We start from the raw sequence: 72,089 nt of genomic DNA on the forward strand, positions 1-72,089 counted from the left end.
AGATTAACGACCGCGCACTTGTCCAACCCAAAAGCCATGCCGACATCCCGTGTATACTCTCCTACGATGTTTAAGGCTGTCTGAAGGTGTTCCTCATCAGGAGCATATACCTTCAGATCATCCATGTAGAGTAAGTGGGTGATCGAATATTTCCGATCAGTTGGTGGGCCCACTGAGTATCCACGAGTACGGCGTAGCGCAACAGATGTCGGCAGCAGTGAGATGCAAAACAGCAGCGGGCTCAGGGAATCTCCCTGGAAGACACCTCGCTTGTACTGTACAACTTCGGTCACACGTTTGTCGTTGCCACATGAAATGTGGAACCGTGTTCGCCAAAGTTGCATCGTACGCTGTATGCATCCCACTGTATCGCGATTGACCCCAAGGCATTTGAGCAGAAAGAGAATGAGCTCATGAGATGTTGAGTCGAATGCCTTACGGTAGTCAATCCAGGCCATTGCCAGGTTGCGTTGATAGTAGACCGCGTCTTGAATGACACAACGATCTACTAACAGATTCTCTTTGCAACCTGACAGGCCTCTTTTACTGCCACGTTGTTCGTATATCTGCTGCCATACAGGATCTATCTCCTGTAGAATGCGATTATTCAAGATTTTTGTGAAAATCTTATAAACCGCATTCAAACAGGTGATAGGCCTGTAGTTTTTTGGGTCGGACAAGTCACCTTTCTTAGGGATGAGCACGGTTCGCCCTTCTACAAGCCAGCACGGAATAGGTTCGTTGCCTCTGATAAACGCTGTAAATATCCGGGCCAGATGGCTGTGGGTAGAAGTAAGTTTCTTCCACCAAAACAAGTTAATGCCATCCGGACCCGGAGCAGCCCAGTTCTTACCATTATTCAGAGCCAAACGAACTTCTTCCACGCTGACTTCAGAGCTCTCTTCATCAGCATTGTCGTTTCGGTGGCGGCGACAAAATGCCTCGAAGTCGTTGAGAGCTGGAGTGTCACTATTCACGTCTGGTTGATCACCATACAACTCGGACCAGAAAGCTTCTACTCGCTCGATAGATGGGGGATCGCCAAAAACAGATGTCTTAGGTGTCAGAAAGCGTGAAGGACTTAACCGAAACAAAGAGTTATCGGTAAGCCGCTTCAGCTTTTTCTCTAGTGACTTTTTAGCAGTCACCAGAGCCCGCAACCTATTGAGAGAACCTTCTTTGATGTTAAGAAGATTCTCCTTATTCAGTGTGTGATGTTGATATCGTAGTCCAGCCGCAATACAGCGGACTTTAGGCGTAAACGCTTTACGAGCATTTACGTACTCAATAACACACTGAATGCGGGAGACATGTTTCCGGAGATCATCAATCTTCAGTGAAAGCTGTCCAATGCGACCTCTCATCTTAGCCTCCGGAGAAGAAGTATTATTTCTTGCCGGAGGTAAGAGTGAGGAAGCAGCATCATAGACAGCTTGATTGATGGTGAGTAGAGTAGAATCTTCCTGAATCCGAAGCGATAGCTCGTGGTTTTCCGTGTCAAGTTGGTCTTTGGGGTAGTGTGTCTTTTTCGAGACACATACTTGTCGTCTTTCAAAATCATTGTCGGCGTCTTCGGAAGAACGGCGTCTCTCCTGATGTAGCTGTGCTGGAAAAGACAGACGGTGAGATAGCCGTCTGTTATTTAACAGTGATCTTCGTGTTCGCCGGAGATGAGAGGCATAATCACGCAGATGTTGTTGTGAAAAATGGCTATGATTAGGGTGCATATCGCTCCAGAGAGCATGCATCCTAGACATATAGCCTCTCCGCTCCGGTTCACTGTTATTATAGCACATCAGGAGATCGGCTCGTAATTCCTCCGTCCACCTAAATGCGGTCCGTTGTTCGCCAAGGTCGTCATCGTTCGGAATCTCGGTGCTCCGCCCAGCTAGTGGGTAGCCCTCATCCGAGAAGGGCCGGTTGTGGGGAGCACTTCTGTGTTCAGGATTGTCTTGAACTCAGTTTACTTCACATTGGGGAGTTAACCCAATGCGAAGGTTGTTGTGCGCTTAGTAGGTCAGTAGATGGAGGGCTGACCCATCTAGCCCACGGTGCGCCACGGAGTAATCATTATTATTATTATTATTATTATTATTATTATTATTATTATTATTATTTCTTTTTTAAGTAAATGCTCAGGGGGTTATCCCCGGTAGTCCGACTCTACCGAGGGCCTCACCTAAGCGCCAAATCATTACTGCTGCGATGCTTCATCAACAAGATGATCAGCATGCGCAGCAGGCCAAGTTTCGTTGCCTTAGGAGACGGAGGGATCCAAGAATTACAGCCTTTTGCATCCTCGATGCCAGAAGCTCAACTTGCGCTGAACAAGTTGGTATTCTAGCCAATGCAGATACAAAAGACTGTTTCATCCCTCCTAGGACGCCAACAATGAGTACGACAAGTTTAACACGGTAACCTGGGTAAAGTTTGCCAATTTCAAACAGGAGATCCTGATATATCTCGTGTTTGTGCTCTTCTTTAACCGTTATGTTATACTCAGCAGGTGCTGAGAACTCGATGACATAAATGTCACGAGTGGTTTTATCGAAGAGCACAATATCAGGTTTGTTGTGATCTATTTTCCGAGTTGTTGCGAATGGCACGTTCCAATAAATACGGCAACGGTCATTCTCAACAACTTGCGGAATATCTCCTGGCAGATAAGGCAGCACTGGTGTTTTATCGATACCGTGCGTATGTCTAAGGTGGTAGTAGAGTACTCGCAGAGCAGCATTATGACGCTGGATGTATGCACCTCTTGCCAGCACAGGACATGCTGACAAGAGATGCATAAGCGTCTCAGGATGTTGCTTACATACCCTACACGATGTGTCGGGTAGCTGCATCTGGAGTACTTTCGCACGGTATTCGAGGGTATTGATTACACCATCTTGGCAGGCAAAAATATATCCTTCGGTCTCGGACATCAGGCCAGCTGACTTAAGGAAGGAAAACGTCAGCTGGGTGGACAAGCCATGGTCACGCACGTGTTTAAAGAACACGCTGTGCATGGACTTGTCCATGTGTGTACTGAGCAGTTTTTGCTGCTCAGCATTCCTGACGACACTCTTAAATTCCTCCTTAGGGAGTTCAATAAGAGGGTTTACTCTTCCGAGACCGAGGGATTTTGCCGCATACTTTGCTGCCTTATATAAGAGCGCTCCCTTCTGCAGATTCTCATGACTATGAACAATCTGCATAAGGAAGTCATCCTCATCTGCAGTGAAATTGACAACTTTGTATGTTAAACCCAAAACCAAACGATCGTGTAGACACTCCAAGCTCTGTAGACCTCTCCCTCCGATGTGCCGGGAAAGGTATAATCTGGTGACTGAGGATTTAGGGTGCATGCTCCGATTGATATTCATGACTTTGCGTGTCTTGATATCGAGATCTCTAAGCTCTTTTCGGGTCCATTTAAGGACACCGAAAGAGTAGAGTAGTACTGGGACAGCAAGCATGTTTGTTGCAGAGACTTTGTTTTTCCCGGAAAGTTCTGATGACCAGATTTTCCGGAGTCTCCGCCCATACTCGCTGCAGAGAGTCGTTTTGATTTTCGAGACGTCCTGCATAGGACTCCCGTCAATCCCTAGATATTTGTACGACTCTCCGGCGTCAAGATGGTCAATGACGCTCCCATCCACTAACTCGATATCTTCGCGCAAATCAGAGCACTTACCCCTCACCAGATTAACGACCGCGCACTTGTCCAACCCAAAAGCCATGCCGACATCCCGTGTATACTCTCCTACGATGTTTAAGGCTGTCTGAAGGTGTTCCTCATCAGGAGCATATACCTTCAGATCATCCATGTAGAGTAAGTGGGTGATCGAATATTTCCGATCAGTTGGTGGGCCCACTGAGTATCCACGAGTACGGCGTAGCGCAACAGATGTCGGCAGCAGTGAGATGCAAAACAGCAGCGGGCTCAGGGAATCTCCCTGGAAGACACCTCGCTTGTACTGTACAACTTCGGTCACACGTTTGTCGTTGCCACATGAAATGTGGAACCGTGTTCGCCAAAGTTGCATCGTACGCTGTATGCATCCCACTGTATCGCGATTGACCCCAAGGCATTTGAGCAGAAAGAGAATGAGCTCATGAGATGTTGAGTCGAATGCCTTACGGTAGTCAATCCAGGCCATTGCCAGGTTGCGTTGATAGTAGACCGCGTCTTGAATGACACAACGATCTACTAACAGATTCTCTTTGCAACCTGACAGGCCTCTTTTACTGCCACGTTGTTCGTATATCTGCTGCCATACAGGATCTATCTCCTGTAGAATGCGATTATTCAAGATTTTTGTGAAAATCTTATAAACCGCATTCAAACAGGTGATAGGCCTGTAGTTTTTTGGGTCGGACAAGTCACCTTTCTTAGGGATGAGCACGGTTCGCCCTTCTACAAGCCAGCACGGAATAGGTTCGTTGCCTCTGATAAACGCTGTAAATATCCGGGCCAGATGGCTGTGGGTAGAAGTAAGTTTCTTCCACCAAAACAAGTTAATGCCATCCGGACCCGGAGCAGCCCAGTTCTTACCATTATTCAGAGCCAAACGAACTTCTTCCACGCTGACTTCAGAGCTCTCTTCATCAGCATTGTCGTTTCGGTGGCGGCGACAAAATGCCTCGAAGTCGTTGAGAGCTGGAGTGTCACGATTCACGTCTGGTTGATCACCATACAACTCGGACCAGAAAGCTTCTACTCGCTCGATAGATGGGGGATCGCCAAAAACAGATGTCTTAGGTGTCAGAAAGCGTGAAGGACTTAACCGAAACAAAGAGTTATCGGTAAGCCGCTTCAGCTTTTTCTCTAGTGACTTTTTAGCAGTCACCAGAGCCCGCAACCTATTGAGAGAACCTTCTTTGATGTTAAGAAGATTCTCCTTATTCAGTGTGTGATGTTGATATCGTAGTCCAGCCGCAATACGGCGGACTTTAGGCGTAAACGCTTTACGAGCATTTACGTACTCAATAACACACTGAATGCGGGAGACATGTTTCCGGAGATCATCAATCTTCAGTGAAAGCTGTCCAATGCGACCTCTCATCTTAGCCTCCGGAGAAGAAGTATTATTTCTTGCCGGAGGTAAGAGTGAGGAAGCAGCATCATAGACAGCTTGATTGATGGTGAGTAGAGTAGAATCTTCCTGAATCCGAAGCGATAGCTCGTGGTTTTCCGTGTCAAGTTGGTCTTTGGGGTAGTGTGTCTTTTTCGAGACACATACTTGTCGTCTTTCAAAATCATTGTCGGCGTCTTCGGAAGAACGGCGTCTCTCCTGATGTAGCTGTGCTGGAAAAGACAGACGGTGAGATAGCCGTCTGTTATTTAACAGTGATCTTCGTGTTCGCCGGAGATGAGAGGCATAATCACGCAGATGTTGTTGTGAAAAATGGCTATGATTAGGGTGCATATCGCTCCAGAGAGCATGCATCCTAGACATATAGCCTCTCCGCTCCGGTTCACTGTTATTATAGCACATCAGGAGATCGGCTCGTAATTCCTCCGTCCACCTAAATGCGGTCCGTTGTTCGCCAAGGTCGTCATCGTTCGGAATCTCGGTGCTCCGCCCAGCTAGTGGGTAGCCCTCATCCGAGAAGGGCCGGTTGTGGGGAGCACTTCTGTGTTCAGGATTGTCTTGAACTCAGTTTACTTCACATTGGGGAGTTAACCCAATGCGAAGGTTGTTGTGCGCTTAGTAGGTCAGTAGATGGAGGGCTGACCCATCTAGCCCACGGTGCGCCACGGAGTAATCATTATTATTATTATTATTATTATTATTATTATTATTATTATTATTATTATTTCTTTTTTAAGTAAATGCTCAGGGGGTTATCCCCGGTAGTCCGACTCTACCGAGGGCCTCACCTAAGCGCCAAATCATTACTGCTGCGATGCTTCATCAACAAGATGATCAGCATGCGCAGCAGGCCAAGTTTCGTTGCCTTAGGAGACGGAGGGATCCAAGAATTACAGCCTTTTGCATCCTCGATGCCAGAAGCTCAACTTGCGCTGAACAAGTTGGTATTCTAGCCAATGCAGATACAAAAGACTGTTTCATCCCTCCTAGGACGCCAACAATGAGTACGACAAGTTTAACACGGTAACCTGGGTAAAGTTTGCCAATTTCAAACAGGAGATCCTGATATATCTCGTGTTTGTGCTCTTCTTTAACCGTTATGTTATACTCAGCAGGTGCTGAGAACTCGATGACATAAATGTCACGAGTGGTTTTATCGAAGAGCACAATATCAGGTTTGTTGTGATCTATTTTCCGAGTTGTTGCGAATGGCACGTTCCAATAAATACGGCAACGGTCATTCTCAACAACTTGCGGAATATCTCCTGGCAGATAAGGCAGCACTGGTGTTTTATCGATACCGTGCGTATGTCTAAGGTGGTAGTAGAGTACTCGCAGAGCAGCATTATGACGCTGGATGTATGCACCTCTTGCCAGCACAGGACATGCTGACAAGAGATGCATAAGCGTCTCAGGATGTTGCTTACATACCCTACACGATGTGTCGGGTAGCTGCATCTGGAGTACTTTCGCACGGTATTCGAGGGTATTGATTACACCATCTTGGCAGGCAAAAATATATCCTTCGGTCTCGGACATCAGGCCAGCTGACTTAAGGAAGGAAAACGTCAGCTGGGTGGACAAGCCATGGTCACGCACGTGTTTAAAGAACACGCTGTGCATGGACTTGTCCATGTGTGTACTGAGCAGTTTTTGCTGCTCAGCATTCCTGACGACACTCTTAAATTCCTCCTTAGGGAGTTCAATAAGAGGGTTTACTCTTCCGAGACCGAGGGATTTTGCCGCATACTTTGCTGCCTTATATAAGAGCGCTCCCTTCTGCAGATTCTCATGACTATGAACAATCTGCATAAGGAAGTCATCCTCATCTGCAGTGAAATTGACAACTTTGTATGTTAAACCCAAAACCAAACGATCGTGTAGACACTCCAAGCTCTGTAGACCTCTCCCTCCGATGTGCCGGGAAAGGTATAATCTGGTGACTGAGGATTTAGGGTGCATGCTCCGATTGATATTCATGACTTTGCGTGTCTTGATATCGAGATCTCTAAGCTCTTTTCGGGTCCATTTAAGGACACCGAAAGAGTAGAGTAGTACTGGGACAGCAAGCATGTTTGTTGCAGAGACTTTGTTTTTCCCGGAAAGTTCTGATGACCAGATTTTCCGGAGTCTCCGCCCATACTCGCTGCAGAGAGTCGTTTTGATTTTCGAGACGTCCTGCATAGGACTCCCGTCAATCCCTAGATATTTGTACGACTCTCCGGCGTCAAGATGGTCAATGACGCTCCCATCCACTAACTCGATATCTTCGCGCAAATCAGAGCACTTACCCCTCACCAGATTAACGACCGCGCACTTGTCCAACCCAAAAGCCATGCCGACATCCCGTGTATACTCTCCTACGATGTTTAAGGCTGTCTGAAGGTGTTCCTCATCAGGAGCATATACCTTCAGATCATCCATGTAGAGTAAGTGGGTGATCGAATATTTCCGATCAGTTGGTGGGCCCACTGAGTATCCACGAGTACGGCGTAGCGCAACAGATGTCGGCAGCAGTGAGATGCAAAACAGCAGCGGGCTCAGGGAATCTCCCTGGAAGACACCTCGCTTGTACTGTACAACTTCGGTCACACGTTTGTCGTTGCCACATGAAATGTGGAACCGTGTTCGCCAAAGTTGCATCGTACGCTGTATGCATCCCACTGTATCGCGATTGACCCCAAGGCATTTGAGCAGAAAGAGAATGAGCTCATGAGATGTTGAGTCGAATGCCTTACGGTAGTCAATCCAGGCCATTGCCAGGTTGCGTTGATAGTAGACCGCGTCTTGAATGACACAACGATCTACTAACAGATTCTCTTTGCAACCTGACAGGCCTCTTTTACTGCCACGTTGTTCGTATATCTGCTGCCATACAGGATCTATCTCCTGTAGAATGCGATTATTCAAGATTTTTGTGAAAATCTTATAAACCGCATTCAAACAGGTGATAGGCCTGTAGTTTTTTGGGTCGGACAAGTCACCTTTCTTAGGGATGAGCACGGTTCGCCCTTCTACAAGCCAGCACGGAATAGGTTCGTTGCCTCTGATAAACGCTGTAAATATCCGGGCCAGATGGCTGTGGGTAGAAGTAAGTTTCTTCCACCAAAACAAGTTAATGCCATCCGGACCCGGAGCAGCCCAGTTCTTACCATTATTCAGAGCCAAACGAACTTCTTCCACGCTGACTTCAGAGCTCTCTTCATCAGCATTGTCGTTTCGGTGGCGGCGACAAAATGCCTCGAAGTCGTTGAGAGCTGGAGTGTCACGATTCACGTCTGGTTGATCACCATACAACTCGGACCAGAAAGCTTCTACTCGCTCGATAGATGGGGGATCGCCAAAAACAGATGTCTTAGGTGTCAGAAAGCGTGAAGGACTTAACCGAAACAAAGAGTTATCGGTAAGCCGCTTCAGCTTTTTCTCTAGTGACTTTTTAGCAGTCACCAGAGCCCGCAACCTATTGAGAGAACCTTCTTTGATGTTAAGAAGATTCTCCTTATTCAGTGTGTGATGTTGATATCGTAGTCCAGCCGCAATACGGCGGACTTTAGGCGTAAACGCTTTACGAGCATTTACGTACTCAATAACACACTGAATGCGGGAGACATGTTTCCGGAGATCATCAATCTTCAGTGAAAGCTGTCCAATGCGACCTCTCATCTTAGCCTCCGGAGAAGAAGTATTATTTCTTGCCGGAGGTAAGAGTGAGGAAGCAGCATCATAGACAGCTTGATTGATGGTGAGTAGAGTAGAATCTTCCTGAATCCGAAGCGATAGCTCGTGGTTTTCCGTGTCAAGTTGGTCTTTGGGGTAGTGTGTCTTTTTCGAGACACATACTTGTCGTCTTTCAAAATCATTGTCGGCGTCTTCGGAAGAACGGCGTCTCTCCTGATGTAGCTGTGCTGGAAAAGACAGACGGTGAGATAGCCGTCTGTTATTTAACAGTGATCTTCGTGTTCGCCGGAGATGAGAGGCATAATCACGCAGATGTTGTTGTGAAAAATGGCTATGATTAGGGTGCATATCGCTCCAGAGAGCATGCATCCTAGACATATAGCCTCTCCGCTCCGGTTCACTGTTATTATAGCACATCAGGAGATCGGCTCGTAATTCCTCCGTCCACCTAAATGCGGTCCGTTGTTCGCCAAGGTCGTCATCGTTCGGAATCTCGGTGCTCCGCCCAGCTAGTGGGTAGCCCTCATCCGAGAAGGGCCGGTTGTGGGGAGCACTTCTGTGTTCAGGATTGTCTTGAACTCAGTTTACTTCACATTGGGGAGTTAACCCAATGCGAAGGTTGTTGTGCGCTTAGTAGGTCAGTAGATGGAGGGCTGACCCATCTAGCCCACGGTGCGCCACGGAGTAATCATTATTATTATTATTATTATTATTATTATTATTATTATTATTATTATTATTTCTTTTTTAAGTAAATGCTCAGGGGGTTATCCCCGGTAGTCCGACTCTACCGAGGGCCTCACCTAAGCGCCAAATCATTACTGCTGCGATGCTTCATCAACAAGATGATCAGCATGCGCAGCAGGCCAAGTTTCGTTGCCTTAGGAGACGGAGGGATCCAAGAATTACAGCCTTTTGCATCCTCGATGCCAGAAGCTCAACTTGCGCTGAACAAGTTGGTATTCTAGCCAATGCAGATACAAAAGACTGTTTCATCCCTCCTAGGACGCCAACAATGAGTACGACAAGTTTAACACGGTAACCTGGGTAAAGTTTGCCAATTTCAAACAGGAGATCCTGATATATCTCGTGTTTGTGCTCTTCTTTAACCGTTATGTTATACTCAGCAGGTGCTGAGAACTCGATGACATAAATGTCACGAGTGGTTTTATCGAAGAGCACAATATCAGGTTTGTTGTGATCTATTTTCCGAGTTGTTGCGAATGGCACGTTCCAATAAATACGGCAACGGTCATTCTCAACAACTTGCGGAATATCTCCTGGCAGATAAGGCAGCACTGGTGTTTTATCGATACCGTGCGTATGTCTAAGGTGGTAGTAGAGTACTCGCAGAGCAGCATTATGACGCTGGATGTATGCACCTCTTGCCAGCACAGGACATGCTGACAAGAGATGCATAAGCGTCTCAGGATGTTGCTTACATACCCTACACGATGTGTCGGGTAGCTGCATCTGGAGTACTTTCGCACGGTATTCGAGGGTATTGATTACACCATCTTGGCAGGCAAAAATATATCCTTCGGTCTCGGACATCAGGCCAGCTGACTTAAGGAAGGAAAACGTCAGCTGGGTGGACAAGCCATGGTCACGCACGTGTTTAAAGAACACGCTGTGCATGGACTTGTCCATGTGTGTACTGAGCAGTTTTTGCTGCTCAGCATTCCTGACGACACTCTTAAATTCCTCCTTAGGGAGTTCAATAAGAGGGTTTACTCTTCCGAGACCGAGGGATTTTGCCGCATACTTTGCTGCCTTATATAAGAGCGCTCCCTTCTGCAGATTCTCATGACTATGAACAATCTGCATAAGGAAGTCATCCTCATCTGCAGTGAAATTGACAACTTTGTATGTTAAACCCAAAACCAAACGATCGTGTAGACACTCCAAGCTCTGTAGACCTCTCCCTCCGATGTGCCGGGAAAGGTATAATCTGGTGACTGAGGATTTAGGGTGCATGCTCCGATTGATATTCATGACTTTGCGTGTCTTGATATCGAGATCTCTAAGCTCTTTTCGGGTCCATTTAAGGACACCGAAAGAGTAGAGTAGTACTGGGACAGCAAGCATGTTTGTTGCAGAGACTTTGTTTTTCCCGGAAAGTTCTGATGACCAGATTTTCCGGAGTCTCCGCCCATACTCGCTGCAGAGAGTCGTTTTGATTTTCGAGACGTCCTGCATAGGACTCCCGTCAATCCCTAGATATTTGTACGACTCTCCGGCGTCAAGATGGTCAATGACGCTCCCATCCACTAACTCGATATCTTCGCGCAAATCAGAGCACTTACCCCTCACCAGATTAACGACCGCGCACTTGTCCAACCCAAAAGCCATGCCGACATCCCGTGTATACTCTCCTACGATGTTTAAGGCTGTCTGAAGGTGTTCCTCATCAGGAGCATATACCTTCAGATCATCCATGTAGAGTAAGTGGGTGATCGAATATTTCCGATCAGTTGGTGGGCCCACTGAGTATCCACGAGTACGGCGTAGCGCAACAGATGTCGGCAGCAGTGAGATGCAAAACAGCAGCGGGCTCAGGGAATCTCCCTGGAAGACACCTCGCTTGTACTGTACAACTTCGGTCACACGTTTGTCGTTGCCACATGAAATGTGGAACCGTGTTCGCCAAAGTTGCATCGTACGCTGTATGCATCCCACTGTATCGCGATTGACCCCAAGGCATTTGAGCAGAAAGAGAATGAGCTCATGAGATGTTGAGTCGAATGCCTTACGGTAGTCAATCCAGGCCATTGCCAGGTTGCGTTGATAGTAGACCGCGTCTTGAATGACACAACGATCTACTAACAGATTCTCTTTGCAACCTGACAGGCCTCTTTTACTGCCACGTTGTTCGTATATCTGCTGCCATACAGGATCTATCTCCTGTAGAATGCGATTATTCAAGATTTTTGTGAAAATCTTATAAACCGCATTCAAACAGGTGATAGGCCTGTAGTTTTTTGGGTCGGACAAGTCACCTTTCTTAGGGATGAGCACGGTTCGCCCTTCTACAAGCCAGCACGGAATAGGTTCGTTGCCTCTGATAAACGCTGTAAATATCCGGGCCAGATGGCTGTGGGTAGAAGTAAGTTTCTTCCACCAAAACAAGTTAATGCCATCCGGACCCGGAGCAGCCCAGTTCTTACCATTATTCAGAGCCAAACGAACTTCTTCCACGCTGACTTCAGAGCTCTCTTCATCAGCATTGTCGTTTCGGTGGCGGCGACAAAATGCCTCGAAGTCGTTGAGAGCTGGAGTGTCACGATTCACGTCTGGTTGATCACCATACAACTCGGACCAGAAAGCTTCTACTCGCTCGATAGATGGGGGATCGCCAAAAACAGATGTCTTAGGTGTCAGAAAGCGTGAAGGACTTAACCGAAACAAAGAGTTATCGGTAAGCCGCTTCAGCTTTTTCTCTAGTGACTTTTTAGCAGTCACCAGAGCCCGCAACCTATTGAGAGAACCTTCTTTGATGTTAAGAAGATTCTCCTTATTCAGTGTGTGATGTTGATATCGTAGTCCAGCCGCAATACGGCGGACTTTAGGCGTAAACGCTTTACGAGCATTTACGTACTCAATAACACACTGAATGCGGGAGACATGTTTCCGGAGATCATCAATCTTCAGTGAAAGCTGTCCAATGCGACCTCTCATCTTAGCCTCCGGAGAAGAAGTATTATTTCTTGCCGGAGGTAAGAGTGAGGAAGCAGCATCATAGACAGCTTGATTGATGGTGAGTAGAGTAGAATCTTCCTGAATCCGAAGCGATAGCTCGTGGTTTTCCGTGTCAAGTTGGTCTTTGGGGTAGTGTGTCTTTTTCGAGACACATACTTGTCGTCTTTCAAAATCATTGTCGGCGTCTTCGGAAGAACGGCGTCTCTCCTGATGTAGCTGTGCTGGAAAAGACAGACGGTGAGATAGCCGTCTGTTATTTAACAGTGATCTTCGTGTTCGCCGGAGATGAGAGGCATAATCACGCAGATGTTGTTGTGAAAAATGGCTATGATTAGGGTGCATATCGCTCCAGAGAGCATGCATCCTAGACATATAGCCTCTCCGCTCCGGTTCACTGTTATTATAGCACATCAGGAGATCGGCTCGTAATTCCTCCGTCCACCTAAATGCGGTCCGTTGTTCGCCAAGGTCGTCATCGTTCGGAATCTCGGTGCTCCGCCCAGCTAGTGGGTAGCCCTCATCCGAGAAGGGCCGGTTGTGGGGAGCACTTCTGTGTTCAGGATTGTCTTGAACTCAGTTTACTTCACATTGGGGAGTTAACCCAATGCGAAGGTTGTTGTGCGCTTAGTAGGTCAGTAGATGGAGGGCTGACCCATCTAGCCCACGGTGCGCCACGGAGTAATCATTATTATTATTATTATTATTATTATTATTATTATTATTATTATTATTTCTTTTTTAAGTAAATGCTCAGGGGGTTATCCCCGGTAGTCCGACTCTACCGAGGGCCTCACCTAAGCGCCAAATCATTACTGCTGCGATGCTTCATCAACAAGATGATCAGCATGCGCAGCAGGCCAAGTTTCGTTGCCTTAGGAGACGGAGGGATCCAAGAATTACAGCCTTTTGCATCCTCGATGCCAGAAGCTCAACTTGCGCTGAACAAGTTGGTATTCTAGCCAATGCAGATACAAAAGACTGTTTCATCCCTCCTAGGACGCCAACAATGAGTACGACAAGTTTAACACGGTAACCTGGGTAAAGTTTGCCAATTTCAAACAGGAGATCCTGATATATCTCGTGTTTGTGCTCTTCTTTAACCGTTATGTTATACTCAGCAGGTGCTGAGAACTCGATGACATAAATGTCACGAGTGGTTTTATCGAAGAGCACAATATCAGGTTTGTTGTGATCTATTTTCCGAGTTGTTGCGAATGGCACGTTCCAATAAATACGGCAACGGTCATTCTCAACAACTTGCGGAATATCTCCTGGCAGATAAGGCAGCACTGGTGTTTTATCGATACCGTGCGTATGTCTAAGGTGGTAGTAGAGTACTCGCAGAGCAGCATTATGACGCTGGATGTATGCACCTCTTGCCAGCACAGGACATGCTGACAAGAGATGCATAAGCGTCTCAGGATGTTGCTTACATACCCTACACGATGTGTCGGGTAGCTGCATCTGGAGTACTTTCGCACGGTATTCGAGGGTATTGATTACACCATCTTGGCAGGCAAAAATATATCCTTCGGTCTCGGACATCAGGCCAGCTGACTTAAGGAAGGAAAACGTCAGCTGGGTGGACAAGCCATGGTCACGCACGTGTTTAAAGAACACGCTGTGCATGGACTTGTCCATGTGTGTACTGAGCAGTTTTTGCTGCTCAGCATTCCTGACGACACTCTTAAATTCCTCCTTAGGGAGTTCAATAAGAGGGTTTACTCTTCCGAGACCGAGGGATTTTGCCGCATACTTTGCTGCCTTATATAAGAGCGCTCCCTTCTGCAGATTCTCATGACTATGAACAATCTGCATAAGGAAGTCATCCTCATCTGCAGTGAAATTGACAACTTTGTATGTTAAACCCAAAACCAAACGATCGTGTAGACACTCCAAGCTCTGTAGACCTCTCCCTCCGATGTGCCGGGAAAGGTATAATCTGGTGACTGAGGATTTAGGGTGCATGCTCCGATTGATATTCATGACTTTGCGTGTCTTGATATCGAGATCTCTAAGCTCTTTTCGGGTCCATTTAAGGACACCGAAAGAGTAGAGTAGTACTGGGACAGCAAGCATGTTTGTTGCAGAGACTTTGTTTTTCCCGGAAAGTTCTGATGACCAGATTTTCCGGAGTCTCCGCCCATACTCGCTGCAGAGAGTCGTTTTGATTTTCGAGACGTCCTGCATAGGACTCCCGTCAATCCCTAGATATTTGTACGACTCTCCGGCGTCAAGATGGTCAATGACGCTCCCATCCACTAACTCGATATCTTCGCGCAAATCAGAGCACTTACCCCTCACCAGATTAACGACCGCGCACTTGTCCAACCCAAAAGCCATGCCGACATCCCGTGTATACTCTCCTACGATGTTTAAGGCTGTCTGAAGGTGTTCCTCATCAGGAGCATATACCTTCAGATCATCCATGTAGAGTAAGTGGGTGATCGAATATTTCCGATCAGTTGGTGGGCCCACTGAGTATCCACGAGTACGGCGTAGCGCAACAGATGTCGGCAGCAGTGAGATGCAAAACAGCAGCGGGCTCAGGGAATCTCCCTGGAAGACACCTCGCTTGTACTGTACAACTTCGGTCACACGTTTGTCGTTGCCACATGAAATGTGGAACCGTGTTCGCCAAAGTTGCATCGTACGCTGTATGCATCCCACTGTATCGCGATTGACCCCAAGGCATTTGAGCAGAAAGAGAATGAGCTCATGAGATGTTGAGTCGAATGCCTTACGGTAGTCAATCCAGGCCATTGCCAGGTTGCGTTGATAGTAGACCGCGTCTTGAATGACACAACGATCTACTAACAGATTCTCTTTGCAACCTGACAGGCCTCTTTTACTGCCACGTTGTTCGTATATCTGCTGCCATACAGGATCTATCTCCTGTAGAATGCGATTATTCAAGATTTTTGTGAAAATCTTATAAACCGCATTCAAACAGGTGATAGGCCTGTAGTTTTTTGGGTCGGACAAGTCACCTTTCTTAGGGATGAGCACGGTTCGCCCTTCTACAAGCCAGCACGGAATAGGTTCGTTGCCTCTGATAAACGCTGTAAATATCCGGGCCAGATGGCTGTGGGTAGAAGTAAGTTTCTTCCACCAAAACAAGTTAATGCCATCCGGACCCGGAGCAGCCCAGTTCTTACCATTATTCAGAGCCAAACGAACTTCTTCCACGCTGACTTCAGAGCTCTCTTCATCAGCATTGTCGTTTCGGTGGCGGCGACAAAATGCCTCGAAGTCGTTGAGAGCTGGAGTGTCACTATTCACGTCTGGTTGATCACCATACAACTCGGACCAGAAAGCTTCTACTCGCTCGATAGATGGGGGATCGCCAAAAACAGATGTCTTAGGTGTCAGAAAGCGTGAAGGACTTAACCGAAACAAAGAGTTATCGGTAAGCCGCTTCAGCTTTTTCTCTAGTGACTTTTTAGCAGTCACCAGAGCCCGCAACCTATTGAGAGAACCTTCTTTGATGTTAAGAAGATTCTCCTTATTCAGTGTGTGATGTTGATATCGTAGTCCAGCCGCAATACAGCGGACTTTAGGCGTAAACGCTTTACGAGCATTTACGTACTCAATAACACACTGAATGCGGGAGACATGTTTCCGGAGATCATCAATCTTCAGTGAAAGCTGTCCAATGCGACCTCTCATCTTAGCCTCCGGAGAAGAAGTATTATTTCTTGCCGGAGGTAAGAGTGAGGAAGCAGCATCATAGACAGCTTGATTGATGGTGAGTAGAGTAGAATCTTCCTGAATCCGAAGCGATAGCTCGTGGTTTTCCGTGTCAAGTTGGTCTTTGGGGTAGTGTGTCTTTTTCGAGACACATACTTGTCGTCTTTCAAAATCATTGTCGGCGTCTTCGGAAGAACGGCGTCTCTCCTGATGTAGCTGTGCTGGAAAAGACAGACGGTGAGATAGCCGTCTGTTATTTAACAGTGATCTTCGTGTTCGCCGGAGATGAGAGGCATAATCACGCAGATGTTGTTGTGAAAAATGGCTATGATTAGGGTGCATATCGCTCCAGAGAGCATGCATCCTAGACATATAGCCTCTCCGCTCCGGTTCACTGTTATTATAGCACATCAGGAGATCGGCTCGTAATTCCTCCGTCCACCTAAATGCGGTCCGTTGTTCGCCAAGGTCGTCATCGTTCGGAATCTCGGTGCTCCGCCCAGCTAGTGGGTAGCCCTCATCCGAGAAGGGCCGGTTGTGGGGAGCACTTCTGTGTTCAGGATTGTCTTGAACTCAGTTTACTTCACATTGGGGAGTTAACCCAATGCGAAGGTTGTTGTGCGCTTAGTAGGTCAGTAGATGGAGGGCTGACCCATCTAGCCCACGGTGCGCCACGGAGTAATCATTATTATTATTATTATTATTATTATTATTATTATTATTATTATTATTATTTCTTTTTTAAGTAAATGCTCAGGGGGTTATCCCCGGTAGTCCGACTCTACCGAGGGCCTCACCTAAGCGCCAAATCATTACTGCTGCGATGCTTCATCAACAAGATGATCAGCATGCGCAGCAGGCCAAGTTTCGTTGCCTTAGGAGACGGAGGGATCCAAGAATTACAGCCTTTTGCATCCTCGATGCCAGAAGCTCAACTTGCGCTGAACAAGTTGGTATTCTAGCCAATGCAGATACAAAAGACTGTTTCATCCCTCCTAGGACGCCAACAATGAGTACGACAAGTTTAACACGGTAACCTGGGTAAAGTTTGCCAATTTCAAACAGGAGATCCTGATATATCTCGTGTTTGTGCTCTTCTTTAACCGTTATGTTATACTCAGCAGGTGCTGAGAACTCGATGACATAAATGTCACGAGTGGTTTTATCGAAGAGCACAATATCAGGTTTGTTGTGATCTATTTTCCGAGTTGTTGCGAATGGCACGTTCCAATAAATACGGCAACGGTCATTCTCAACAACTTGCGGAATATCTCCTGGCAGATAAGGCAGCACTGGTGTTTTATCGATACCGTGCGTATGTCTAAGGTGGTAGTAGAGTACTCGCAGAGCAGCATTATGACGCTGGATGTATGCACCTCTTGCCAGCACAGGACATGCTGACAAGAGATGCATAAGCGTCTCAGGATGTTGCTTACATACCCTACACGATGTGTCGGGTAGCTGCATCTGGAGTACTTTCGCACGGTATTCGAGGGTATTGATTACACCATCTTGGCAGGCAAAAATATATCCTTCGGTCTCGGACATCAGGCCAGCTGACTTAAGGAAGGAAAACGTCAGCTGGGTGGACAAGCCATGGTCACGCACGTGTTTGAAGAACACGCTGTGCATGGACTTGTCCATGTGTGTACTGAGCAGTTTTTGCTGCTCAGCATTCCTGACGACACTCTTAAATTCCTCCTTAGGGAGTTCAATAAGAGGGTTTACTCTTCCGAGACCGAGGGATTTTGCCGCGTACTTTGCTGCCTTATATAAGAACGCTCCCTTCTGCAGATTCTCATGACTATGAACAATCTGCATAAGGAAGTCGTCCTCATCTGCAGTGAAATTGACAACTTCGTATGTTAAACCCAAAACCAAACGATCGTGTAGACACTCCAAGCTCTGTAGACCTCTCCCTCCGATGTGCCGGGAAAGGTATAATCTGGTGACTGAGGATTTAGGGTGCATGCTCCGATTGATATTCATGACTTTGCGTGTCTTGATATCGAGATCTCTGAGCTCTTTTCGGGTCCATTTAAGGACACCGAAAGAGTAGAGTAGTACTGGGACAGCAAGCATGTTAGTTGCAGAGACTTTGTTTTTCCCGGAAAGTTCCGATGACCAGATTTTCCGGAGTCTCCGCCCATACTCGCTGCAGAGAGTCGTTTTGATTTTCGAGACATCCTGCATAGGACTCCCGTCAATCCCTAGATATTTGTACGACTCTCCGGCGTCAAGATGGTCAATGACGCTCCCATCTACTAACTCGATATCTTCGCGCAAATCAGAGCACTTACCCCTCACCAGATTAACGACCGCGCACTTGTCCAACCCAAAAGCCATGCCGACATCCCGTGTATACTCTCCTACGATGTTTAAGGCTGTCTGAAGGTGTTCCTCATCAGGAGCATATACCTTCAGATCATCCATGTAGAGTATGTGGGTGATCGAATATTTCCGATCAGTTGGTGGGCCCACTGAGTATCCACGAGTACGGCGTAGCGCAACAGATATCGGCAGCAGTGAGATGCAAAACAGCAGTGGGCTCAGGGAATCTCCCTGGAAGACACCCCGCTTGTACTGTACAACTTCGGTCACACGTTTGTCGTTGCCACATGAAATGTGGAACCGTGTTCGCTAAAGTTGCATCTTACGCTGTATGCATCCCACTGTATCGCGATTGACCCCAAGGCATTTGAGCAAAAAGAGAATGAGCTCGTGAGATGTTGAGTCGAATGCCTTACGGTAGTCAATCCAGGCCATTGACAGGTTGCGCTGATAGTAGACTGCGTCTTGAATGACACAACGATCTACTAACAGATTCTCTTTGCAACCTGACAAGCCTCTTTTACTGCCACGTTGTTCGTATATCTGCTGCCATACAGGATCTATCTCCTGTAGAATGCGATTATTCAAGATTTTTGTGAAAATCTTATAAACTGCATTCAAACAGGTGATAGGCCTGTAGTTCTTCGGGTCGGACAAGTCACCTTTCTTAGGGATGAGCACGGTTCGCCCTTCTACAAGCCAGCACGGAATAGGTTCGTTGCCTCTGATAAACGCTGTAAATATCCGGGCCAGATGGCTGTGGGTAGAAGTAAGTTTCTTCCACCAAAACAAGTTAATGCCATCCGGACCCGGAGCAGCCCAGTTCTTACCATTATTCAGAGCCGAACGAACTTCTTCCACGCTGACTTCAGGGCTCTCTTCATCAGCATTGTCGTTTCGGTGGCGGCGACAAAATGCCTCGAAGTCGTTGAGAGCTGGAGTGTCACGATTCACGTCTGGTTGATCACCATACAACTCGGACCAGAAAGCTTCTACTCGCTCGATAGATGGGGGATCGCCAGAAACAGATGTCTTAGGTGTCAGAAAGCGTGAAGGACTTAACCGAAACAAAGAGTTATCGGTAAGCCGCTTCAGCTTTTTCTCTAGTGACTTTTTAGCAGTCACCAGAGCCCGCAACCTATTGAGAGAACCTTCTTTGATGTTAAGAAGATTCTCCTTATTCAGTGTGTGATGTTGATATCGTAGTCCAGCCGCAATACGGCGGACTTTAGGCGTAAACGCTTTACGAGCATTTACGTACTCAATAACACACTGAATGCGGGAGACATGTTTCCGGAGATCATCAATCTTCAGTGAAAGCTGCCCAATGCGACCTCTCATCTTAGCCTCAGGAGAAGAAGTATTATTTCTTGCCGGAGGTAAGAGTGAGGAAGCAGCATCATAGACAGCTTGATTGATGGTGCGTAGAGTAGAATCTTCCTGAATCCGAAGCGATAGCTCGTGGTTTTCCGTGTCAAGTAGATGTTTTGGGTAGTGTATCTTTTTAGAGATACATACTTGTCGTCTTTCAAAATCATTGTCGGCGTCTTCGGAAGAACGGCGTCTCTCCTGATGTAGCTGTGCTGGAAAAGACAGACGGTGAGATACTCGTCTGTTATTTAACAGTGATCGTCGTGTTCGCCGGGGATGAGAGGCATAATCACGCAGATGTTGTTGTGAAAAATGGCTATGGTTAGGGTGCATATCGCTCCAGAGAGCATGCATCCTAGCCATGTAACCTCTCCGCTCCGGTTCACTGTTATTATAGCACATCAGGAGATCGACTCGTAATTCCTCCGTCCACCTAAATGCAGTCCGTTGTTCGCCAGGGTCGTCATCATTCGGAATCTCGGTGCTCCGCCCAGCTAGTGGGTAGCCCTCATCCGAGAAGGGCCGGTTGTGGGGAGCACTTCTGTGTTCAGGATTATCTTGAACTCAGTTTACTTCACAATGGGGAGTTAACCCAATGCGAAGGTTGTTGTGCGCTTAGTAGGTCAGTAGATGGAGGGCTGACCTATCTAGCCCACGGTGCGCCACGGAGTAATCAAAATCTCCGCTGGCCGCACAACATGCACCGTGGGCTTTATTATTATTATTATTATTATTATTATTATTATTATTATTATTATTATTATTATTATTATTATTATTATTATTATTATTATTATCATCATTATTATTATTATTATTATTATTATAGTTCGTGAATAAATTACGGTAATTTTTAGTTTTTTATATTATAGAAAACAAATAGCATGTGGTTCCTTTAGTAATTATTTATTATAATTTGCATCGGTGTTTATAATATGTGATACAAAAAATTTTAATTAAAAAACAGGCCCTAGGGGTATAAGCATGGTGAATTTGTCCCCGAAAGGTATCGGCTTGATACTGTGGGGATTTTTAGGTACTGATAAGATATTAAGATCCTGAGATTTTCAGCTTTTGAAACCAATCGGTCTTCGAGAAAAAGCCAAATATGTAAAAATCAGATAAAATGAATATTCTCAGAGACTATTTTATTGATTGACTTATACTCGGGATATGTTTTGGGGGTCGATAGTAGCTCCTCAGAAAAAAATTGGGAGCTTGATCGGTCGACAACAACCTCGAAAAAAATGACTTTTTAGTTTTAATTTCGACTTTTCACGATGTTACGGTTCTGGTCCAATTATGAAATAATTTTTTTGGATTCCTCATCCAATTTCCTATAGACTTAAGTGCTTTTAAAATTTTTAAAATAAGTACGCCATATAGAAAAAAATATAAAAACCACTTTTTAAGCAAATATTTACTTCATTTACATGTTCAAAGTGTGAATCATTATTTTTCTAGTTTGTATATGTTCTTGAATGTTATTTGCAAAAATAATCTCTGCATCAGCAGTTAAATTTTGTCATATCATATAATATCAACTAATATATTATAAACATTATACACATATATAACAGGAAATAGATTTTAGTTTGTAAATTATAAATACACAACAACAAATGAAAGATATACTTGAGGAAAAAAATGTATAATCATATTTTATCAGTCCTCATCACTATCCTCTTCAATCACAGGTGAAATACTGTCTCTATCAAATAATTTGCTAAGTATTTAAGCAGGCCTTAAAATCTTTGTTAAATATCTCCCGTGTGATAAATAGTAAACAACAGCAGCAACATGAGAGCAACATCCAATTGTTCTCAGACCATTTGCACACTCATAACTATGCCTCAATATGCTTTTTGGACCAATAGCATTTTTTTTATACTCAATAAAACATCTATAAACCTTTCTATTAATGTGTCTGGATTGAACTTGAATTTTGAGTATATTTGACTGTTCTTTCACATATTGAATAGTGAGATTACCTGTTTCATCAAGCATTTCTGCTAAATAGGAAACAGCCTGTTTCAATTGATAGGAATTTGACTGAGACAATGTCATGTGTGACACACTAGACTCCGTTCGTTCTAACATTCCACTAACGATAGATTCAGATCCATCTTCAGCATCAAAAACCACCGGTTCAACTTTTCTTTTTTTATACATCTCTACACGACATTTACCACAAACAATATCACCAGTAAAAAATTCACCATCAAATACTGCAGAAAACTCATCAATGTCTTGTTCTGTTAATAAAGTTTTAGGAGTTCCCGGAACTTTCTTTACTATTTTTAAGCAAATGTAACACTTATCATTGATTGTTTTATTTGGAGTCATTTTATTAGCTTAATAAATAAAATGTGATCAGACAATCTCTCAGATTCAGATCATAAACAACACTTTTGTCAGCTGTTGTATATACGACCAAATACGCCAGTGGGCGCGTCGGTCGTGCGGATCTTTTTGCACATAAGACGACTGAGTCGATAACATACCATATTCAATGACTAAAAGCGACAATTTGAAAATGATTTTAACACTAGTGCAAAAAAAAAACTACATAATTAATTAAAAAGTGCTTTTTATTGTTTTTCTATATGGCGTACTTTTTTTAAAAATTTTAAAAGCACTTAAATCTATAGGAAATTGGATGAGGAATCCAAAAAAATTATTTCATAATTGTACCAGAACCGTAACATCGTGAAAAGTCGAAATTAAAACTAAAAAGTCATTTTTTTCGAGGTTGTTGTCGACCGATCAAGCTCCCAATTTTTTTCCGAGGAGCTACTATCGACCCCCAAAACATATCCCGAGTGTAAGTCAATCGATAGAATAGTCTCTGAGAATATTCATTTTATCTGATTTTCACATATTTGGCTTTTTCTCGAAGACCGATTGGTTTCAAAAGCTGAAACTCTCAGGATCTTAATATTTTATTAGTACCTAAAAATTCCCGCAGTATCAAGCTGATACCTTTCGAGGGCAAATTCACCATGCTTAGGTTTCCACTACATAAAATGGTGTATTACCGTAAGAAGGACGGTGTGGCTCAATAAGTTATAGATCAAATTGAACGGAATATAGTATAGGGCCGGATAGCTCAACTGGTAGAGCACTCGGCGCGTTACCGAATTGGTCTGGGTTCGATTCCCAGTTCGGGCTATCTATATTTTTCTCAATATATCTATAAATTGTCTTATTGAGAGGTTTGCATGTTTAGGTTTCCACTATATAAAATACCCCTAGGGCCTCTATGAAAAAAAAAAAAAAAAAAAAAAATTTATTTCAGCCTCAGTCTCGAACCCAAGACGCAAAAGTGAAAAGCATCGGTCGCAGTGACACGACCAACACAGAATTCGAAGAGGATTTTGTAGTTCTGTATATAAACTGTATTTTGTGAAATTTAGGAACTTTTTATAAATATACTATGGCTTTCATGAGCTTCGCTCGATGCGCCACCTACTCTAACGTCCGAGCATAGAAGTAAAGAGAATTTTTTTTTAACACGCTAGTCAAGACCCCTTGGATGACTGACGATGACGTCCGCTGCATTTGCTTTTAACACTTCTACTATAAGTGTCCATATCCAAGAAGCCCGCACGCTCTAGCGGTGAGCGTGGAACTAACTTTCGCTCACTTACTCTCTTCCACCAGATTGTCGGTCGGCGAGCGTCTCAGGATCACTCTTACATTTTTTCCCGTTGCCTTTTTCTCTTTTAATTACTCTTTTTTTCCAAAAATTTCTCCATAAAAAAAAATAAAATTTCACGTATAAAATTACACCGGCACACAAAAAAAATAATAAGTTCTCTGTACTTTTGACGGGACCGATTTATTCCCATGTATTTTGACCCGCTGAATCCGAATCCGAGGTCCGTTTAACCCGTACACCCTCAGATTTTTAGAAAACTTTAAAAAACCTCAAAAATACACAAAAATCGACCGTTTTTTAAATTGATAAATTTTTTTAACCCTAACTAAACATGATTTTTATGTATTTCGGTCCTCCACATACTAACCTGAAGTTTATTTAAAACATTAGCCATTTAAAGCCTGAGTAAATTCCAAAAAACCCCAAAAAATTGCAAAAAAGCAAAAAAATTCTTAGTATTGTGATGAAAAAAATTTTATAGGGCTAAATAAATAATTATTTTCATGTATGTTTATCTGTCACATATAATTCTCGAACATCCATGGCTCAGACATCTCTAAAATTTTAAATAAATGGCACAAATTCCCAAAAAATCGAAAAAAATAAAATTTGGTATAACAATAATCAATTTTTAAATCGAAATAAATAAAAGAAATCATATTGTTCGATCTGTGATATATATATAAAAAATATTTTGGCTTAAACCATAAAAAAATTTTAGTATGCTTCAAAAAATTTTTTTCATCACAACACTAAGAATTTTTTTGCTTTTTTGCAATTTTATGGGGTTTTTTGGAATTTACTCAGACTTTAAATGGCTAATGTTTAAAATAAACTTCAGGTTAGTATGTGGTGGACCGAAATACATAAAAATCATGCTTAGTTAGGGTTAAAAAAATTTATAAATTTAAAAAACGGTCGATTTTTGTGTATTTTTGAGGTTTTTTAAAGTTTTCTAAAAATCTGAGGGTGTACGGGTTAAACGGACCTCGGATTCGGATTCAGCGGGTCAAAATACATGGGAATAAATCGGTCCCGTCAAAAGTACAGAGAACTTATTTTTTTTTGTGTGCCGGTGTTATTATTTCTTTTTTTTCCCAGAATAAAATTTTAATATATAAAGAATTACTAATCATTATTAGTTTGTTTTTTCAGTTTAAAAGAAAAATAATTTTTTTTCTTATAGTTACAATTTTCTCAAATTCTCAGCAAGAACAGGAATTGCAACATGACTTGGAAATTAAAAAAAATAAGATGGAATTAAACTTTTTCGAATCCTGTTTTATTCTCTCAGATTCTTGGGAAGAACAAAAATTGCAACATTATTTTAGAATTAAAAAGAATTAGATAGAATTAAATTTTTCCGAATCCTTTTTTATTCTCTTGCATCCTCCACGAGAACAAAAATTCAATGTTATTTTAGAATTAAAAAGAATTAGTCAGAATTAAACTTTTTTGAATCCTCTTTTATCCTCTTGAATCCTCCGCGCGATCAGAAATTCCAATATTATTTTAGAATTAAAAAGGGTAAGTTAGGATTAAAAATATTTAATCCTTTTTAATTCTTTTTAATTCTAAAACGATAATAATTTTTTCGCTAGATGAAGGAGAAATCAAAAGGACTCATTTTATGTTCGATCTGAATTCTCCGGAGAATTAAAAGTATTGAAGAGTATTAAGTAGTATTAAATATGTGTGCTCTTTTAATCCTTTTTAATTCACTTTTTAACCAGGGTAATAATTGCAAATTTCTATAGAGACGGAAAAGTGCAATCATTTATTGACTGATTAAATATATCAATAATATAAGGCAGCGAATAATTTATAAATTTCTAATAAATCTGAATTGATATATTATCAATACCACAAGAATTCGTGATTATACGCCCCATCGCACTTTTGACACTTACTGCATCCGTATTACACAAACTGAATTTATCTTGGAAGTTAACTGAATAATCGGCAAACACTCACTGAAGCTTAGGAAAGGTTCTCTTGCTGAAATACTGGCAGAAAAATTTATTTAGCTTCAGAGGCGACGCTCTAAATGATTGAAAACATTGCATACCCTTCCTTGTTAGTCCAAGCTTATCAAACACCTTCCAAAACTGCTTCGTTGTCCCAAATACATTAAATTTGTTCTCAATATAAATACTTTTGGCTGAAGATAAACGACGTCTAAATTCTCGACGTAATTCAACATATCTATTAAACAGATTGAGACCCATAGCGTTTTGAAGCCCGATAACATGCGTCGCGTTCTTTTTTTAGTAACTTTAAACTCAATGAAAACCAGAAATTGATTGACGCCGTAACTTGATTGTCTTTAATGGAGCTACTTTGTCTAAAAGCTCATTAATCATTAAATTGAAGACCGTTAACTTTGCGTCAGTATTATGCTGTTTATTGTATATAGTGCTATCAAACGAATTCATATAATTGTCAACCTTTTCAAAATCAGCATTATTTAGTTGTCTGAATGTAGCAGTTTTTCGTGTAGACTTAGTAATTTCATGATTAATAGTTAAATAAATTAAATCGTGGTCCGATAAAAATGGCTGTGCAGATTGTCCCCAGTTGGGAACTAATGTAGTGTCACTAACAGCACAAACATCAAGCCCTGTATCTGACGCTTTAGTGTGATGTGTTGCACCCAGTCGCAAAACTTTAAGCCCATGAAGTTGAAACAGCTCACTAAAGTCAGAAGACTCAATTGATGAACTCAGTAAATTAACATTGAAATCACCAAGAATGCAAGCAAACTTGTACTGCTTAACACATGCAAGTTCATTGCGAAGAATATCTAAAAAGTTGACTTTTGGAGGCCGATAGATTACAGCAATTAATATTTTTGGTTGTTGAGTGCCCCACACTTCAGCAAAAATAAATTTTGGAACTCCTCTATTTGGTAATGCCATCGACGATGAGAGAATAATTGACTTCAAGTCTTCACGAATAAATAAAGCAACTCCCCCACCTATTCGTCCCTGTCTATCAACACGATGCAGATAATAATGCGGTAACGCTATTTGAGCATCATCGATTGCTGTGTTTAACCAAGATTTCGTAACTGCAATAATATCTTATTTATTACAATAAAAATACCGTCGAAATTGATCAATATGAGTCGATGTTGCTAATGATTGTGCATTAAAACAGCAAATATTGATATAAGGTCGCTGTAGTAGAGAGTCTGATTCTATGTTGACTTCCGAAGGTGATGAACAAGACCTGTGCGGCTGAGTTAATGAGTCCGAGAGTAGTTATAAATCAACTTTTAATAAATCAGTTTGTTGTAATAATAATAAAATAAATGCATGCCAGGACTGGTTGGTGGTTAGGATGTTGGAAAAATACGCATATTAAAAAATATAACAATATTTTTATTTGTCACAGCACAAAATATCACTGGGTTACAAATTAAATCGTTGATTTAATTTATCAATACTGTTAAATGTCTGAGCTCATGAATACGTAAATGATTGAATACAAATTATTGAATTGAGCTCGAGTAAATAAATGAATTAAAATAATTAAGTTGAGTTTAATTGAATACTGAGTTGATCGCAAAAATGTCAGAGTGAAAAGTAACATGAAATCAGAGGTTACCGAGCGAAGTTAATTATTGAACACATTAATTACTATTTTTAATAGCACTGAATGCATAACTGATTTAGTTATTGAGTTTTAATAATAATGATCACTTGATTTAATTGAATTTAATGAGCTCATAATAAATTACACTGATTTTAATTTATTTGTTGAACATGTGGTAGCATGATTGCAGAGGCTACTGAGCGAAAAATAACTTTTAATTTAATCAAGAAATTGAGCATAATGGTAATCAAATAAATAATAAAACTGAGTCTTTTATTTTGATGAGCACTTGAATTAATTTATAAAAGAGTAGTTAAGCACCTGTACGATTTTCCGTCGAATTAACCTCCTCAGGAACAGGTTTTAGATCACTGGAATGCTTGATGTTTTTATTATTTATTTTCTGAGCTCCGGTGCTCGCAATTATAAAAATAATTATATTTTTATATAGAGTTATGAACCCTAAATGTAATTAATTAATTACTTTTATTTATTTACTCGAGATGAGTGCAAATTTAATTGATTATAATAAACACGTGGTGTCACTTGAAATTATATGAACGCAAGAATAATGGCGTCGGTCTTCTCGACACGAGGCAGGAAATTCATACGCGCATGCGTCGCACTGCGCAAGTCAAGTTTTAATTGCAAGACACTAGGCCCCAGTAGGTGCTGCCTCTCTTTGCCGGAAGTACAACTACAATCAAATTTGAATGTAGTTGTGATTACGCAACACAGTTGCAGAAAGAATCCTAATGGGTTTTGAGTCTGCATCGTTACGAACAAACACCGCTCCGTTAGAGGTCCAAATAAATTTTGAGCTAATATTCGGAAACTTTTTACAGACATCAGATCGAAGACGATACAATTCCGTTGGCACTTTACGATTGATATTAACCGTACATACGTGAAGAGCCTTCTCAATGTCTGAAGCGAGTAACACTGGCTGTGACTTTTTTCCTTCAATAAGCTTGCTACAAATACTAGTGGACACCATTTCTATAACAATTGCTCTTGATCTAATTATACTACTGTTAGTAGTTGACACAGAGTTACTCGCAGGCACTTTTCCTAAACGTTGAGCACGAATAACATCACCATTTGCCAAATAGACTCCCAAAGATGAAGCTAATTTTGGTACAAAGACTGATGCCAGTGTTCGTGGATTAACAGTGCTTTCTACTTCAGGAATCCCAGTAACAATCAATTGATTTGAAACACGATCACAAGCACTACGCAAAAGCATTAATCGATCGGATGCTGACAAAATTTCTGACGATGTGTCCGAAAGTTTCTTTTCAACAAACAAAAGTCGAGAATCGTGTGATTTAACTGTTGCTTTAAGAGATTTTAATCCCGATGTGTTTGACAAAATTCTACTGTTCATATCATTGATGTCCTGTTTCACTTCAGTAACTTCTGCTTTTAGATCATTAATCGTTGACGGATAACTATTTATTTTTTCAACAACTTGATTCAATGTTGACGTTATATTTGCCAGTTTATCCAGCTTACTTGATTTTTGGCTAACAATGTCCAAAATTTTTGTTGTTTCATCTGCAATTGAGCACAAAGAGCATTTGTTTTTTAAATAAGATAAAACGTTGTCCGAGAGATCTAAAGAGCATCTTAATAAAATAAAACTCGCATGAAATTGATGATTACAAGACAATCCCGACGTAACACAATCAGTCTGCTTTCCCATTTCAGTATAACAGAGTGCACATATAGGTTTCGGCATTTTGCAGCAGTCGATAAATTAGTAAGCAAATCAATAAACTTGACGAGTAATGGATAATCACAGAATTGATAAGTAACAGAATAACCACAATATATGCCCGTTACAAAGTATATGGTCTATGACTAAATATCAAGTATAAATAACCTTATGCACAAAAATTGAACACTAAAATAGTTATTTAGCAAAATTCCTTCTGATAAATACTGTAATTTTATGATTAGCGAAAGCAACCAAACTTTATGCATAAAATATAGAGCACCAGAATAGTTATTTAGTTAAATTTACTTTGACTAAATACTTTTGCTTAAGAGCGAATGTAACACGTCTTCACTATACGACGGCCATATCTTAACTTTTCTGTTTGCCTAAAAGTTAGTTTGCCGTTTTACAAATTTATCTAAAATAATCAAGTCTGAAGTTTTGAAGTTTGCTGAAAAAGATAAACAACCAGAAGGTGGTGAAGTTGATGAAACCGTTAAGCTGTACATCGATGAATTAGCACAAAGTATTGCTGATGATACTGCCCGTATTTTATTTTTATGGGAAAAGACTTTTAAATACCGTAGAAATAATTCGAAAAGTATTTTTGATTATTTCAATAATTTCAAGAAATGGAGAAGTCCATTAGTGGTACAATTGCTTAAATTAGACTTCAACTTAATGCGAATTGCTGAAACAAATACACTGGAGGAAAAGTGGCCAACATTACATGTCAAAATATAAAAAGTTGCCAAAACTAAAAAAGCAGCCACTCAATTTTTGAATGACTCAAAAAATGTTCCACAAGACGTATTAGCCTGGAGAGTGTCTTCTTATTTGTTTCGCCCGATTGTAATGAGTACAGGTGCAAAGAAAACTTGGAAGCCGTTCGCTTTAGAACAAGCTAATGGATTTATGACGTGGATCAGTGTAAGTAAAAACCAAATCAAAATTGTAGAATAATAAGGTAAAAGTCCCTAGATCCGACCAGTACCGTAAGTCGCTAGCTTTAAATGATTAATGCGTTTTTATAATTTTTATAGAAAAAAAATGATCATTGATAAATTATTACTTGTGAATCTAAATATATTAGAATATGAAGTATCAAAGTATTTTATAATTGATTATAAATTTAAATCAAGTTTAGTTTAGTTTAGTTTAGTTTATTAATTATGCCAAGGCTAATGCCAAATAGCAAAGAGAAAAATTTACATATGAATTTCTTACATTATTGTGCAGTTTAAACTACATACATTTGAAGTGTTCATAAAAAATATTTTAACAATAGATAAAGATGAATTTGTAAAAAATTAAAAATGAATATAAAAAATTTAATTTATAAAGAATTAATTTATAAAGAATTAAATTTATAACGAATTAACTGATAAATTTAAGAGTCATCAAAATAACGGTAAAAAGCAAACAAAAAAGAAAGAATCCGGGCGTCGGTTGACTCTGCGAGCCAGCCCCAATACTTCCCGCTGTTTTCGAGCTCAAGGAGCTTGAAAATATTACTGTGAATATATTTTCAAGCTCTTCGAACTCGAAAATGCAATTACCTAGGATTATTTTTTATGAGCTTTTCGGGCTCTACCAAGTTACGTACTTTGCTAAAGTTTGAGAAGTTGAGAATCGAAAATCATTAATGAAGAACGGTTTTTAAATTTTAATTCCCGATTATGTTCTCTGAAATGAATGTATCGAGGCAGAAATCAATGTTAGTGATTAAAATCAAGATTTGAGTGAGTTTTGACTTAGGTCAGAGCAATAATATATGAAATATCCGTGGAACATATTAAAAACTGGGCTTTCTCAATTTTTTGCTGATAATATGATTTAATCTAAAGAACAAGTTAGATGACATTCTATGATGATCGAAAGAGACTGTAAAGAGGAATAGTTCGTATGATTTCGGACACATTTAGTACATTATATTTTGATTTATTCGGAAAAAATAACGTTTTATGTTATTTTTTTAACTTTTTAGCGCCGATATTTTTTGAACTAATTAACCGATTTTGACGTTTGAGGTAGCAATCGGCGCGTTATCTGGAATTCTAGAGCTGATTAAATTTTGAGATTGATCGGATGAGTCGCTTTAGAGATAATTGAAAATAACCGTTTTTTACCATTTGTTTGTCCAACGATATCGCTCGAGCAAATTAACCGATTGAGATGGTTGTGGTCGCATTCGATGTGGCTTATAAAGTTATAGAGTTGATTAGATTTTGAAGTCGATCGTTCAACTCGTTTCTGAGAAATCAATAAAAAACTAAAAAAAAAATTTTTTTTTTTCTTAATTCGCCAACATTATCGAGTATACTTGATCAAATGATCTGAAATTTTTAGAAAAGTTGACGGCCAACAAGCTCTTTCGATTGCCACCTTTAACATCCAAATTGGTTCATTAGTTAAAAAGTTACAAAGAGTTTACACACACACATACATACATACACTCGGACATCATTCTGAAAATTGTCAGAATAGCTTCCTAGGACCTCAAAACGTCGACATCTGATGAAAACTCGATTTTTAAAAATCGGGGTGAAAACAGTAACTTTCCGAATTTTTCGAAAATCATCGATTTTCTTAGCGGGAAGTTAAAAAAGGAGATTGAAATCAAGGAGAATCTACATCGTGTAAGTTCACTAAGAATTTAAAGACTAACAATAAAACACAAGATAATTGACTGAGAGTTTAGGATTTAACATCAAGATTAAATAAATAATCAAACATCTTGTTTTTAAAAACTTCCAAGCTAGACGAATTTATAATATCCTCCGGTAATTCTTCCCATAGTCGTATCGCTGTAACAACGAAGGAAGATTCATATTAAGTTGTACTGAAATTCGGATATTTAAAGAGGATCTTATTTTTCTTGGCTGCTAGTCTCTCAGAGCCTCCTACAGTAAGGTCATCTTGAAATAATTCGCGCAAATAATAAGGTTTACCAATTTCTAGGAATTTATAAAAATAGCATGAAGTATAATAAATACGACGACTCTTTATGGGTAGCCATCCCAGTTCACGTCTGTAAGGCGAAACATGTTCATTTCGCTTAAGATTAAAGATGAAACGTATTGCTGAGTTTAGAGAACGTTGGAGTTTACAATCATTATCATATCATCTGCCTTGGAATCATGGGGCCAATCGGGCCAACCATTTCTGTCATCACATGATTTAATTTACATTTGTCTAAAGTATAAGCACCCGAAACAGGCGGCACATTAAATACCCCGCCTGGAAAGATGCTGATCTAGACGTTCCTGCTGAGTTAATTGAGTTGATAAGCCATGACTTACTCTTTGGTGATGGCTCTCAACATACAATAAACTCACATCTAGATAATTTAAACGAACTCATCAAGGATATGGTAGAACAATGTGTTCCTGTGCGTGAATTCTGCACAAAACATCGTCCAGCACCGTGGATCACATCAGAGTTACGAGAACTCTGGAAAGATCGTGATAAAAACTATAGAAAGTTCAAAAGAAGTGGCCACCCTTTAGCGTGGGAATCATACTTAGTACTTCGTCGACGCGCGCAATCACTATGGAAGAATGAACAAAGTGCTTATCTGCAGATAATCTTTAGTCAAGCGGGTATATCTGGTGCTATAGCACCAAGAAGTTCTGGCGAGAAATGGATAGACTGGAACTCACGGCTTCTTCGTTGAAAACACGAAGTCAGTTAGAGTTTAGTGCAGAAGAATTAAGTAACTACTATGCTACTGCGGTCTCTGGCAGAACTCCTCCATCATTTGATAATGTACTGGATAGCTTTAATGATACGGAAATGTGCTACCGATTCTAATTCAGCAAATGAACGCATAGTACTTGACCAGATAACTAAATATCTAAATGATTATGATATACTGGATCCGTGACAAACGGGTTTTAGGCCTGGTATGGGTACTCACACTGCTGTCACCAGATTTGCTGATGATATAAGATATGATATTGATGAACAACAGATGACCGTAGCAGTATTTTTGGACTTCACGAAGGTCTTTGATTCAGTAGATCACTTATTACTGCTTCGTAAACTTCATATGCTTCGATTCTAGACTGAGGTTATACACTGGTTCTTTACCTACTTGGTTGGGCGAAAACACGCAGTACGGAATATTAAAAACATTTCGTCGTGGAAAGACTGTAAAACTGGCGTGCCTCAGGGCAGCGTTCTTGGCCCGTTACTCTTCTCACTCCTCATCAATGACCTCTCGAAGTGCCTAGCTATTGTTCATACATTTTTTACGCTGATGATGGTACCATATACCTTAGATTCAAACCAAGTGAACTGGGTGATGCTCTTAACAAAATTAAGGAATACCTAACTTCAATTACGACATGGTGTGAGCAAAACAGGCTCAATATAAACATACTCAAGACAAAAGCGATGTTCTTTGGTAGTGCGCGATGTATCAATTTAATTGATACACACGTGATACCGAGAATACTGATCCATGAAGAACCATTAGAAGTTGTAACGAGCTTTAAATATCTTGGAGTTATATTGGACGGGAAATTAACATGGCAGGGGCATATTAGCAAAACTTGTAGTACAGTCTCAAGTCACTTTTTCGACTTCGGCAATCGACGTACAACTTAAGCTGGACAAAAATAACTTGTTGTGCATAAACGTAAATTAAATCATAATATTGCGAGGCACCGGGACAACAATAGGACTGATACGCTTCTTGAACCTATCCCGTGAACTGCTATCTTTCATCACTCTTTTCTGGTCCAAGGCACAGCCTTTTGGAATTCGTTACTACCATTCATCACTACGGCTACGACACTATCAGAATTCAAGAGACATTGGTACATTTATCTTTTTAATCTTGAGAAGAATTCATTAGTTTGATTGAATTTGTATTTTGTACTTGAACTTATTATCATTTTTTGTACTTAAACTTATTATTTTTTTCTTTTTGAATACAGCCTCATTTTTAGTTTTATATTTTCTTAAGAAATAATGTAACGGGAGACCGAATATCCGAATAATTAAATATTTGAACAACTTAGATAATTATATGCTGATATTATAATGTACACTTTGTATTTAGTATTTTATACTTATATTTCCTTATGGTCATCAGAGGACTTTGTCCTATGACCAGTTAAATAAATAAATAAATAAATAAATAGAACCGTGATATATGCCCTTAACAGCGGTCTCATTCACTTAATTGGATAAGATAGTGAGGATTTGCCACAACGCACACACACTGGTTACAAATATCTGGTATTAATCGACTAACTGTTTTTAATACCGTTTAATATCACTGTAACTACATGTACTGAACCTTCATCGATCGTACTAAATAACAGCCTGATATTGGCCCTATAATTGTACAATACTGTAACGGGGTGGAATGCTTTAGCATTCAATTTAAAATAAATTTCGACTCGCGCCAAAAGATCCCACCTCCTTCCTCAACAACTGCCAACATGGAAGATAGTACAGCCACTTATGCGCTGGGGTCACTGTGGTCGAGTTCCTCAACGTTTGGTTTTAGGGGTTGGCCAGCCTGCGTAGAGGGAGGTACGAGGCCCAAAGATGACGAGTGGTCGTTCTATTGGCTCGCAGCAACCATCGTGGGCAGACTTTTTCCCTGACTACTACTGTAAGTGAAAAGAGTTGAAGTGAGTGGAGTAAAGTTGTTAGAATAAAATTTATTATTGTTATAATATTCAATAGAGTCATTTGTGAAATTGTTTAATATTATAATCAGTCAAGTCATTTATCACAGTCAACTCAGTTTCACCAGTCATATTATATATTTATTGTTCACTGTAAAATATTAACTTAAAAACTACATTAAATATTTAGTTTGCTGGATCGGGATGGTGAAAGAAATAAGAAGTCACTGATTTGGTGTATTGTCCATATTTAATAAAAATAAATCACAGATAATAGCGTAGAGTACAAGAGTCGATCACGAGCTCATATTAGAGCACTTATTGAACATTATTCGATTGCATTTGAGTTTAATTGAGTTTTATATAAATTGCATGGCACCGTACACATGAACATTATATTATATACATATAGAGCGTAGTTGAAGATCGAGTTTGTTGAGTTTAATGAATACGAGTTTATAAATTTACACGGCACCATACACGTGAATTAATTTATACAAAAGAGCGCAATAAAGAGTAAATTATTAACAATTAATGATTTACAAATATCATCAATAGTTCGAGTATACATTTTGTCACAATTAATTTTGATACGCGACATTGAGAATGAGTAAGAGCCGAGTATGAACTTAATAGATGCTTAGCGAGCCGAGACTGAACGTATAATAATTACCTTGCAGTCACAAATAAAATTTGATATTGATTTTTGAGATTAAGATTACTGGATGACTGGATGATGACATCAGTCACACCAGTTGACATCATGTCCAAGTAAATAGTTAATCGATGAGTAATGAAAGTAAATATAATTAAGAATAATTATTTGTGGCTGCAAAGTCACGTGATTGCGAGCATATGTATATATATGTATAACCGGCATGTTAATTTGACACGTGGTCAACACAAAAATGATCACAGATTTTATAAATTAAATTGAGAATGAAAATAAAAAATATAGATGAATAATAATACCTGATGAGTTTGCGAGTGGTAATCAAAATGAATTAATTAACTGAGCACGATAATTAACACGATGTAATTGAATTACAATAAAAACTGGTAGCACGTGGTGTTCTATCACAAGTGTTGTAGAGTAATGCCAGTTGCCGCGTAGCTGGCTATCGAGTTGAAATTCCGAGTATCAGAGGGCGCGTCGATAGCAGCACCTCTGGTATAGTAGAGCGTAGAGTTGTCAAGTGTTCTGGCGCGAACATTTGAAATTTACGCAACATTCCGCCCGCCATCAGGAACAGAGTTGCTGATTATGATCTTGAGTACCTGATGATTGATGAGTAGCTTGCCATTAAGTTAGGCATCTGGTTCTGGAGCAAGTGGTAAGAGTGCGAGCTTGGCAATTGGACGAGTGAGAGTACCAGTGGCTGTTTGAATGGTTACCACTCGAGTGAGGTTGTCCTTCCCTTGATGGAGTGCAGTCACTTTCGCGAGTGGCCATCGAGTTGGTGGAGTTCGTTCATCAGTGAGAAGGACTAGTGAGCCGAGTTTGATGTCATTGCGAGCATGATGCCACTTGGTTCGAGCCAGATGACGTTGAATGTAACTGGTGGACCAGTGATTCCAAAAATGCTGGACACGTTGCTGAATGAACTGCCAGCGAGAGAGTCTTGATACTTCTGTATCCATGAGTGAAGGTTCAGGGATTGCAACGATTGGTCTCCCAATGAGAAAATGACCTGGAGTGAGCGATGAAGGATCCTGAGGATCGTCGGATAGAGCCTCCAATGGTCTCGAGTTCAAAATCCCCTCCACTTGCGTTAAAAGAGTCGTAAGTTCTTCAAACGTGAAGGCTGATTCTCCGAGTGTGCTAGTTAGGTGATGTTTCACCGATTTCACTGCGGCTTCCCATTTACCACCCATATGGGGAGCAGCAGGAGGATTGAAATGCCATGTGATTTGATGCACAGTGGCCCAATCGAGTAGAGCATGAGATTCTTGAGTGCCTTGAGTGAAGAGCCGCTTGAGTTCCGAGTACGCGCCTTGGAATGTCGTTCCACAGTCGCTGTAGAGTGCTGTACATACCCCTCGACGGTGAATAAACCGTCGGAGAGCTGCTATGAATCCTGATGATGAGTAGTCGCTGACAAGGTCGACGTGAACTGCTGATGTGGTCAGGCAGACAAACACACAGATCCAGCCCTTGTATATCCTGGATCCTCGACCTTTCCATGATTTTATTGATACTGGACCAGCGTAATCAACTCCAGTGTGAGAAAATGGTGGCGCTGGAGTGACACGTTGAGTTGGGAGTTGTCCCATTAATTGCTGAGCGCGAACACCTCGATGACGAGCACAGACGAGACATTTGAGTATGTGTGAACGTACTGGTTGACGTCCACCAATGATCCAGTATCGGAGTCGAGTATGAGCGAGTGTGAGTTGAGTACCACCATGCATGGTACGCTGATGGGCATCAGAGATGACAAGTCGAGTTAGAGCAGCATCACGAGGTAGAATTGCAGGATGCTTCTGTTGATCTGAGTTTGGAGCATTTTCCAATCTCCCCCCTACTCGGATGATGCCATCGGTGTCTTGATAAGCCACCAACCGAGCAAATGGGTGATCCTTGGGCCATGATGCCTGTTTTGCGAGTAATTGGAGTTCAGAATAGAAATGAATACGTTGAGTTTCCTTGATGCAGAACTGGAGTGCGCAGTTGATTTCAGTTGATGTGAGTGGACGAGCGAGAGTCGAGTGTGGTATGCGTTTGATTATATCGCGTACCCTCCCACAGATTGCTGTAACTCTGAGCATACGCAATAGTGGGATTGGACGTTCCATTAGCGTCCAAGACGAGTTGAGTGGTTGAGCCGAAACATAGAGTGATTTGACTGGACGTTCTTCCAGGTGAGTATCTGCATCTTTATGAATAGGACTGGTTGGCCAGGACGGCGAGTCTTCGAGCAACCATGATGGGCCAGACCACCATAGTTGATGAGTTTTAAGCTGACTGGTTGTCAAGCCTCGAGTTGCACAATCTGCTGGATTGTCAGTGCCAGGGACAAACTTCCAGTGGCCATCTGGAATTAGTTCTTGAATAAATGACACCCTATTCCTGACAAAGTCTTTCCAGCGAGACGGGTGCGAGTGTATCCACGTGAGCGTGATTGATGAATCGGTCCAAAGATATGTTGGCACATGCGAGTAGTTGAGTGTAGTCTGGCAGTGTTTGACGAGTTTTGCCAACATGTGAGCCGCAGTGAGTTCCAAGCGTGGAATCGTTAGGGGTTTCAACGGTGCCACCTTGGTTTTAGAGCAAAGCAGCGTAACCTTTGCCCTCTGAGTTCGAGTTGTCGGTAGGACCTTGATAAATACTGCCGCAGCCATCGCCAATTGCGAGGCATCGGAGAATCCATGGATTTCTAGAGCCGAGTTCGTGGACGAGTGGATCCATCTGGGAATCTTGACGATATGAATCATATCGAGTTGAGTTTTGAATGAAGTCCATTTCTGTCGTAATTCTGCAGACAATGGAGTGTCCCAGCCGAGTTTTACAAGCCAAAGTTCCTGCATGAACATTTTGGCTTGAATTATGAGTGGTGATAAGAATCCCAGTGGATCAAAGATCTGAGCAATCTCTGATAAAATGGCAGGCTTTGTGCATGGTTGAGTTGAGCATGGTGGCGAGTGTTTGAACGAGAATTGATCCTTGTTTGAAGACCAGTACATCCCAAGAATTATGGTGCTGACTTCTGGATCCTCTATTTTGTATTTTGTAATCGCTTCCGCACGATTGAGCTGAAGTAGTTTGCGGTGATTGCTTGCCCATTTGGCGAGTGGGAATCCGCCCGCCTTGCACAGACCCTCGATATCATCTGCAACTGCTTGCAGTGACTCGAGATCATCTGCGCCTCCGGAAATGTCGTCGACATACCGTCCTTTTGTGAGTGGATCGATTGCGAGTGGGAATCGATGTCCTTCATCTTCGACTAATTGAAGCAGGGCTCGAACAGCGAGAAATGGAGCTGATTTCGTCCCATAAGTAACTGTGGTAAGTTTGAAGGGGATGATGTTTCCTTCCTTATCAAACCAGAGTATTTGTTGCAGACCTTGGTCCTTTTCGTGAACCAAAATCTGTCGATACATTTTGGTAACATCTGTGATAAAGATGAACCGGTGTTGTCGTGAGCTGATGAGTACGTCGAAGATGTTAACGAGTAATTTTGGCCCGGTATGCATGATGTCGTTGAGTGATAGTCCTGAACTGGTTGGTTTTGAGCCGTTGAAGACCACACGGATCTTGAAGTTGTTGTTGTCTTCTTTCAGTACCCCATGGTGGGGTAGGAAGTATTGAATTGATGATGTAGATAATGCCGCAGGCACCATATGCTTGAGTTCGAGATATTCTGCCATGAAATTCATGTAGAGTGTTTTGAGCCGAGCATCATGATCAAGACGTCGCATGAGTCGTTGTAAGCAGCGACGAGCTGCTGTATATGAGTTCCCCAGATGCTGCGGGTCTGATATCAATGGCAGTCTGACGATGTATCTGCCAGAACTGTCTCGAGTGTGAGTGTCCCGGAAGTGAGCTTCACAAGCCTCTTCTTCGGGAGTTAATGAGCGTAGTTGAGTTGGACTGACCTCTTCTTGGAGCCAGAATCGAGTTAGTAAGTCTTGAAGATCTTGATCATGATGATTGGAGACAGCATGATGAATTCTCAGTGGTTTGTTGAGCCGAGCTTGGACTGGACCAATGATAATCCAGCCAAAGATAGTGTTTTGAGCGAGTAATCCAGGAGATTTGCACTTGATGATCTCGCCAGTGATGACTTGGCCGCAGTAGTCAGCTCCAAGGATGACATCCGTTGGACCTGGGGTTCCAAACTCTGGATCTGCGAGCGTGAGATGCGAGTACTGTGCCAAGTCGGTGTTTTGGACTTGGTCAGATGGTAATTTAGCAGTTAAACCACTGAGGATGTGAGCCTTTATCGTGAGTGATTGATCCGAGTGGTATGAACGCAGAGTGAGAGTTGCACACCCTCTGGTATGGCCAGCCTTGGCTGCACCGATCCCTAGGATAGTAAGGTGTGATCGAGCACGAGAAATATTGAGCATTCTTATCAATGAATCTGAAACAAAGGATATCTCAGAACCGGTATCTAAGAGAATGCGTATTGGGTGAGTACTTAACTTGGTCACTACGTAGACTTGACAAGTTGCTAGTAACGTAGCGTAATGATGAGTTTGAGTACAACCAGTTGTTGAGTTCTGAGTGGGCGAGTGATGAGTACGAGTGCTGCGATCATGAGTATTTTGAGCTTGAGTGTGGGCAAGAGTGTTGTTTGAGTGCGGTGAGCTTGTAGTAGGCGAGTGCGAGTGCGTGTCGAGTGCTTGAGTGTCGTGCGGAAGCGCAAATTCTTATTGAGTTTGAGCAGGAGCACCTTGAGTTTGCGTTGCAGGGATTCCTGGGTGAATCATCGAGTGGTGCTGTTCCTGACACACTCTGCAACGGAATGGTGAGTTGCATGACTCGACTCGGTGGTGTCCAAGACAGTTTGGCTTGGATCACCAGCTGAGTTCGTTGTGGTGGAGTCATTTTGCCAAACTGGTCACATCTGACCAGGTAGTGATCACCTTGGCACAGGTCGCACGGATACTGTGCTTTAGCCACCGCTTTGGGTTGAGCGCTTGCTGGTGTTGATGCTCCAGCCGATTTTGGAGCCGAGGATGTTGCCATATGAGCATAGGAGGTCTTATGGCCTTTGGAGCTTGAGTGCGAGTTCGAGTGACTGGATTTCTGATGATCACCAGCCTTTGAGGTACTTTCCTCGTAGCGTTCTTGAGCACGAGCACGCTCTGTCAGGAATTGACGTAGCCGGTTGAGTTTTGGGAATTCAACAGAGGCTCCCAATGATAGTTCCCAAGCCTCACGAGTTGAGCGGTCGAGTTTTGAGATGATGATGTGAGTGAGCAGGTAGCAGTCCCCATCCTGGAGATTGACCTTTTGAGCCAAGAGCGCATTGATCGCCTCGTGGGTCTGATCAATCAGCGAGTAAAGTTGTTTTGACGAGCGCGAGGTGAGTGCTGGAAGATTGACCAGCTTGTCGAGCTGAGCACCGATGAGTAAGCGAGGTACATCATACCGTTTACAAATGGCACCCCAGGCGAGTGAGAAGCTCTCGTTGCACATGGGTGTGTTGGCGATTGCTTGAGCTGCTTGACCTGTAAGGTATGTCTTCAGGTAATGAAGACGTTCGACGTCCTCCAGGCCAGCACGATTGATTACCACGGACTTAAACATGTCCCTGAACTCTGGCCACTTGGCATAGTCGCCAGAGAATGGAGTGATGTTGAGTGGAGCGAGATTGACGCTGCTCTGTGAGCGTTGAGTCGAGTTCTGAGCTTGAGTTGGTTGAGCTGGAGTGTCGAGTTCGTGGATGAGTGTAGATAGGCGAGTGCGAGCTCCCAGGTAAGACCGGTATGTTACATCAAAGATGCCATCTTTGATGTACGAGTGTTGGAGGAAATCCTCCGTTGCGTTGGCTGCCAGGTAGTCGTGGATAACGGAGAATTCCTGCCACTCCTGGGTGAGTACGTCGAGTCGAGCCTTGAGTGATGCTGCACCTGCCGCAGCGGTGAGTGCTGAAGCACGAGTTTCAATGTCAGAGATCAGCCTCAATCTGGACAGTTGCTGATCCTGAGTTCGAGTTCGCATCCCTTGGCGGACTTCCTGCGAGTACGCTTCTTGGGATCTTGAGTGTCGAGTGCCTTGCGAGTCTCCGCATCAGTGATGTCGGAGTCGCTGGGATTACCTGGTGGTTTTGGTGTTATCCCAGTTGGCGTGGTCGAGTGCTCATCACTTCCGGTGATGATGACATTCGGAGTGATTGGGAGAGAGGGAGAATCGTCCTTGGGCGCTCCATCTCCCTTCGAGTTCTTTTCATCAGCCATTGAATCTGATGAGTAATTGTAGGATTAGAATTTATACGAGTATGAAAACACGAGTTTTTTCTGTGATCACTTTTACGCGGTTTTCACCATCCGATCCGGCTCAAAGGACCATAATGTAAAATATTAACTTAAAAACTACATTAAATATTTAGTTTGCTGGATCGGGATGGTGAAAGAAATAAGAAGTCACTGATTTGGTGTATTGTCCATATTTAATAAAAATAAATCACAGATAATAGCGTAGAGTACAAGAGTCGATCACGAGCTCATATTAGAGCACTTATTGAACATTATTCGATTGCATTTGAGTTTAATTGAGTTTTATATAAATTGCATGGCACCGTACACATGAACATTATATTATATACATATAGAGCGTAGTTGAAGATCGAGTTTGTTGAGTTTAATGAATACGAGTTTATAAATTTACACGGCACCATACACGTGAATTAATTTATACAAAAGAGCGCAATAAAGAGTAAATTATTAACAATTAATGATTTACAAATATCATCAATAGTTCGAGTATACATTTTGTCACAATTAATTTTGATACGCGACATTGAGAATGAGTAAGAGCCGAGTATGAACTTAATAGATGCTTAGCGAGCCGAGACTGAACGTATAATAATTACCTTGCAGTCACAAATAAAATTTGATATTGATTTTTGAGATTAAGATTACTGGATGACTGGATGATGACATCAGTCACACCAGTTGACATCATGTCCAAGTAAATAGTTAATCGATGAGTAATGAAAGTAAATATAATTAAGAATAATTATTTGTGGCTGCAAAGTCACGTGATTGCGAGCATATGTATATATATGTATAACCGGCATGTTAATTTGACACGTGGTCAACACAAAAATGATCACAGATTTTATAAATTAAATTGAGAATGAAAATAAAAAATATAGATGAATAATAATACCTGATGAGTTTGCGAGTGGTAATCAAAATGAATTAATTAACTGAGCACGATAATTAACACGATGTAATTGAATTACAATAAAAACTGGTAGCACGTGGTGTTCTATCACAAGTGTTGTAGAGTAATGCCAGTTGCCGCGTAGCTGGCTATCGAGTTGAAATTCCGAGTATCAGAGGGCGCGTCGATAGCAGCACCTCTGGTATAGTAGAGCGTAGAGTTGTCAAGTGTTCTGGCGCGAACATTTGAAATTTACGCAACATTCACATTCATTTTTATTTATTATTTGTAGAGCGACTTCGTTCTTAATAAATTCCATAGTTATCAGTTAACTAAAATATATTAATTAACTATTTAACCATGTCAACCTTCCTGATAAGTTTAGTATAAGATTTCTCTCTCTAATTTTAATATTGCGTGGTCCAGTACGGGGTTACCCTCGTCCTGATTTTACTGAACATAGCTAGACAAGTACGTAAGACACCTTTAAATTTTACACATGTGTGGGCCCTTTCCCTATCAAGGCCACAATCGATTTGATAAAATAAGTGGACCCATTACAATACTAAATGATTGTTGTATTAATTGGCTAATTGTAATTAATACACTGAATAACAGACCAAATAAACTAAATGTAATTCACTATCACGTCTGGTTATTACTGACTTTATATCTGGGACACGAGCTACTCGTTACAAGACTAATGGCCGATTTCTTCACTCGTAGTTATCCTACGATTAAAATTATCTGTTAGTTAACGTGAGTTAACTGGAGATTTTGTTTTCTTCATAATAGTTTGAGAAATATCCTCCGAATATTTTTGTCTTAAGGATAAATATTGGGCTAACTTTATACCTGGCAGTCAACTTACTGACGTCAGTGTGTGTGTAAAGACTCTGCAGTGTAGAGCGTACTTGACACTGTACTTACCAGTACAACGCTTCTTCTAATGTCAAATATAAAATGAATAATATTTCCTTCCCACTTAAGAAAATTATGATTATTTTAAACAAGAAGAGTCAAAAATATAATTATATGTTCGACTGCACGAAATAAATAAATAGAACTGGCTACAATGTCAGATAGTAGTCAGTGCCATCTGTAGAAAAAAAAATTGAAATAGCAGTGGGTCCTATCTACGTAGTACTGGCTACTCTCTACATTGTTCTCAGCGCCATGGTGGATGTTGCTCACTACTATCCTACATATTACACTCTTTCATATTGCCCAGTTCTATGTACATAGCAGCCAGTCGTATGTCAGATAGCAAAGGTTACTTTTTAAACATATGACCCACTGCTATCTGCAGATAGCGCCTGCGTCTATTTTTACATATTGTTGGTTACTCGGTATCATAGTAGAGAGTTCCATGTAAGATAGCAATGAGTACTATCTGAGATTTTTTTTCCGTAAGGACTTAAATAATTTTTTTTAGGGATGGCGCTAGAATTTATTATTGACAACAAACAAATAAAATTATTATCATAACTAAATTAATTATGACTTATTCAACTACGTTTACGTATTTAAATATATAATTATTAATTATATATGATGTTTTTTTTTATTTGTTTATATTTATTTATATTACGTATTTAAAAATATAATTACATCATATGAGTTCGTTAATTGCTGAACACTTAAATTTTTAATTTTATTTTATAAAATAAGTTTTTTTTATTCATGATAATAAATTTATAATAATAATAATTAGTATTATAATTAATTTATTTCCATAAATGAAAAAAAACTTAATTTATAAAATAAAATTCAAAAATCAAGTGTTCATTAATTATAATTAATAATTGTAATTGTATAATAATTGTTGTTATAATAAATTTATTATCATGAATGAAAAAAACTTATTTTATAAAATTGAATTTAAAATTTAAGTGTTCAGCAATTAACGAACTTATATGATGTAATTATATTTTTAAAAAATACGTCATATAAATAAACATAAACAAATAAAAAAAAATATCATATATAATTAACAGGGTACGGAAGTTGGTGCTCAACAATGCGGATATAATAAAAAAAAATCGCGCAAATTTCCCTATATGAAAATGACGATCGCGAACAAATTCACGTGAATTAAATAGAAAGATATATTCAAATATCGAATGTCATAAACGAACATCGAAATTTAGGTTGTGATACAAAAAAAATGTCAATAAGATATTATTGATCAAGTCACATTGTGCAAAACTTTCGAAGGAGTGAATTTAGCAAAAAATATTAAGAGACCTTTTTTGTAGAGCATTAAATTTCCTACAAAAATCCGTCATGGTTTTTTTAGATATTAATTGATTCGTCAGTTACAAAATTCAAAAGGAAAAATGTTTAATCGAAAAAATATATCAATTTATTAAGCTTAATTAATTGGAAACGGCTTATCTGACTAAAATTTTCAATTAGATCTTTTTTGTAGGGAATTTAATTTTACATAAGAATAAATGAATATGAATTTTTTTTACTCCTATGGTTTAGCAGTTCTGACGTAAAACATCTAATTATGAATTAATATTAAAAATAGGGATGATAGACCCCTTAAAATAAATAGTAAGGGCTCAAACTTTCATGAAATTTTTTTTTCGTCATTCCGAATAATATTCTCGATATAGCTAAGAAAAAAAAATTGTCAATTTTTTTGGCCCAGTCTAATGTATACTAAGATATAATTATTTTCGTGAAAAATGAAAATTTCTGATGAAATTAATATGCAATTATGACTCTATACGGCCTACAAATTCAGATAATTTTTAAAATAAATATTTTTAACTTTGCGCTTCTACAAAATAATTTACTTGTACAAAAATTATTATTTATGGCCTAAATATTGTAACCGTGCAGCAAGCGTAAGACGTGAGAGTGTGGCTCTCTCGCTTCATTAATTTTCTTATCTGCAGGTGTATTTTGTAGTGTATATTCTAGAAATCATTTGGGTAAATAAATGTTACATTTCATGAATCATAATTTGGTCTTAAAGAAAACTTACTCTCTATTGTCTCAAGCACATTCTGTGGAATAGCTTTTCTCTGCTTTCTTCCTACTCTGGTCATTTCTTTTAAATTGCCTTTCCCAACAATATTGATTAACAATCTTCGTACAATCTCTTTCGGTTTATCACGATAATCTTCCATAATTTCTTGCAAAATTATTTTCTCTAAAAAGACATTAGATCCAGGAATCAGTTCTACCCTTTCACTGTTAGCATTTAATTCAACGCGGTCTTCAGTAATGTTCCTATTAATCTCGTTGATATTATTATCTATTTCATCACCGGAAGTGACTTCATCATTTGCAATAGTTTCACCGTTATCAGATTGATGATCACCAGCAGCAGCAACTCCATCAGCAACAACACAATCTTGTCCCATGACCTCGTTATCTAAAGCAACTGCTTCATCAGCAGATTCATCAGACTCATCAATAACTCTTTTTCATCAACAGCACCATCGTCCAAGTGATCTCCAGCAACAGCCTGAACATCGCCTAACTGATCACCAGCAACAGCCTCACCATTGTCTAACTGATCACCAGCAACTGCTTCATCAATAACAACTCTTTTAACAATTTCACTCACATCATCTTGAGAATTATCATCATCAAAATCAGTAGTATCATCACTAGTAACATCTGATTTAGTTAATTCATTATTACAAGTGCTATAATCACAGCTGTCATTATTACTAGTGTCATGACTTTTATTATTATCATCTGCATCTCTGTCATAGCCTGTGATGGTTTCACTGGTATTAACAATTAGTTTATTCAACCACTGAATATCCTCTGCAGAATAAAAATATTTACGAATTCAATTACCCATAATTCTTATAAAAATCAATCTAAATGAACTAACCACTTTCAGCAATTATAATCCCGGATACAAATTTACGCCCCCACCGAATAGTAGCGCGATTAACTTCCAACCGTTTATTTATATCACTGGACTTTACTACTAAAGTCGATTTTTGTTTAATCCAGAAAATCAAAGCATACATTATGAATTTTATATTTTTTACGAAGTAAATTATTATAGACGTTTATTTAATATTTTTTATTAAATAAAAAGCATTAAATGAACATAAGAACAAATAAAGAGTTAAACGAAAAAAAATGTTTCTTTATGTTGCTAGTATATATATATTTATTTTTCTTTAAAAACAAAACATCGTTCTTTTTTTGAAATAATAGATTTAAATCATGGAGAGATAATTATTTTCAGTTTAAATAGTATTTACTTATCAAAACACATTTCTAAATACTTGTAATTATGAAACTTTCACTCCAGAGATTATAACTAGCCATTAAGTTAAAACATTAATTTAGTAAGCAATGAAGAAAAATAATAAAATAAAAAAATAAATTGTTATTTAAGAAAATTTTTTTTTGACTTTCATTTCGTTACTAATGTCAATATTATTATGTTGATTGATATTTTTGACAAGCCGTGATTTAAAACTAAGATTCAAAAGTAAAACATTGAGTTGAATAATTAAAGATTTATAATAATTGATCTTAATGAATGGCATTTAAAACTTAATAACTTTTAAATAAATTCATTAAAATTGAATTATTAGCTGATTTTTGTTAGTTGCATTTATTGAGTTTGTTTTAATATCTGTCACTATTAATTAACAAGTCTGTTCAAAAAGGTAAGTTTCGAAATTTTATCAATTTAAATTTACAACAAATTATTTTTCAAATTATAAATTTTTTTTTCGAATAACTCAAGGAACAAAAATGGGAGACGGAAATAATCGTGCACAGAGTTTTTTAAGATATGTTTAGTCCAGTCGAGTTAGGTCCAAAAAGTAACTCTTGCTAGTGATAATTCCTGGCCGACTAATTTTTCCACAGAATGATTCAGAATATGCTAAAACTACGACAACCGAAAAAATCCACCTAAAAAGTGCGTCGCAAATATGTTTTTTTATAACAAAATGGTCAAAATCCGGTTTAACGCAAATATCTAACAAACTATAGCACATGGATAAAAAAACCCTTTATAAAACTTGAAGAAAAAAAAATAATGAATAAAATGAGCCCTCATTTAACTTCCTACGAGCTGTAATTTGTAAATTATTTAAATGTTAATTAATTTTCTCGTCAACTCGATGTTATTTTTTATCCATCAGCTGTCCTGACGCCGAAACTTCCCGAAGTGTGACGATGTATGACGAAGCTGCTCGCGCGCTCTTTCGGGACATTTAAAATTTGAAAAATTACTTTTTATTTTCAAGCTGAAAGTCATTAATATTTCATTTAACGAAAAAATTAAATATTAATGAAATTTTTATTCCTATTAAAAATAATTAAATGGTTCAATTCTTAGCTTAAATGTTTTCAAACAATATTAAAAATTAAAAATATGTTCTTTTCCGTAATTTATTTTATTTTTTGTTACAATCGATTGCCTAATTTTTCAAATTTCTTAAAATTATTAATAAAAATTACCTTATAATTAAATATATACATTTTATACTGTATGAAAAAATTTAAAATATTTCCATAAAATTATTGATTCCAACAAAAGTATTAATGTAATATAATTTGGCATGAAAGGACGTTTGTGCGTAAGCTGAAAATAATGACGATAATGAATTTTCTGATTCATTTGATGACGAAATTTAAAATGAATTTTTATTAATGTAAATTTCTTTTTAATTATGATTTTATAATTAATATTATTATTTATTATATTTACCATTATTATTAATACTAATATTATTATTATTTTTATCATTATAATTATTATTATCGTTATTTTGATTATTATTTTCATTCCAGTTGATGGTCAGCTATATATAAGAGCTATAGATAAGAGAGTTTTGTAAATAAATAAATCAATACTAGCAATGAAAATATATTAATATTTTTTTATTTATCATTTTAAGAAATTTGAAAAATTAGGCAATCGATTGTAACAAAAAATAAAATAAATTACGGAAAAGAACATATTTTTAATTATTAATATTGTATGAAAACATTTAAGCTAAGAATTGAACCATTTAATTATTTTTAATAAGAATAAAAATTTAATTAATATTTAATCTTTTCGTTAAATGAAATATTAATGACTTCCAGCTTGAAAATAAAAAGTAATTTTTCAAATTTTAAATGTCCCGAACGAGCACGCGAGCAGCTTCGTCATACATCATCACACTTCGGGAAGTTTCGGCGTCGGGACAGCTGATGGATAAAAAATAACATCGAGTTGACGAGAAAATTGATTAACATTTAAATAATTTACAAATTACAGCTCGTAGGAATTTAAATGAGGGCTCATTTTATTCATTATTTTTTTTTCTTCAAGTTTTATAAAGGGTTTTTTTATCCATGTGATATAGTTTGTTAGATATTTGCGTTAAACCGGAATTTGGACCATTTTGTTATAAAAAAACATATTTGCGACGCACTTTTTAGGTGGATTTTTTCGGTTGTCGTAGTTTTGGCATATTCTGAATCATTCTGTGGAAAAATTAGTCGGCCAGGAATTATCACCAGCACAAATCCTTAACTCGACTGGACTAGTTAGAGAACTACAATTACCTGAAAATATTTTAAGGCTTGAGAATAATTGCGTTCGTTGCTTGCTATGTACCACTGGATTAGGAACGTTCAGATAATGGATTCTCCAGCGTCACATGAGGAATTCAAAACACCAAGCAGCTATGCGGAGACAAAACATACCGATTTTTCCCACCCCGCAACACAGCGAAAGATTAAGCAATCGCCAGTGTCCTTGTTTCAAGGATCTTGCTGCCACTCTCATCAAGTCAGATATACCCTTTGAGAAATTACGTGAGCCAGAATTTAAAGATTTTCTAGAACGACATATTAAACTGAAAGTTCCGGATCCTACGACTTTAGCCAAAACATATACGCCAATCGTCCATACAGAAACATTTTCTAAAATACGTGAAGAAATAGGAGACCATCTCATTTGGGTTTCAGTTGATGAAACAACTGATTCAAATCGTCGCTGCATAACAAATGTCATCGTTGGAGCATTACGTGAGGATGGACCATCTCCTAAGCGTCTAATTAAGTGTAGCAAAGTTGATACAGCTGATGCAGAGAACATGGCTGCATATGTTATCGAGAGCTTGAACGAACTGTGGCCGCAAGGATTTGATCATGATCGAGTGCTACTTTATTTGATTGATGCAGCACCATACATGAAGGCATCTGCAAGAATCCTATCTAGAACATACCGTAAAGCTATCAATGTGACATGTTTGGCACATGCGTGCCATAACGTAGCTGAAAAAGTTCGAGAATTTTACGACGATATAAATAATGTAATTGCTGATGTGAAAGAAATATTTTCAAAGTCAAGAACACGACTTGAAGAGTTTGAAAATGCACTTCCACAAGTTCCATTGCCACCAAGACCGGTTACGACTCGCTGGGGTACGTGGATAGAAGCTTGTCAATATTATTGTGTGCATTATGATGAGGTAAAAGATGTATTAATGGGTTTTGGATGCAACAGTAAAGCTGTCAGACGATTACATTTATCTTTACAAAGACCAGAAAACAGTGAAGAATTTGAAGAAGTAGCAATTAAATTTTCATGCCTTCTTTATACTATTAAGAGATTAGAGAAAAGAGGACATAGCTTAGCCGAGTCGTGTCAAATCATTGCTGACTTGGAGGAAGAAATTGAAGAAGACCAAGAAATTCCGAAAGAAATAACTGAAAAACTGCACCAAGTATTGAATGATAATGCTGCATTCACGGAAATAATTAACATTAACAGATGTCTTCAAGGTGACAGATTCGAAAATCTTCCAAATGAATGGAACATTAATGATGCAAGGAGCATGACTTATGCACCATTGACTTGTGTTGATGTTGAAAGGTCATTCAGCTTGTATAAGGCATATTATCGGAAAAACAGGCAACGAATGAATTTCGAAAATTTGTGCAAGCATATATTGATTTATTATAATAAAGATATAGATCGTGATATAGATGGAAATCAAGAAGAAAATTTAGAAAATGATGAAAATGTAAATAGAAATGACGACAGAGATGAAGTGTAGTGATATACAATTATATTTTAGTGATAAGTTTAAACGTTCTAAAACTGTGGATCAAAATAACTTGCCAAAATGGATCTTAAAATAATAAATAATTAAATATTGGTATAGTTTTTTACTCAATCTGGAATTTTTTTTATTTACCTGTAAGATAATGAGACTGCAACTAGGACTAGACCAAGTTGTAGATGTCGTTAATCTGCTAAAAAAAATGAAACAACATTTCTGACAATTTTTTATTTGACCTGTAATTTTAGTCATTTTTAATCTTTAACACTATAAGAACGCTCATTGTCTTGCTCATTGTCTTGCTGATCGTCTTAATAGTTGTCATGCTGACTGTCTCACTAATGGACTTGCTGATGGTGTTATTAATTGTCCTACTGATTGTCTCACAAATTGTCTTTATGATGATCTTGCTGATTGTCTTCCTAGTTGTCCTGCTGATTATCTTGCTTTTTGTCTCGTCAATTGTCTTGCTGATTGTCCTGTTAGAAGTCTTTGTGTTTGTCTTGCTGATTGTCTTGCTAAAGGTCTCGCTCATTGTCTTGATAAAGGTCTTGCTGATTGTCTTGTTAATTGTCTCACTCATTGTCTCGCTAATTGTCTTGCTCTTTGTCTCGTTAATTGTCTCTTTGATTGTCTTGCAGATTGTCTTGCAAATTGTCTCGTTCGTTGTCTTGCTTATTGTTTTGCTGATTGTCTTGCTTATAGTCTCGTTAATTATCTTGCTGATTGTCTTGCTAGTTATCTTGCTTATTATGTCATTAATTGTCTTGCTAATTGTCTTGCTAGTTGTCTTGCTTATTGTCTTGCTCATTATCTTGTTAGTTGTCTCTATGATTGTCTTGATGATTGTCTTGCTAGTAGTCTTTCTAATTGTCTCGCTGTTTGTCTTGCTAATGGTCTTGCTCATTGTCTTGCTGTTTGTCTTGTTAGTTGTCTCTGTAATTGTCTTGCTGATTGTGTTGCTGATTGTCTTACTAATCGTTCTGTTAGTTGTCTTTGCGTTTGTCTTGCTAAAGGTCTCGCTCATTGTCTTGATAAAGGTCTTGCTGATTGTCTTGCTAATTGTCTTGCTAATTGTCTTGCCAATTGTCTCGCTCATTGTCTTGTTTATTGCCTTGCTGATTGTCTTGCTCATTGTATCATTAATTATCTTGCTGATTGTCTTGTTAGTTGTCTTTGTGATTGTCTTGCTAATTGTCTCGCTAATTGTCTTGCTGTTTAAATTGCAGTATTAAAATTTTTATTTAAAATTTAAAAAATGTATTACAAAGTTTTTTAATTATATTCATTTTCAACATGTTCTGATAAAGCGTAAATAATTTAAATGTATCAGATTAAAATATTTCAATTTGTAAAAATAAAATATTAGGGGAAGGGGGGCAAAAGGGGGTACCTAAGGAGATACTAAGTTTTCGAGGACTAAAATACGCTAAATCTTTTTGTTTTTAGTGATATTCGAGGTAAATAGACAAAATTTGTAACTGCAGTTAAAAAATAAAATTTTTATTTTTGGCAGGCAAAACGGGGTACCCTTAAAAAAAGTTAAAAAAAAAAATTTCTGAAAATTGATCAAATTTTATTACTTGAATATTTTATATGTAATATACATAAAGAAAAATTACATTTCACATCATTGGTGGACACGAAGGCAAAAAAAAAATTTTTGTGGGGCAGAGGCCTCCCTCCAAAAAATGATATTTTTTTTTTTTTAATTGTTTTTATTATTAAGAATGAATTTCTTTCTCTTGACAACTAAATTTGGTTTTATATTACTCAAGAAAAATTTTTTTAAATATAATAATAAATCGTTTCCCCTCGATTAACTCAATTACTAATTGCTATTTAATAAAAATAAAACAATTCTGTATTTCTTATTTGACATTATTTTGAACCCAAAAAACGTGTTTTTTGGTTTTTTAGATTACAGATTATTTTGCATTATTTAAAATATTTTATCAATGAAAAAATAAACATTATTTTCGAATATTTTCAGTGTCCAAATTTGCCCCAGCTATAACAAATCAGCCGAAAAATGGTTTAGTGTATTATATTTTTTTCAATTTGACGATAAAAATATGAAAGAATCAGTTTTTAGAAATTTCCGGTTGGTCTATTTTGCCCTAGGTGTTATGGGTAAGGCTAAAAATGCGGATATATATCAAATTTCTTTTTATTTAACGATAAAAATTTGAAAGAATCATTTTGTCAGGATTTTCGGCTGGTCCATTTTGCCCCAAGTGTCATGCGTAGGGCTAAAAGTGCCCAAATATACCGGATTTACACTAATTATACGAAAAAAAAATTTTTTTTTTTTTTTATAAAATTTTTGGGGTACCCCGTTTTGTCTACCCTACCTCCTTTTGCCCCCCCCCTTCCCCTATATTTTTTTTTAATCAAAAAAAATTTAATGCAAACAAAATATTATTAGGCCATAGAAAATAATTTTTGTACAAATAAATTATTTTGTAGAAGAGCAAAGAGCAACGAGTTTCCTATAAAATATTTATTTTAAAAATTATCTGAATTTGTAGGCCGTATAAAGTCATAATTGCATAGTAATTTCATTAGCAATTTCCATTTTTCACGAAAATAATTATATCTTGGTACACATAGACCTGATTTGATAACTTTCGCACAATGTGACTTGATCTATAATATCTTATTGACATTTTTTTTGTATCACAACCTAAATTTCGATGTTCTTTTATGACATTCGATATTTGAATATATCTTTCTATTTAATTCACGTGAATTTGTTCGCGATCGTCATTTTCATAAAGGGAAATTTGCGCGAATTCTTTTTTATTATAATCTCATTGTTGAGCACCAACTTCCGTACCCTGATAATTAATCATTATATATTTAAATACGTAAACGTAGTTGAATAAGTCATAATTAATTTAGTTATGATAATAATTCTATTTGTACGTTGTCAATAATAAATACTAGCGCCATCCCTAAAAAAAATTATTTAAGTCCTTACGGAAAAAAAATCTCAGATAGTACTCATTGCTATCTTACATAGAACTCTCTACTATGATACACAGTAACCAGCAATATGTAAAAATAGACGCAGGCGCTATCTGCAGATAGCAGTGGGTCATATGTTTAAAATATAACCTTTGCTATCTGACATACGACTGACTGCTATGTACATAGAACTGGGCAATATGTAAGAGTGTAATATGTACGATAGTAGTGAGCAACATCCGACATGGCGCTGAGAACAATGTTGAGAGTAGCCAGTACTACGTAGATAGGACCCCCTGCTATTTCAATTTTTTTTTTCTACAGGTGGCACTGACTACTATCTGACATGGTAGCCAGTTCTATTTATTTTTTTCCGTATGGGTAAAAAAATCAACTATTTTTCAAGTTCCCGCTCTGATAATCGACAATTTTCGAAAAATTCGGGAAGTTATTGTTTTTACCCCGATTTGCGAAAATCGAAATTTCATCAGATGTTGACGTTTTGAGGTCCTAGGAAGCCATTCTGACTATTTTTAGAATAATGTCTGTATGTGTGTGTGTGAGTGTGTGTGTGTGTGTGGGTGTGAACGCTCTATAACTTTCTAACTAATGAGCCGATTTGAATGGTTACGATGGCAATCGAAAGAGCTTGTGGAATATCAGCTTTCTGAAAATTTCAGATCATTTGATCAAGTAGAGTCGAAAATATTTTCGATTTACGAAAAAAAAAAAATTTTTTTTTTAGTTTTTTATTGATTTCTCAGAAACGAGTTGAACGATCAACTTTAAAATCTAATCACTAGAACTTAATAAAGCGCGTCGATCACTGCCTTAAACATCTCAATCGGTTAATTTGTTCGAGAGATATCGTTGGAAAAAGAAATGGTGAATAACATAAAATGTTGTTTTTTCCGGATAAATAAAAATATAATATACTCCATGTGTCTAAAATCATACTAACTCTTCCTCTTTATAATCTCTTTCAATGATCACACAATGTCATCTTACTTGTTCTTTAGTTTAAATCATGTTATCAGCAAAAAATTAGAAAAACCCAGTTTTTAATATTTTTCTCGGATATTTCATATATTATTGCTCTGACCTGAGTCAAAACTAACTCAAATCTTGATTTTGATCACTGACATTGATTGCTGCCTCGATACATTCATTTTATTGAACATCATCGAGAATAAAAATTTTAAAACCGTTTCTTCATTAATAATTTTCGATTCGTAACTTGTCAAACTTTAGCAAAAAACGCAACCTGGTAGAGCTTGAAAAGCTTATAAAAAATAATCGCAGGTAATAGCTTTTCCGAGCTCGAAAATATATTTACAGTAATGTTTTCAAGTTCCTTGAGCTCGAAAACAGCGGGAAGTTTTGGGACTGGCCCACAGGGCCGACCAACGCCCACATTTTTTTTTATGCAACAGAAGAAAAAACTGCTTATATCGAATTCCTGAGCTGATTTCCTCTAGTTTGAGTACCCACATCACTATACTTAGATAAAAAAAAAATTCGAATCTCAATGATATTTAGATTTTATACAGCTTATTTTTTAATATTTATTGTGCATTAATACATCGAGTGAAGTAAAATATAAATCATGATTAATAGTAATGGTATTTTCATTATTATTTAAATTTTTGATAGTAACCCGGGAAAAAATGATTTTGCCTAATTATATATAATTATATATAATAAGATCTGAAAATTGGCCAGGTCTAATTATATAAAATCATATATTAGTTATATATACTCATATATAATTAGATATGATTATGTATAATACATATATATCATATCGCATCAAAACCAAATCTATTGTTGAGCATGTAATTCCTATAAAAGAAAGTGATAGGAGAACGCTGATTAATTATTCCAATGTTAAAATATTAACACAACTCATAAGAGTTGAAAATTATGTATGCAAAATACCAATCACTTTAAACACTGTTTGGTAACTGGGTATTATTAACTATACATAAGTTTATTACTTTTTTAACAGACTGAAAAATGTAATGTAACGCTTCGTAAATATTTTAAAATTATAATTTATAGTAAAATTGTAATCATTATTTCTATAAATACACACCTAAAACTATAATGCATTTAACGAGTATTGATTATCAAATATTAATAAAGACCATAGAGCATCTAATATATTAAATAAGAAAAATTAAATATTAAATATATTCTATAAATAAAATATTAACTTATATACATATGTATAATATATAAATAGTTAATTTATATTCCATTATATATAGATCTAAAGATCTAAAATATAATAAAAATTACTATATATGGGTCTATACAGGTCAGGTCTAATCAGATCTAATCATATATAGACCCATGTATAACTATATATGGGTATATACTATTATATATACTATTATATATATTCCATATACAATCATATATAATTAGGCAAAATCATTTTGTCCCGGGATGTAATTAGATCTAATTATATATAAGGCTACATATACTTATATATATTGTAACGAATGTAAAACTGATCTTTTAAATATTTGAATAGTTAGAAAACAAATGCCTTCTTCTCTTGTTTTATAGATGCGCGATTAAAAGTCAGTCAGTCTTATATTGACAGTTAAACAGCAAACATTGTATCTCAATAAACTATATATTGCTCTTGCTTTCTTTTACTGCTGTTAATTGTGGTGTTGTTATTTCTAATATAAGTGTGTTATAATCGTAGTGTATAAGGGATATTAATTTAAAATACCAATCACTACAATTTGGTGTCAGAAGTGCGCGTAACCTTCGTGTGGATTTACAAATATAAAATAAAAATAAGTCAAAATATTGCGACGCGACGGGAAAGGCAAAGATTTGAAACGACCGTGTTTTTGATATTAAAAAAAAAAGACGTAAATTCAGTGATCAATTAAACGAGTTTAGTGAAAACATATTTTTTTTAATTTGTGATAAAGTGTGCGTGTGAATTTAAATAAATTTAGTGATGAATTAAATAAGTTTTGTGAATATCTGTTATTATATTAAAGTGCGAGTAAAAAAATAAGTAAATTCGGTGATGAATTACAAAAAAGTTCTGTGGATATGTGTTTTAGCGTTAAAGTTCGCGTGGTAATATAAATAAAAATTTGGAAAATCCAAAAGTGCACGCCTCGAACGCTCATGTTATGTTTTTTTTTAAAAGTTAAATTTCGAATAAAATTGAACATCCCGCTCTTTTTCCATAGAAATTTCCATGGTAAATATACGGTAATAAAAGTAGAAAAAAAAAAAAAATAAGGAGAACATTCCTAATGAAAAATGGCGGCAGTGTGTGTTTGTTTACATGTAAGATTGCCGGTTTTAACCGTAATGATTTATTTTTAAAAAAACGAGAAGGCCTACAGTAGTGATTTTCGAAAGGAACCTTCTTTGCTTATTTCTGAAAATTTTGAAAAAAAATTAAGTAGTTTCGTCAAGTCGTTCTCGAGATATCCGTACCACGCCGTTTTTTTGAACCACAGACTAATGGACGTCCACGATAAATTTTTTTTAATGAACTTTTTTTTATATTAATACATATTAGACAAATTAAAAAAAGTATCAGCATTATTTATTAGTGTTTCAGCTTTATATTGATGTGTTTTTCATAATGTGTAAGAGCAATAGAAAAAAAATATATGCACTTTAATGAGTGGAAATCGTGTGACCTTGACAGGTTGGTTATAAAGCACAACCTCTCCGCTTCGCTTCCGAGGCGTGCAATACGGTGATGAATTAATTATAATTTGTGAATATATTTTATAATATAGATCCCTAGTGCGTGTAATTAAACGAATTCAGTGATTAAATAATTAAGTTTTGTGAAAATATTTTTCTTCATCGGTGTCAAAGTGCGTATTTGAATTTATTTGTGTGATATACTGTGTATAAAAAAAAAAAAAAGTTCGGGATTAATGAATTAGTGTTGTGAAAATATTTCTATTAATTTGTGTTAAAGTGCGGGTATGAGTAATTACGTGTGATAAAAATATAAAATAAAAGTGATCGAAACATTAAACGAAGGATAATCTTATTTTTTTAAAACAGGAAGAAGTAAAGACGGCAAAAATTTTCGGAGAATTGATTAAAAAGTTAAAATTGAACTTGTGGACAAATTACAAATGGGAAAGGATAAATTTGGTGATGTATCATTATTTAATAATAATAGTAGTTAGGTAAAATTAAAAAAAAAAGAAACATCATTTTATTAAACATAAATTAACTAGAAATATCGTGACATTTAACCGCTCTTTTGTTTTGTAATCGATTGACATGATTAATAAACCGGGTACATTTGATGATTCTATGATGAAGAACGATAGATAAACGATTTTGTATAGATAGTAATATTTGAAAATTTTTTATCTAGGCTATATAATACCTCAAGTATTTTATCAAATCAATGAATAAGTTTTATACGGATAAAAAGGAAATTTTTGTGAAACTGCTGAGATTACTATCATGAGTTGAATTAAAAAAAAAAAAAAAAAAAAAAAGAGAAAAGTCGATATTAACGAAAATAATTAAAAAATTTATTTACTTCAATGCGATTGGGAGGGTCCTTATAAAATTGAAAATAGGCTAAATAACGTAGTTTATAGAATCAGAAAAATCCCCAAAGGAAAATATAAAATTGTGCTTGTAAACCGTCTTGCACCGTACTGTGATCAATAAGAAAAATAAAAGAGAAGTCCGGCTGAAACCCTGAACGATCTCAATGTAGACATTGTAAAGGGTTCCCGGGATTCTGTAGTCAATTAGTAAGTCTAGGATATCTTGCAAACTGATAGAATTGAAGATGTCTGAACGACTGCTAAAGACTGGTATAGTCCTTAGGAGAAGTCTGACAGTGGACCCTGAATAACCACACTGTAGACGTTGTTGAAGAGCTCCCGAAATTCTGAAAGAAGTCTGGCTGAGGGCTCCGAACGATCTCGGTGGTAACGTTGTTCGAGGGATTCCCGGGATTCTATAAGGACTGGAATGTTCTAAGTTCGGTTATTAGCTTGAGGGAAGTCCGTCTAAGGACCCTGAACGATTAGTCGTTGTCACACTAAAAGTTCATAATGAACAACTGATAAATAATAGAATGTAATGATGAAATATGTTTAAATATGAAATTTAATAAAATGTTGGAGATACTCGTTTTGTTTTTTTCTATTATGTGCAGATAATATTTCCAATTTCATTGGGGAAGGAGAGAAGGAGTCCATTCCTAGTCCTTCAAGGAGGAGAGGAAGGAGTTCCTGTTCCCATCCCGTACCTGATCCCATCCCCATTGAAAGTCCATTCAATCAAGAGGAGGGTTACATTTTTAATTTTACTTATTTTGATTCGTTGAATAGGAAAATAGAGTCACGTGTACTGATTAACTTCTTAGCAGAATATTTTATTTTTATTATCAATTCTCAGCTCAATTAAACTATAGACTATTTTTTTAATTTTTTTATTATCTTTGCGTTAGCCTACAGGGTTGTTTTTGGGCTATGGTGTTTTTTTCCCTGTAGGGTGATAGATAGGGTGTATTGGGACCATAGCGGAATCGAACGAAGATTGTAAATAGTTTTAATTTCAATTAAGTTCGATTCTTCCAACACAAATTTTATCGGGACGATAATTTTATTGAGAAGGGGGTAGTGTAACGAATGTGAAACTGATCTTTTAAATATTTGAATAGCTAGAAAACAAATGCCTTCTTCTCTTGTTTTGTAGATGCGCGATTAAAAGTCAGTCAGTCTTATATTGACAGTTAAACAGCAAACATTGTATCTCAATAAACTATATATTGCTCTTGCTTTCTTTTACTGCTGTTAATTGTGGTGTTGTTATTTCTAATATAAGTGTGTTATCATTATAGTGTATAAGGGATATTAATTTAAAATACCAATTACTACAATATATATATATATATATATATATATATATATATATATATATATATATATATATATATATATATATATGTCGGATTACCAGTTGAGGTATTAATGAGACTCGGGTTTCCGTTGCTATCCTTGTTGCTCATTTTATTTATTAAACGTATTAACGAACATAACACAGGTAATTACTACTCATAAATATCGTATACACTAAACAATAAAATTACAAGCAATAATATCAGAATCGGAGAACTACACAATATTAAAGTATTTAAGAAAATATTAAAGATTACAAAAATATCAAATATTACACAATTTTAAATACACAAATTATTGCAAGCGATTAGTTTGCTAGAGAATAACAATTCTTGACAGTATTCTAGTTACTGTTGTATAATGTGCACGGCGGTAAAGTTGAATTCGAAACGAATACACGATCGGCCGGATAGCAACGTCGTCTGTTCCTTTGCTCAATTAGAACTAATTCTCTGTACCCCATATTCTTGATTTTCCAAGTCGAACAAAACTATATCTCAGGTAATTTTACAAGCCCGTACAATTATTTCCATATGTTTGAAAACTCATTATACCAAAAATGTTGCTATCTCTCGATCGTGTCTACGTTGGATGCCCAGACGGGCTCCTTCGACTTCAGTTTACCGTCATAAACGTAAATATGAAAACTAAAATCTTAAGCGGATCAAATTGTAAAATGTTGTTACTAAGTTTTATTGCCTAAAAACGAATTCGATATAGTTGGGACTTTTCCAAGTATCAGTAAAACCCCAGTATTATTTTATCTCTGAGACGGCCATCCTGACAAGCACACGTCCTCGGGTGCATCTGAAAATTATTTCGGTTGTTAACTGGGGTGTCATTATCTTCTTTTTTTTTTTCAACTTAATTTTTTTTTTGTTCAATTCTATTATGTTCGATTTAATACAACTCAACTTAATTCAATTCAGAGATCCAATGTAACCCCAAATATTCCTGATAGCGTTTATTATGATTTTAGTTATTTTTATTCCTATTCATTTTACAATTTACTAAACCTTAGTGTTAATAAGCCTGTCAGATTCCCTCAGTGCAAGTACGTATATCACCCTCAACACTGTCTTACTTCTGTCCCATCGTCGAGCTCACAATGCACCTTCAGCAAGCCACACAGGTAATGCAGTGACACCGCGACTCAACGCATGTAACATAGTCTGATAACAGGTGTATGACGACACCTAGCCTGCACTATACCACCTTCTGCCCATCGCACACCTTCAGCAAGCCACGCAGGTAATGTAGTGCCGATCACAGCCCAGCGCGTATAGCCAGACTTAACATTTCTCATTACTATTGAAACAATCAGTGTCTTTTTCAACACCTTTCACATTATTATTATTGCAATTAGTGTCTTTTTCAACACCTTCCACATTGTTTTCAATGCAATTAGTGTCTTTTTCAACACCTTCCACATTATTATTATTGCAATTAGTGTCTTTTTCAACACCTTCCACATTATTATTACTGCAATTAGTGACTTTTTCAACACCTTCCACATTATTATTTATACAATTAGTGTCTTTTTCAACACCTTCCTCGTCACTATCGACATCACACACGTCTAGCTCCCTGGGAATGTGACTTTCAGGCATTTTTCTCAATTTATCATGCGCATATTTATACGTTCGGTTACTACTTAACGATCTCAAGCTGCATCTATCACCATCAAGAATGATAGTTATGACGAATGGACCCCTGAACTTCGGAGCTAATTTGATTTGATTTCTCTCTGCATTTTTAAGCATAACAAAGTCGCCTGGGTTTAATCTAACTACTTTAGCTTAGTCTTATCATATCTAGTTTTTTCGTATTCCGCATTCTGTTGCGTAATTACAACTAGATTCAAATTTGAATGTAGTTGCACTTCCAGCAAATAGAGGCAGCACCTACTGGGGCCTAGTGTCTGGCGATTAAAACTTGACTTGCAGAGTGGGACGCATGCGGGTATGAATTTCCTGCCTCGTGTCAAGAAGACCGACGCCATTATTCTTGCGTTCACAATTTCAAGTGACACCACGTGTTTTTCATAATCAATTAAATTTGCACTCATCTCGAGTAAATAAATAAAAGAAATTCATTAATTACATTAAGGGTTCATAACTCTCTATAAAAATATAATTATTTTCATAACTGCGAGCACCGGAGCTCAGAAAATAAATAATAAAAACATCAGGCAATCCAGTGATCTACAACCTGTTCCTGAGGAGGTTAATTCTACGGAAATTCGAACAGGTGCTTAATTACTACTTTATAAATTAATTCAAGTGCTCATAAAATTAAAAGACTCAGTTTTGTTATTCATTTAATTATCATTATGCTCAATTTTTTAATTAAATTAAAAGTTATTTTTCGCTTGGTAGTCTCTGCTATCATGCTACCACGTGTTCAACAAATAAATTAAAATCAGTGTAATTTATTATGAGCTCATCAAATTCAATTAAATTAAGTGATCATTATTATTAAACTCAATAACTTAATTAGTTATGCATTCAGTGCTATTAAAAATAGTCATTAATGTGCTCAAAAAGTAACTTCACTCGGTAACCTCTGATTTCATGTTACTTTTCATTCTGACATTTTTGCGATCAACTCAGTGTTCAATTAAACTCAGCTTAATTATTTTAATTCATTTATTTACTCGAGCTCAATTCAATAATTGTATTCAATCATTTACGTACTCATGAGCTCATACATTTAACAGTATTAATAAATTAAATCAACGATTTAATTTATAACCCAGTGATAATTTGTGGTGTGACAAATAAAAATATTGTTATATTTTTAAATATGCGTATTTCTCCAACATCCTAACCACCAACCAGTCCTGGCATGCATTTATTTTATTATTATTACATCACATTTAATTCTATATTATCTACCGCACGTTGTCTTACACTAGAGATTTTAATTTATTTTTCGTTATCATCAGTCATTATTCAAAACAGTCTTGCTACTTGACTAATTAATAATTCGAACGATCAAGACTCAGTAACACGATTAGTAATTCAGTTTATCGTTAATTGAACCTCAACTATGATCGCCTGCCATGAGTGTTCATTTTCTTTCCACTGTCATAAACATATTTTTAAGAGTACCCGTTACTCGATAAACCTGACTGTTGGCCCTACTGGCACTCGTTACTATTAAATGTAATTTAATATTTTGAGAGGTACAAAAATCTTTTGACTCTTTGCCTATAAAACATCTACCTTGGTTTGCCATTACACGAGCGGATCGACCAAACGAGGATACAGCGCGATTCAAGGCTCTGATACTACTTGCTGTATCTACTTTTCGGGTATGCCCAGAAAATAAAATTGGAAATTAGTGCTTAAAATCACAAACCGGAACCTGGGTGCCAACATAGTGAATTTTAGCATTCCAAATAATATATTTCATAGTACGCGTCACAAATTTTTCTCAATGTTCAAGTTACGATTGTTATCATCTTTATTGTTGTGTTTAATTTTTTTTTTTTTTTTTAAAGTTCAAATATCAAAAATCCCTGCATAGACAACAAATTTTAATCTTTATCCTATAGTTATTCACGTTTCGAATATAAATTAAAGAATCACTATTTATAATGAAAGCATTTGGTGCTCACTTTATCACTGTTATACTTGCCGTTTCTCAATTTATATAATTCATTGTTTTTATTTTTTAGGTAGATTTTTTTAGAAATCTAACTATTGTATTTGTCCTCATGGTCGATTTTTTACGGGATTTTGTCATAAACTATAATAATTAGTTGAGTAGAGTTCAAAAATACCATTCGTTCAAAAATTGATATATATATATATATTTATATTAGTGTGGTCCGTTTGAAACGAAGATTTTTTTTTTTTCGTTCCCCATCAAAAATCTTGTTCTAAATGTAAAAATAAAAATTCAGTGAAATTTTGAGCTCTTAAAAACAATTTTAAGAACTGGAACAACGTCGTTGAAGTTTTCTGATGCTAAAAGCATGTAAATTTTGATTCTTTTCTTTTTATCGAATAAAACTCAGCCCCATATACACGTATCTTATCGGTTCAAAGTTTTCTTGGAAGAGAATTGTATGCTGTTTGAAAAAGCCTGTTTGTGCTTAGCAGCACCTTCATCTACACCCCTCGTGGAAGCCTTGAAAGTCTTATCTCCTACGAAATTAGTGGTTTTTTGTTGTTAGCTTGTTAACGGTTGACTTTTGGGGAAAATAGTATAACACATTTTTTGTAGGAAATTTAGTCTTCTACAAAAAAGTTCTTATAAGTCAAATCTCTAAAATCAATATTTAAACAGACATGTGAACTTTAACTAAGTAAAATTCCAAATTTCAACCGAATGTTAATGTTCGATACTATAAAATATTGCACGCCTCATAACGCGAAGCGTTTGAGGTTGTGCATTACTCTAAACATGTCCCAGTCAAGCGATTTGCCGGACTTCAATTGCGTGTATTTCATTCATTTTGTATTTGTAAGGTAATACAAATGCACCATTATCAAGATAAATGCTCTAATTATCACACTCGATGTGTTTAAAACACACATATTTTGTTTAACATTAATAAAAATATGATTAAAAAACTTTGTCGTGCTTTTCCGGATGTCTGTACGTGTGGATGTGCCACAATCACGGCCGTCAAGCTTAACGTATCGGGACCATTCTTGTTTTATTAGCTTCAGAACGACACCGGATTTTTTGCTATTCAAAATGACTTTTTGATTCGCTGTCGTTTAATAATAATTGATAAAAAATATTGAAAACACGGGTCTTTTATATATCTATATATATAGGTGTATTTCTATGATTGTACGACTTCAACCTTTGGCCACCTTCGGGCGCTGTTAGCCGGGCTGATAAATATGTACACGCATGCGCTGTACGTTTCTCATCGGACGCCAAAACCGCGAAAGAATGAAACCTTGAATTCAAGTAACTAAAAGTGATATTAAAAAAATAATAATAATAATAATAATAATAATAATAATAATAAAACCAATATCATTTATTTTTTTATTTATTTATTTAATTCTAATTCCTTCCGTAGAATACTTCAATAAAAAATTATTTTGTATTTTTGAATAAGCGTTATGAGGCGTGCACTTTTGGATTTTCCAAACTCTATTCAGTTATTAACTTATGGTAAGTATTAATTAATATGTATTTATGAAAAAAATATAAAATGCCCGTAATTATTCATCGTAATCGTTCTTAAGTACCAACCTCATTTGCAATTCGTTTCAAAAATTGAATGATTAAAACACAGGTTTGAAGAATCTCGTTCGAATTTTCAATTTCCTTGGGACCTAACAGATGGATTATGTTCGAAAAAACATGGTTTATGTAATGGTTTTTAATTATAAGACCGTTAATCTTGACATTTAGCTAAAATATTGAATTTTACTCAGTTAAAGTTCAAATCTCTTTTTAAATATTGATTTTAGAGGTTTGACTTATAAGAACTTTTTTGTAGAAGACTAACTTTCCTACAAACAATGTCTTCTACGATTTTTCCCAAATATATATATATATATATATATATATATATATATATATATATATATATATATATATATATATATATATATATATATATATATATATATATATATATATATATATATATATATATATATATATATATTGTAGTGATTGGTATCTTAAATTAAAATCACTTATACACTACAATGATAACACACTTATATTAGAAATAATAACACCACAATTAACAGCAGTAAAAGAAAGCAAGAGCAATATATAGTTCATTGAGATACAATGCTTGCTGTTAAACTCCCAAAATAAGACTGACTGACTTTTGTCGCGTATCGATAAAACAAGAGAAGAAGGCATTTGTTTTCTAGCTATTCAAATATTTTAAAGATCAGTTTCACATTCGTTACACTACCCCCTTCTCAATAAATTATCGTCCCGATAAAAATTGTGTTGGAAGAATCGAACTTAATTGAAATGAAAACCATTTGCAATCTTTGTTCGATTCCGCTATGGTCCCAACACACCCTATCTATCACCCTACAGGGAAAAAAACACCATAGCCAAAAAACAACCCTGTAGACTAACGCAAAGATAATAAAAGAATAAAAAAAATAGTCTATAGTTTAATTGAGCTAAGAATTGATGATAAAAAAATAAAATATTCTGCTAAGAAGTTAATCAGTGCACGTGACTCTATTTTTTATTCAACGAATCAAAATAAATGAAATTAAGAATGTAACCCTCCTCTTGATTGAATGGACTTTCAATGGGGATGGGATCAGGTACGGGATGGGAACAGGAACTCCTTCCTCTCCTCCTTGAAGGACTAGGAATGGACTCCTTCTCTCCTTCCCCAATGAAATTGGAAATATTATCTGCACATAATAGAAAAAAACAAAACGAGTATCTCCAACATTTTATTAAATTTCATATTTAAACATATTTCATCATTACATTCTATTATTTATCAGTTGTTAATTATAAACTTTTAGTGTGATCAATTTGCTACTTTTTCGATCTTAAATGCTCAATGTTCTACCGTTCAATCCATTCAGCTCATATGCCGATATGTTATCTGTAGCCAACACATCAATGATTACTGAATAATACACGTTGCAACGAATTTCAATTTTTCCCCCTCAAAGTTCCTCGGAAACTCTCCAGAGTATCCACCTATCTCCCAGAAGTCGTGCACTACTCAAGAGAAATGTTGACTATGCCAACTCCAGATGGATCCCAAAGCTCCAGTCAGGATAATGTTGACCAATGATAAGTCCTAAGAATTCAAACTTTTGATTTGAGCTGAGCTCACTTAAACCAAAAGAAATATCCAGTCTCTCATCAAAAGCCCAAGAATCCCGGGAACCCCTTACAACGACTAATCGTTCGGGGTCCTCAGACGGACTTCCTTCAGCTAATAACCGAACTTAGAACATTCCAGTCCTTGTAGAATCCCAGGAATCCCTCGAACAACGTTACCACCGAGATCGTTCAGAGCCCTCAGCCAGACTTCTTTCAGAATCTCGGAAACTCTTTAACAACTTCTACAGTGTGGCTATTCAGGGTCCACTGTCAGACTTCTCCTAAGGACTATACCAGTCTTTAGCAGTCGTTCAGACATCTTCAATTCTATCAGTTTGCAAGATATCCTAGACTTAATGATTGTCTACAGAATCCCGGGAACTCTTTTACAACGTCTACACTGAAATCGTTCAGGGCCCCAGCCAGACTTCTCTTTTATTTTTCTTATTGATCACAGTACGGTGCAAGACGGTTTACATGCACGGTTTTATATTTTCCGTTAGGGTTTTATCTGATTCTATAAACTACGTTATTTAGCCTATTGTCAATTTCATAGGGACCCTCCAAATCGCATTGAAGTTTTGGAGATTTTCCCTTGACTCTATGGGGGAAATAGAGCCAAACTCATTCTATTTCCTTAAAAGTTAACATATTCATTTTTAAATCAAAATTGGATTTCGCTTTGTTTGATTTAATTTCTAATTTATTTCTTGTAATATTGTGAATAGAATTCATTTTCTCTTTCAATTGACTCACGAAATCAGACAGTGACTCAGATTCCCCCGAACTCTCCAGGTTTATCGGAGAACCTCGAAGAAGATCTAAAGGAATTCTGAGTTCACGTCCCATCATGAGCATTGCAGGAGAAAATTCTGTAGTTTCATGTTTAGAAGAGCGATAAGCTAAGAGGAAAAGTGGTAACCATTTATCCCAATCTTTTTGATTTTTCGAAATAAATTTTGAGAGGTATTGAAGAATTGTCCTATTTAATCTTTCTACCAAACCGTTTGATTAAGGGTGCAAAGGAGTTGTTCGAGTTTTCTTTATTCCCAAGTATTCCATCAATTCTTCAATAATTAAAGATTCAAATTCTCTACCTTGATCTGAATGAATTTCTAAAGGAAGACCGTGATGACAAATAACGTGACAAATTAATGCTTCAACGATTGTGGATGTTTGGTGATTCGGAAGAGGAATCGCTTCTGGCCATCTAGTGAAATAATCTGTGACGACTAAAATAAAACGATTTCCCGAAGAAGATTTGGTAATTGGACCAAGAATGTCAATTGCAATTCTTTCAAATGGTGACCCTACATTATAAATCTGATATTCTGCTTTAGTTTTACGATGAGGACTTTTTTTCGAGAAACAGACTTTACAATTTTTACACCATAACTCAACGTCCTGTTTACAAGTTGCCCAATAGAATCTTTGACGAATTTTCTCAAGGGTCTTATTGATTCCAAAATGTCCACCAGATGAAGAGTTATGTGCTTCATGAAGAACATCGTTAATTTCATTTTTTGGAACAATAATTTGCCAAACGATTTTTGAGAGATTTGGAGATTCCCACTTTTTATTAAGTATATCGTTTTTTAACTCTAAAGAATCCCAATAGAGTAAATAAACTTTAAAGGTGGAATTGAGGTGAGAAATGGACTGCCAATCTGGTACAAGATTTTTTTCCTAAAATCAATGACAACTTTTAATAATTCGTCTTCATTCTGGAGTTTGCTCCAATTGATAGAATCTGCAATACCTAAATTCATTTGTTGGATAGACAATCTTCTGAAATTTTCGAATTTAATTTTTGACATTTTTTACAATCACAAGGACGACGAGACAATACATCAGCGTTTTGATGATTTTTACCAGGGCGATAAATAATCTCAAAATCATATTGAAATAGAACCTCTAACCAACGAGCCATTTGACCTTCAGGGTTTTTAAAAGATAATAACCATTTTAGTGCGGCATGATCTGTTCTAATGATGAATTTTCCCCCTATCAAATAATGACGAAAATGTTCAATTGATTTTACAACAGCTAATAATTCTTTCCTATTTGCACAATAGTTTTATTTTCCGGAATAGGCCAATTGGTGATTGATTTAACTTTCTTTGGGTCGCATTCGATTTTATCTCCGGAAATTACATGACCTAAAAATGGAACTTTGTGTTGAAAGAATACACATTTTTTAGTATTGATCTTTAAGCCTGCTTGAAGAAGTCTATCAAACATGATTTCTAAGTGTTCGAGGTGCTCTGAGAAAGTCTTACTACGAACGATGATGTCATCAATATAAACTTCACAAATTTTTCCTATTAATCCTTCTAAAACAATATTCATTAATTCGATGAAAGTAGCTGGGGCATTACATAACCCGAACGGAAGAACTAAAAATTCCTAAAGCTGACCACCTATGCAAAATGCTGTCTTTTCCCTGTCTTTTTCATTCATACGGATCTGCCAATATCCGCTTTTAAAATCGACGACTGAAATCCAAACCGTACCTACTATAGAATCGATAATTTCTAATTGATTAGTAATTGGAGTAGCCTTTTTCTTTGTCACGGAATTTAAGTGTCGAGAATCTACACAAAATCTAAGAGTTTCATCCTTTTGTTTTTTAAATACGACTAGAGATGCCCATGGACTAGAACTCGGTTGAATAACACCCTGACTTTTCATGTCTTTTAATAATTCGAAATCTTCTTTCCTGTAATGTAATGGAATATGCCTAGGTGATTGTTTAATGGGTTGAGCATTTCCTGTGTCAATATCATGTTCAATATAATTACAGACGCCAACGTCATTTTTATTTTTTGCAAAAATACTTTGATATTTTATTAAAAATTTATTAAATTTTTCTTTTTGTGAATCGTTTAAATTTTTAATTGATAAATCGTAAACTTCTTTTAAAAATTCTGGTAATAATAAATCCTACCAAAAACAGATTCTCTGTATAAAATTGCGCCAAGTACACGTTTAAAATTTTTTACAATTAAGAAAAGATTCTTTTTACAAAAAAAATGAATCAAATCGAAAAAATACCAAGTACCTAATATAATTCAAAATCATGAAAAACATTTTCATAGAATTGAAAAAATATTGAAAAAAAAAATTTCAATGTACTTGGTGTGCATTACTAAATTTATTCAAGCAAAATTAATTTCTAGAATTGATTTCGCATATAAATTATTTTCTAATAAAATTGAATTTTCTTTTTTTTCCAGTTTATAGGCACACCAAGTACATTGAAATTTTTTTTTTCAATATTTTTTCAATTCTATGAAAATGTTTTTCATGATTTTGAATTATATTAGGTACTTGGTATTTTTTCGATTTGATTCATTTTTTTTGTAAAAAGAATCTTGTCTTAATTGTAAAAAATTTTAAACGTGTACTTGGCGCGATTTTATACAGAGAATCTGTTTTTGGTAGGATTTGTCTTTTTTTTGTCGTGTTGATTGATAATGATTTTAACATACACTATTAGAAATTGATTTATAATTTAAGTCAAGTGAGCCTATATTGTTTATAGTATTATCTTGTAGAAACAATAAAATTGTTTGTTAACAATTGTAGTAATTTTGTACTGCTAAATATCATAACCTGATTAATCAATTTTTATAAGACAAAGAGCTGCAATTGTTTAACGACAGTTCCCTTTAAAGTTAACGTCAAATATATCCGACAACGTCGGACTTTTCTGTCAGTAATTTAAAACATCAAATGGCTTACTAGTTCGACCTCTCAGCACCTTCCACCTATAACAACTAGCATATGATGCTAACTATTTATACTCCCGCCCCTCTGACCCAATGGAATGCATTTTTTTCAGAATCTCAATGGATTCAAACTAGAAAAAGGTCTATTCATGATTTTTAAGCGTGTTATTTAGGTTTTAGGTATCGGGTGACAGGAAACATTCCAAAATCACTAAAACTATGTTTCTATTTTTCCGAATACAATATAATGATTTATTCATCTATTTATTCCAACTTTCTTATAATCTAAATAAATAATTTAATAAGTATGTAATACATTGAGTTATTATTTAAATTATCGACTAATTATTGATAAGATGCAATAAATGTTGTAAGATCTCAATGTGTAAATTTCGAATGGAAGTTAAATGCACGCCTATTTATGATTTTCAAGTTCACTAATTAATTAATAGGTGGAGGCACTTGAGACCACTGAGGACATAACATGAGGAAACTTCCTTTATAGCACAGCATGGGGACTTCTGAAATCTCCATGTAGCACAGTTTGCTTTGACAAAAGTTTACTTACAACAGTGACCTTGAATTTTTCGTCAAATGTCCGTCAGCTTCGGACTTTTCCGTTTTTGACAACAACTTATATACAACCTGCTATACAATTTGATGTAAATTTACTACCCGAATTAGAATGCAAATTTACTTCAAAAGTTAACTAGAAAAAATTTATTGTCAATATTCAGGCAAATTTTTACATCAATTTATTGTTGACTCGGAAAATTTTGAAGTATTTTACCGTCATGTAGACATTTTTATGTATAAATTCGCTTATCTTCAGCAATGGTAAGAACGAACATTACAGACTTTTTTTTGTAGTAACAATTAACCTTTAAATTGAGGAAAAATTAACCGCAAATTTTTCTTTCCAACTTTTGTTGTCAAAATGTCGGCAAATTAAGGCAGAAAATTTTAGGCAATTTCAATGTCAAATTACTGTCAATTTCAAGCTAAAGTGGTTATTAGGAAAGTACCCTGATAGCCACCGTAACCGCAAGTGAACTTCAAGACACTGCCGTATTCTGAAGCCAACTTAAAGGAAAATATTGGAGAGCAAACAGTTACGGTTAAAATGTAACTTTAATTCAACTTGACTACAAGTGTTACCGTCAAACAATGACATTAAGTTGATTTTTCCAACTTTTGCTTTCAAATTGTCGGCGTATTTGGGCAGCGAATTTCGGTAATTTTAATATCAAATTACTGGTAATTTTAAGCTAAAGTGGCTATTAGGGTATGCATAAGGATATACATATTAGGGTGATTCAAAAAACAAACAAATTTTTTTTTTCTTCCAAACAGGTTCAGAAGTTTCGTATGGATAAAAAAAGACGCCTGTGAAAATTAGAGCTCTAAATATTAATATTAACATTGTCCGCATTGCACTTTTCTATTTCCCATAAGAATATCATGGAAAAAAATTTTTTTACGTCTTCTGATTTTTATAAGTAGCTAACGATGCGTCATAGGAATAATTGATAGGCATATTTTTGTAGGGAATTGAATGCTCTACAAAAAAAGATTTTTATCATTTTTTTAGGAATCTATTTGTTCAAAAGTTATTTGAGGTTGAAGTCGAATTCATATTAAATTTTGAGATTTTCTTACTTTTCCGGCGAAATTATCAAACCTATTACAAAATATCATTGAACCTTATTTGTAGACAATTTTATTCCCTAGAAGTTATTTTCAATAGAGTTTTTTTCAAATTCCGCATTGTTTTCTAGTTATTTGTATTTTAATGTCAAGCTCTTAAAATCGATCAGAAGACTATTTTTTTTATGAGCATGACGTTAAAATGAAAATAACTAGAAAACAATGCGGAATTTGAAAAAAACTCTATTGAAAATAACTTCTAGGGAATAAAATTGTCTACAAATAAGGTTCAATGATATTTTGTAATAGGTTTGATAATTTCGCCGGAAAAGTAAGAAAATCTCAAAATTTAATATGAATTCGACTTCAACCTCAAATAACTTTTGAACAAATAGATTCCTAAAAAAATGATAAAAATCTTTTTTTGTAGAGCATTCAATTCCCTACAAAAATATGCCTATCAATTATTCCTATGACGCATCGTTAGCTACTTATAAAAATCAGAAGACGTAAAAAAATTTTTTTCCATGATATTCTTATGGGAAATAGAAAAGTGCAATGCGGACAATGTTAATATTAATATTTAGAGCTCTAATTTTCACAGGCGTCTTTTTTTATCCATACGAAACTTCTGAACCTG

At 37.2% G+C, this 72,089-nt stretch overlaps 2 protein-coding genes across 2 annotated transcripts; one reads left to right on the forward strand and one right to left on the reverse strand.

Annotated features, from left to right (window-relative positions):
• Positions 1–35,784: 35,784 nt before the first annotated feature.
• Positions 35,785–45,693, reverse strand: LOC130672746 (uncharacterized). Its single transcript, XM_057477464.1, has 4 exons — positions 45,312–45,693; positions 41,172–41,387; positions 39,934–41,073; positions 35,785–39,821 (listed from the first exon to the last, which is right to left on the reverse strand). Exons 1-4 carry the CDS (start codon positions 45,691–45,693, stop codon positions 35,785–35,787), a joined length of 5,775 nt encoding a protein of 1,924 aa, XP_057333447.1.
• A 4,825-nt stretch (positions 45,694–50,518) lies between these two features.
• Positions 50,519–51,595, forward strand: LOC130672756 (uncharacterized). Its single transcript, XM_057477474.1, has 2 exons — positions 50,519–50,557; positions 50,648–51,595. Exons 1-2 carry the CDS (start codon positions 50,519–50,521, stop codon positions 51,593–51,595), a joined length of 987 nt encoding a protein of 328 aa, XP_057333457.1.
• Positions 51,596–72,089: the final 20,494 nt, after the last annotated feature.

This window comes from Microplitis mediator, chromosome 1 (assembly GCF_029852145.1).
Source record: "Microplitis mediator isolate UGA2020A chromosome 1, iyMicMedi2.1, whole genome shotgun sequence".
Classification (NCBI taxonomy): Eukaryota; Metazoa; Arthropoda; class Insecta; order Hymenoptera; family Braconidae; genus Microplitis; species Microplitis mediator.

Bases quoted from the DNA above. Each gene is read 5' to 3' on its own strand.
- LOC130672746 (XM_057477464.1), bottom strand. From the start codon at position 45,693: ATGGGACAAGATTGTGTTGTTGCTGATGGAGTTGCTGCTGCTGGTGAT. The intron at 41,388-45,311 runs GTAAGTTTTCTT...ATTACTCATCAG, and splicing joins TGTGCTTGAGACAATAGAGA to ATTCAATGGCTGATGAAAAG. The intron at 39,822-39,933 runs GTGTGTCAGGAA...ACGACACTCAAG, and splicing joins ACTCACCATTCCGTTGCAGA to CACTCGACACGCACTCGCAC.
- LOC130672756 (XM_057477474.1), top strand. From the start codon at position 50,519: ATGAGACTGCAACTAGGACTAGACCAAGTTGTAGATGTC. The intron at 50,558-50,647 runs GTTAATCTGCTA...TAACACTATAAG, and splicing joins TAGACCAAGTTGTAGATGTC to AACGCTCATTGTCTTGCTCA.